The following is a 72,089-nucleotide window of genomic DNA, read 5'->3' on the forward strand; positions in this document are numbered from 1 at the left end:
GAAGCTGAAACTCCAATACTTTGGCCACCTAATGCGAAGTGCTGATTCACTGGAAAAGAACCTTGATGCTGGGAAAGATTGAGGGCAGGAGGAGAAGAGGATGACAGAGTATGAGATGGTTGGATGGACATGATTTTGAGTAAACTCCAGGAGTTAGTGATGGAAGGGAGGCCTGGCTTGCTGTGGTTCATGGGGTCACAAAGAGTTGGACATGACTGAGTGACTGAACTGAACTGATCATGTTATATAATTATCATTTCTTTTTAATGGTTGGAATAATTAAGTTCTATTCTCTAAGAAAGTTTGATGATTATAACACTTTATAGTCATTAGATTCCTCAGATTTATTTACTACTGGTTGCAAGTTTATGCCTTCAAATGACAGCTGTTATAGCAGGTTTTAGCAACATATTATAGTGACATAGACCTACCTCAAGAAAGAAGAAAAATATCAGATAAACAACCTAATTTCCACCTAAAGGAATTAGAAAAAAATGAACAAATTCCAAATTCTTCAGAAGGAAGAAGATAATAAACATCCAAATTTAAATAAATAAAATAAAGCTTAAAAAATAGAAAGATCAATGAAATCAAAAACTTAAAAAAAATACTAGAAATAAGCACATATTAATTACGCTATGACAAAGAAAGCAAAAATATACAAAGGAAAAAGACAATTTCTTCAGTAAGTGATGTTGGGGAATCTGAACAGTTGCATGTAAAGGAATGAAATCAGAACATTTTTCTCACACCATATACAGACAAGAAGACATATGAATGACAACAGGCACATGAAAAGATGTTCAATATTGCTAATCATCAAGGAAATTCAAATCAAAACCACAGTTAAATAGCTCCTTACTTTGTCAGAGTGGTTACCACTATTAAGAAAACAAGAATTGTTGATGAGCATATGGAGAAAAGGGAACCCTGCTACACTTTTGGTGGGAATTTAAATTTCAATAGAAACTATGGAAAACAGAATGGAGTTTCCTCAAAAGATCAAAAGTAGAAGTAATATATAATATAGCAATTTCACTCCTGGGTATATATCTGAAGAAGAAAATGAAATCACTAACTTAAAAAGATATATACACCCCAGTGTACATAGCAGCATTATTTCTAGTGGCTTAGATATGGCTGTAACTTAGGTGTCCATCAACAGATGAATGGTTAAAGATGATGTGGAATATGTCTACAATGGAATACTATTCAGTCTTAAAAATAGTAAGGTTTTGTCATTTCTGACAACATAAATGGACCTGGAGGATATTACCCTTATTTGAATAAGTCAAGAAAGACAAATACCTAGTTTTCAGTTATATGCAGGATCTATGAAATAAACAAAACACAGAGGTAATAATAGTAAAAACAGACTCAGAGAAAGAGGGAACAAGCTAGTGGTTATCAGAGGAGATGTGTGGTAGGAGGGACAAGATAAGGGAAGAGTATTAAGAGGTATATGCATGCATGTGTTCTAAGTTGCTTTAGTTGTGTCCAGCTCTTTGCAAACCCATGGAGTATTGCCTGCCAGACTCCTCTGTCTATGGAATATTCCAGGCAAGAATACTGGAGTGGGTTGTCATGCCCTCCTCCAGGGGATCTTTCCAACCCAGGGATTGAACCTGCATCTCTTACATTGGCAGGCAGGTTCTTTACCACTGAGCTGATTAAAAAGTATATACTACTAAATATAAAATAAATAATTTATATGAATGTAATGAATAGCACAGGGAGTGTAGCCAAAATTTTATAATAACTTCATATGGAAAATAGTCTATTAAAATATTAAATCACTAAGCTGTACTCCTCAAACTAATATAATACTGGAAGTCAACTCTAATAAAAACTAAAAAATAAAATCAAGGAATAATAAAAAAATATAGAATAAATGAGATAAGTAATAAGATGAATGTTTACATATGAATATTAAATTTTAATGAAAAATATTGGTTCAGAATTGGAAATGGAGTATATCAAGGCTGTATATTGTCACCCCGCTTATTGAAATTCTATGCAGAGTACATCATACGAAATGTTGGGCTGGATGAAGCACAAGTTGGAATCAAGACTGCTGGGAGAAATACCAACAATCTCAGATATGCAGATGATACCACTCTAATGGCAGAAAGTAAAGAATTAAAGAGCCTCTTGATGAAGGTGAAAGAGGAGAGTGTAAAAGCTGACTTAAAACTCAACATTCAATAAAACGAAGATTATGGCATCTGATCCCATCACTTCATGGCAAATAGATAAGGAAAAAAAATGGAAACGGTAACAGATTTTATTTTCTTGGGCTCCAAAATCACTGTGGATAGTGACTGTAGCCATGAAGTTAAAGGATGTTTGCTTCTTATAAGAAAAGCTATGACAAACCTAGATGAAGTATTAAAAAGCAGAGACATCATTTTGCCAACAAAGGTCCATATAGTCAAACTATGGTTTCTCTAGTAGCCATGTGTGGATGTGAGAGTTGGACCATATAGAAGGTCAAGCACTGAAGAATTTATGCTTTTGAATGGTGGTGCTAGAGAAGACTCTTGAGAGTCCCTTGGACAGCAAGGAGAGCAAACCAGTCAAACCTAAAGGAAATCGATCCTGAAGATTCATTGGAAGAACTGATGCTGAAGCTCCCATACTTTGGCCACCTGATATGAAGAGCTGACTCCTTGGAAAGGATGCTGATGCTGGGAAAGATTGAGGGTATCAGGAGAAGGGGGTGACAGAAGATGAGATGGTTGGACAGCATCATCAACTCAAAGACATGAGTTTGAGCAAACTCCAGGAGGTAGTGAAGGACAGGGAATCCTGGTGTGCTGCAGCCCATGGGGTCACAAGAGTTGAACACAACTTAAGGAATGAACAACAGCAATACACTTGACCTAACTGATATACGTGGAACGCAACACATTGTAGTTGCAGAAGACACATCCATTTTAAATGATTAATTTACAGAACTAACCATGTGCTATTGTATAAAGGAAGTTTCAACAAATTTCAGAGGCTTGAAATCATACAAAACATATTTCCTATCCATACAGCAATTAACTTATTATAAGGCATAACTGCAAAGTCACTAGAGGCTCAGAAGTTAAGGCATATATTTTATATGTTTTAAAACTAAAAGCATAAATTAAGTGGTATTTTAATATACATTAAAATATATAAATTAAATTGACTACAACAAAAATATTAGACACTAAAACGAAGGGATACACCTAAATTTATGAATTTGGAAGAGTTGATAAATTTAAATGCATACATTGGGAAAGAATGCAAGCTGAAAACTGTTTTATACTTCTTAAGAGTTCAGTAAAAAAGCATAAACCAGGTCAAAAGAAAAGACTGATGGAAGGGATTTCTGTGTGTTGATTTTATATCCTACAACTTTACTATATTCATTGATTAGCTCTAGTAATTTTCTGGTGGAGTCTTTAGGGTTTTCTATGTAGAGGATCATGCTATCTGCAAACAGTGAGAGTTTTACTTCGTCTTTTCCAATTTGTATTCCTTTTATTTCTTTTCCTGCTCTGATTGTTGTGGCCAAAACTTCCAAAACTATGTTGAATAGTAGCAGTGAAAGTGGGCCCCCTTGTTTTGTTCCTGACTTTTGGGGAAATGCTTTCAGTTTTTCACCATTGAGGATAATGTTTGCTGTGGGTTTGCCATATATAGCTCTTATTATATTGAGGTATGTTCCTTCTATTCCTGCTTTCTGGAGAGTTTTTTTTTTTATCATAAATGGATGTTGAAAAGATAAAAATAAACTTTTCAAAAAAAACCAATAAACCATAGAAAAATATCAGCAAAGCCAAAAGTTATTTCTTTCAAAAGACTGATAAAACACCCTGGAAAGTGAGTGGAAAGGTAGAACAACAGTCTGGAGGAAACAGCCAAATAAAGTGGTAGTATAAACAAAGTTAATCCAATAAATTTGCAAATTTAGCTGATATGCATTTTTGGGAGAAGAAATTCAATCTTTGTAAAATCTTTCAGAGAATCATAAGAAAAAAAAAAACACTTATCACTGTGTGTGTGTGTGTGTGTGTGTGTTTCAATAAAACAGGCAAGTATAACCTGAACAAGGTCATTATGTGAAAGAAAAAATAGATGTTAATCTCATTCATGTTTCATTTTACTGAAAGACATTTTAAAAGATTAAAAAAGTATTTTGTTAATCAGTGAGAAAACTAAGTATTGTAAAAATGTCCATTCACCCCAAATTGCACTATAGGTTCAATGCAATTTTATTTCAATTGCTAATGCAATTTGTCAAAAATTTACAGGCTAAATCTAAAATTTATATTAGGATACATTAGAATGCACAGGACCAAAATTAGCCAGTATAATCTTCTTAAAGATTATGCATGTTTGACTGTGATGTTTTCTCTAGGTGTAGCCAGCAAGTGCTTCTCTCTAGTTGCGGTGCACTGGCTTCCTATTGTGGTGGCTTCTTTTGTTGCAGAGCATACTCGTCAGGCTCACTGGCTTCAGCAGTTGCAGAACTCAGGTTTAGTAGTTGCAGCCCCCAGGCTTTAGAGCACAAGCTCATTGGCTATGGCTCATTGGCTTGGTTGCTCCACAGCATGTGGGATCCTCCCTGACCAGGGATCAAACCAGGTCTCCTGCATTAGCAGATGGGTTCTCTACCACTGAGCCACCAGGGAAGCCCCTAAGTATAATCTTAAAGAAGCATCTGCGAGGACATGCTCCACTGTGTAGCAAAATTTACTATAAAATTACAATAGAAACAGCACTGTATTCCTGTAAGTGTAGTCAAATAGACCAGTGGAGGTGAGCTCTATGATTTGTCTAAGTCAGCTTTGACAATTCTGCCTTGCCTTTCATTCCCATAAATCTTTAAGGCTGTGGCATATTTTTTAAGAATGAAAAGAGAGGAAAAGTGACAGGATTATTTGATGTAGGGGGAGGGGGAGTATTGGGGGGGGATGACTCTCCCTGTATCCTTGGAATTAATTGGCAAAAGCCTTGAAGCAGAATAAGGGCTTGAATCTTATCAATGCAATTTAAAGACAATAGATTTAGACCAGAAGGAATTTGCTAAGTGGATAGAGAGAGAATGTGAAGCAGAATAATAATTAACAAAAATACTCTTCCCTGGTTGTTAATACCAACTTTGGTGAAAATAGAACATTTAAAGGAGAAAATGAGAATATTGGTGGAGAATGAATTAAGATCAGATTTTCTGGTTGCCGAAAGCCTTCCCATGCTTCAGTGGCCACTTTAGCCCCCATATTTACTAGAAAAGTAAGTCACTGATAACTATTGATTTCCTGAGGACCATGGAACCCAGAAAGTAGACTGTTAAAGGCCACTTTGTGAAGAAATCACAGTGGAAGACTAATTTTTTCTGCAAAACAAATACTGAGGGGATGAAGGGGGTCATATCACTTATAGATAATGGTGATTTAAAGGGATTATTTGGGTTCTCAACTAATTCCAAGGGACTGCAAGTTTCTGTGAGCATGTCATTGTGGGTAGAATGAAAACTATAATCTGTTTCCGTGGGTAAAGAAACAAGAGTTTTCCATACTTACGGCTAAGAGGAGAAACTACCCTTTTCACCTCTATGTATATAGTAGAATCCACCTTCTGAAGGAGAAGTATCACAGACGCTGTCAACCCCAAATTGGCACATGATGGTATGGTGGTAGGAAGGCACATTTAAATAAGGATTGTTACCCCAGACAGTGATAGATGCAGCGATACAGCCAGCTCCCTGCATCCCCACCAATCTCAGGATTTTTTGTTTGTTTGTTTGTTTTTTAATAACCTTGCTAATAAGTGCCAAGAAAATACTCAAGAGACAGTGACTTGTTTACTAGCTTAGTTACTCTGCCTGAGAATAAACAAGTATAGGGAGGTGATGGGAGTGATTACTCTTTGTAATCACTGATGGAGACTTTAAATAGCTATTGAAAAATAAAATAAAAAGGGAAAAACAATTTCATTTCCAACAGAAAGCACATTATCAAATTTAAGAGTGATTTCTTCCAACTCTAGCTGTCTTTGTCAGTTCTGGTAGCTATAAGAAATTACCAAAGACGGAGTGGCTTAGATGACAAACATTTATTTCTTACAGTTCTGTTTCTTTTTTAAAAAATAAATTTATTTTAATAGTAGGCTAGTTACTGTACAATATTGTGGTGGTTTTTGCCATACATTGACAAGAATCAGCCACTGGTGAACATATGTCCCCCATCCTGAAACCCCCTCCTACCTCCCTCCCCATCCCATCCCTCTGGGTTGTCCCAGTCCACCAGCTTTGAGTGCCCTGTCTCATGCATTGAACTTGGACTAGTGATCTATTTCACATATGGTGATCTACATGTTTCAATGCTATTCTCTCAAATCATCCCACCCTCGCCTTCTCCCACAGAGTCCAAAAGTCTGTTCTTTGTGTCTCTTTTGCTGTCTTGCATGTAGGGTCATCTTTCTAAATTCCATATATATGTGTTAATATACTGTATTGGTATTTTTCTTTTTGACTTACCTCACTCTGTATCATAGGCTCCAGTTTCATCCACCTTATTAGAACTGATTCAAATGTATTCTTTTTCAGTTCAGTTCAGTTGTTCAGTTGTGTCCGATTCTTTGCGACCCCACGAATCGCAGCACACCAGGCCTCTCTGTCCATCACCAACTCCAGGAGTTCACCCAAACTCACGTCCATTGAGTCAGTGATGCCATCCAGCCATCTCATCCTCTATTGTCCCCTTCTCCTCCTGCCCTCAATCCCTCCCAGCATCAGAGTCTTTTCCAATGAGTCAACTCTTCGAGTGAGGTGGCCAAAGTACTGGACTTTCAGCTTTAGCATCATTCCTTCCAAAGAACACCCAGGAGTGATCTCCTTTAGAATGGACTAGTTGGATCTCCTTGCAGTCCAAGGGACTCTCAACAGTCTTGTCTAACACCACAGTTCAAAAGCATCAATTCTTCGGCACTCAGCTTTCTTCATAGTCCAACTCTCACATCCATACATGACCACTGGAAAAAACATAGCCTTGACTAGATGGACCTTTGTTGGCAAAGTAATGTCTCTGCTTTTGAATATGCTATCTAGGTTGGTCATAACTTTCCTTCCAAGGAGTAAGCATCTTTTAATTTCATTGTGTATATGTACCACAGCTTTCTTATCCATTCGTCTGCTGATTCTTTGCTTCCATGTCCTAGATATTGTAAAGAGTGCTGTGATGAACATTGGGGTACACATGTCTCTTTCAATTCTGTTTTTTTTTTTTTTTTTCTGGTGTGTAAGCCCAGCAGTGGGTTTGCTGGGTCATATGGCAGTTCTATTTTCAGTTTTTAAAGGAATCTCCACACTGCTCTCTATAGTGGCTGTACTAGTCTGCATTCCCCCCAACAGTGTAAGAGGGTTCCCTTTTCTCCACACCCTGTCCAGCATTTATTGTTTATAGATGTTTTGATAGCAGCCATTCTGACTGCCATGATATGGTACCTCATTTTGGTTTTGATTTGCTTTTCTCTAGTAATGAGTGATGTTGAGCATTTTTTCATGTGTTTTCTATCTGTATGTCTCCTTTTGAGAAATGCCTGTTTAGTTCTTTGGCCCTTTTTTTTTTTTTTCCAATTGGGTCATTTATTTTTCTGGTATTTAGCTGCATGAGTTGTTTGTATATTTTTGAGATTAATTCTTTGTCAGTTGCTTCCTTTGCTATTATTTTCTCCTACTGTGAAGCCTGTCTTTTCATCTTGCTTAAAGTTTCCTTCATTGTGCAAAAGATTTTAAACTTAATTAGGTCCCATTTGTTTACTTTTGCTTTTATTTCCATTACTCTGGAAGTTGGGTCATAGAGGATCTTGGTATGATTTATGTCAGAGAGTGTTTTGCCTGTTTTCCACTAGGAGTTTTATAGTTTCTTGTCTTACGTTTAGATCTTTAACCCATTTTGAGTTTATTTTGGTGTACGGTGTTAGAAAGTGTTCTAATTTCATTCATTTATAATTGGTTGACCAGTTTTCCCAACACCACATCTTGTATATTGTATTGTTGTATATTTTTGCTTCCTTTGTCAAAGATAAGGTGTCCATAGGTGGGTGGATTTATATCTGGGCTTTCTATTTTGTTCCATTGATCTATATTTCTGTCTTTGTGCCAGTACCCTATTGTCTTGATGACTGTAGCTTTGTAGTATAGTCTGAAGTCAGGCAGGTTGATTCCAAGATTGCTTTGGCTATTTGATGTTTTTTGTATTTCCATACAAATTGTGAAGTTACATGTTCTAGTTCTGTGAAAAATATCAGTGGTAGCTTGATAGGGATTGCATTGAATCTATAGATTGCTTTGGGTAGTATACTAATTTTCACTATATTTATTCTTCTGATCCATGAACATGGTATATTTCTCCAACTATTTGTGTCATCTTTGATTTCTTTCATCAGTGTTTTATAGTTTTCTATATGTAGGTCTTTTGTTTCTTTAGGTAGATTTATTCCTAAGTGTTTTATTCTTTTCATTGCAATGGTGAATGGGAGTTTCCTTAATTTCTGTTTTCTCATTGTTAGTGTATAGGAATGCAAAGGATTTCTGTGTATTAATTTTGTATCTTGCAAATTTACTATTTTCATTGATTAGTTCTAGTAATTTTTTGGTGGAGTCTTTAGGGTTTTCTATGTAGAGGATCATGTCATCTGCAAACAGTGGGTTTTACTTCTTCTTTTCCAATCTGGATTCTTTTTATTTCTTTTTCTTCTCTGATGTCTGTGGCTAAAACTTCCAAATCTGTTTTGAATAGGAGTGTGAGAGTGGGCACCCTTGTCTTGTTCCTAACTTTAGGGGAAATTCTGGAGGCTACAAAGTCTTAAGATCAGGGTTCTCGGTAAGGGCTTTCTTCTTGGTTTGTAGATGGCTGTTGTAGGGTATTTTCACATGGTGGAGTGAGGGAGAAGCAGCAAGTTCTCAGGTCTTTCCTCATAATGGCACCAATCCCACTGTGAGGACTCTACCCTCATGACCTAATCACTTCTCAAAGCCACTATGTCTGAATACGATCTATTGAGGATTATAAATTTGGGGGTGGGGCACACATATTTAGTCCAAAATATTCCACTCGTGGCCCCCAATTATACATCTTAAAGTGACCTGTTAAATTCACTTTAGATAGCCAAACTTACATGAATTTAAATCCTACAATAAGGAGAGTGATAAGGAACAGAAAATACTTAGCATAGTGCCAAATTTACTCTCAGATAAAGAAATATAATGTAAAAATGATTGACTGAAGGGTTGTGATCAGTTTATCCAACTCCCAGCAGGATGTCCAAAACATAGGCCAGATGGTTTGGAGGTAGTGTGAGAAATCTGGGGGATAATTAGTGTGCAGTAATCCCACAGCAGAGTCAGGGAGCACCCTTACAGGTCCAGAAACAAAATCTAGAGGGCACATAGATGGTGGAGGGTATGCAGGTTATAACTAAGCTACAAATTGGAAAATGTAACTGAAGAATATGCTCCAAGGTTCTGTTAGCTTTGTTTGAATGTGAACTTAGAATTGATAATTACATGTAAAAGTGATACTAAGCAGTTTTAATTAGACATGCTGAATGGAAACCTCTGTATTCCCAAGTACTTTTCTTTAGGAAAATTAAGCAAATAGAATTCCATAAGGACAATACCACTCTTCTTATTAAGGAAATGATTAAAGTGGAAGCATTAACTTTCATTCATTCATGGAGAATGACAGTACACATTTGAGGATAAAATAAAGTGGTTCTCCTCACTACTTAAAACATAACCAATATAATAAAGACTGTACAAGAAGGCTAACTGGCCAGAAGTGATTGGTGTGCCATAATAGACTTGACTAATAGCTTCATTTACATGCCTATTCAGAATACAGTATGACACTATTTGCATTTTTGTGAAGTGATTTTCAGTATATATTTATGTTTTTTCTACAGGGATATTTCAATTTACTGGCACATAGCATAATTTAGTGAACTTGATTACCGTTAGGAATAAGTTGGTTCCCTGCATTTGTGATATCATGGTAATTGCCTCCTTGGAGAAAGGAATGTAGGAGAATTTAAGTAGTCCATATTGACAAGTAGTGGCTGACTGATAAACACAGCTAAACTATACAGCTTGTCCACTGTGTTAGGTTCTGAGGAATTATATTGCTTGGAGAAACCAGAGATATCCTTTGAACTATGAGAAATAAATAACTGTCTTTTCTGACCCTGCCACTAAACAAGAGACCAAAAGACAGGGAGATTTTGGGGGGTTTTGTGAAAGCATATTTCCTACTTAAGGATTCTCTTAGTCCCAATTTGCAAAGACACCAGAAAAAAAAATGTGTTTGTCTGGAGCCCTGAGCAAGTCTGAGCACTAAAAGTCCCACTTGAGCCTTCTGACCTGATTGCCAGCTGGTTTAGTAGTATCTCTCGGATGTGTTCATTGGCACCTCTGGCAGAAACTGGATATTGTACTGAGCAAAATCACAGGGGATTTGAACTTAAAAACTGTAGAGCATCTCAAAATATGCAGAGGATCTTTTCAGATCTTTGGAAAGATAATTTGCCAACTTGTTACTGAAGGCATTCATTGGAGGAAAGTTACCCTAAAAAATATTGATATCAGATAAACTTGGGGCCATAAACGTCTTTCGTCTCTTGGGTGATGTCAAAGAAGGATAAAGAAAAAGTTCATTACAATTGACTAGTAAATGGAAATATTATGTTCAATAGCGTGTGAAGAAATTCAGATGTAGCCAACTATATGGCAGCTTACTTCACTGGCTCTAAGGCCAATGACAGAGCTTAGTGTGGTCTCTCTACCTCTTCACCTCCCTATTACTTGCTGCTCTACTGGCTGATGCCAAAAAAATAGTTCAGTTGGTTCACTGATTGGAGTTCCTAAATCTAGAGTTGAGTCACAATTAGAAAGTGGTCACAGTACATCCCACAGAAGGTAACGTTCCAGTGAAAAATGAAGGACCAAATTTGCAAAACAGGCAGAACTGAAAGTTTTTTATTTAGGAATAAACAGAAGGAAGAGGTAGACTTGGACCTGAGTAAACAGTATTTGAATATTTTCATATTCTTAGTCGCTCAGTTGTGTCTGACTCTTGCGACTCCATGGACGGTAGCCCACCAGACTCCTCCATCCATGGGATTCTCCAGGCAAGAATACTGGAGTGGGTTGCCATTTCCTTCTCCAGGGGATCTTCCCGACCCAGGGATTGAACCCAGGTCTCCCGTATTAGAGGCAGACGCTTTAACCTCTGAGCCACCAGGGAAGCCCCTTCTTATTCCACAGTCAATGGCATTTCCTTGTGGTTCTAGATAACTGAACACAAATCACAGCCCTATTTTCCTTATGGAATAAATAGCTTCTGTGAGACTTCAGAAGAGTCAGAATTAAGGTGGGTTGAATAGATGCTCACTAAAAATGCAGGGATAGGAATACTCAGGCAGATGCCTTAAGTTCTAAAAATAGTTCCTTGATATAAGTTTGCATGGATGAGCAGGGTCATGCCTAATTGGACTGAGGAGAGTACATTTCCTTCTCACCTAACTAAGCCAATAAAGCAGGGAAGAACTCTACTTACTACCAATTGGAGAAAAATTTTACTTGAAGATGGAATTATGTAAAATGTTACTGAGTTGGCATTGGACTGCTATTGGGGGGCAATACAAATACCAATGGGTATTGACTGGAAGTGATAATGTATTATTGTAGGCCTGGCTTATTCTGAGAAAGAAGCAGTTGCAGAGAACACAAGGAAAGCTTAGAACTGAGAAGTAATTGACCGTTGTGGTCCACAAGAATATATTTCCTCTGAAAAAGGTTTACTCATTGACACCACGGTTTAAAAATTGGAGAACTGTAAAGTTACACAGACATATTACATATTATCTAACCTTCAAAGCTGTATTCTTACTGGAAATTAGAATCAGTAATTAAAATATCACATGCTAGTAAAGTAATGCTCAAAATTCTCCAAGCTAGGCTTCAGCAATACATGAACCATGAACTTCCAGATGTTCAAGCTGGTTTTAGAAAAGGCAGAGGAACCAGAGATCAAATTGACAACATCTGCTGAATCATGGAAAAAGCAAGAGAGTTCCAGAAAAACATCTATTTCTGCTCTATTGACTATGCCAAAGCCTTTGACTGTGTGCATCACAATAAACTGTGGAAAATTCTGAAAGAGATGGGAATACCAGACCACCTAACCTGCCTCTTGAGAAACCTATATGCAGGTCAGGAAGCAACAGTTAGAACTGGACATGGAACAACAGACTGGTTCCAAATAGGAAAAGGAGTACATCAAGGCTGTATATTGTCTCCCTGCTTATTTAACTTATATGCAGAATACATCATGAGAAACGCTGGGCTGGAAGAAACTCAAGCTGGAATCAAGATTGCTGGGAGAAATATCAATAACCTCAGATATGCAGATGACACCACCCTTATGGTGGAAAGGGAAGAGGAACCAAAAAGTCTCTTGATGAAAGTGAAAGAGGAGAGTGAAAAAGTTGGCCTAAAGCTCAACATTCAGAAAAAAAAAAAAAAAAAGATCATGGCATCTGGTCCCATCATGTCATGGAAAATAGATGGAGAAACAGTGGAAACAGTGTCAGACTTTATTTTGAGGGGGCTCCAAAATCACTGCAGATGGTGATTGCAGCCATAAAATTAAAAGACCCTTACTCTTTGGCAGGAAAGTTATGACCAACCTAGATAGCATATTAAAAAGCAGAGATATGACTTGGCCAACAAAGGTCTGTCTAGTCGGACCTTTGTTATGGTTTTAGTTATAGGTTTAGTTATAGGTTATAGTTTTTCCAGTGGTCAAGTATGGATGTGAGAGTTGGACTGTGAAGAAGGCTGAGTATCAAAGAATCGATGCTTTTAAACTGTGGTGTTGGAGAAGACTGTTGAGTGTCCCTTGGACTGCAAGGAGATCCAACCAGTCCATTCTAAAAGAGATAAGTCCTGGGTGTTCTTTGGAAGAACTGATGCTAAAATTGAAACTCCAATACTTTGGCCACCTCATGCGAAGAGTTGACTCATTGCAAAAGACTCTGATGCTGGGAGAGATTGGGGGCAGGAGGAGAAGGGGACAACAGAGGATGAGATGGCTGGATGGCATCACCGACTCAATGGATATAAGTTTGAGTGAACTCTGGGAGTTGGTGATGGACAGGGAGGCCTGGTGTGCTGCGATTCATGGGGTTGGAAAGAGTCGGACACGACTGAGTGACTGAACTGAACTGAAGTGAATTAAAATATCTAACATTTAGAATTTTGACAGAAATTTGGATGTTGATAAGGCTAGGGAAAAATTGAATCTCTTAAATACCTTTTGAAGAGTTTTGAATTTGTGCAACCACTTTGAAAACCTACTTCTGGTTTTCAATTGTCTTTAAATATAGACATATTCTTTTAGCAGTTTTTTCCAGTAGAATTCTATATGTACATGTAGAATATGACTTGTTCATGAAAGTTTATCATAAAATTATTCATAACAGTTAAAAAGGAAACAATAGAGATTTCTGCTGACAATAAAATAAATAATGTGACTATATACTTGAATTTAATAAAACATTGAACAATCACTTAACTACAACTCTATGGGAGAAAAATGGATAAGTCTCAAAAATACTGGGTTGGCCAAAAAGTTTATTCATTTTTTTTCCCCCCCTTAACATGTTATGACAAACTCAAATGTACTTTTTGACCATCCCAATATAATACTGAGTCAAGGAAGCCTGGAACAACACAACACATTATATAGCATACAATTGTATGCTATAAACGCTCCTTGTAATTAAAATTCCAAAAGAGAGAAAGCAAATTTAACTGTTATAATTCAAGATAGGCTTTAACTTGGGATGAACTCAAGTGGTATAATTGGAAAAGTGCATGAATAGATACCTTGCTGTTGAGATATTCTATTTCTCAGCCAGTTTTATACAGCTGGTAAGTGGCAGATCCATGATTTGGACTTAAGACAACTAATTATAAAATCTACAGAAATGTAACAGTGTTTCCACACTAAAAATATTTCTTCTGTCATTAAATTAGTCAAGTTCATGTTTCAGGATAGCTATACATCCACGACACAAGCGATCTAATCTTAGATTTTACAAACACTTATTTGCCAACAAAAGTCCATCTAGTCAAGGCTATGGTTTTTCCAGTGGTCATGTATGCATGTGAGAGTTGGACTATAAAGAAAGCTGAGCACAGAAGAATTGATGCTTTTGAACTGTGGTGTTTGAGAAGACTGTTGAGAGTCCCTTGGACTGCAAGGAGATCCAACCAATCCATTTTAAAGGAGATCAGTCCTGGATGTTCTTATCAAGGACTGATGCTGAAGCTGAAACTCCAATAATTTGGCCACCTCATGTGAAGAGCTGACTCATTTGAAAAGACCCTGATGCTGGGAAAGATTGAAGGCAGGAGAAGAAAGGGATGGCAGAGGATGGGATGGTTGGATAGCATCACCGACTGGATGGACATGAGTTTGGGTGGATTCTGGAAGATGGTGATGGACAGGGAGGCCTGGTGTGCTGTGGTTCATGGGGTTGCAAAGAGTCAGACACGACTGAGCAACTGAACTGAACTGAACAGAGGGTAACTATCCCATAGCTTCTCCACATAGCTAAACTGATCTTCTCACAATATAGCAGTCTTAGAAATAAGTTTCAGGCTGAGCTCCTGTAATTCTACATTTTTAAAATGTCACAAAAATTCTGTTTCGACTGAACTTGCCCTTTCGCAGTGAATGATAATCCAATCTTTTCTACTGTGTATTTCACCTGTCACTGGTCAACATATTTCTCTTAGCAAGTTTTGTTACCAAACAAAAATATGTTTCAGCTGTCTATTTCTGTTTAACAAATCATCCAAAATGTAATGGTATAAAGCAAAAATATGTTATCTCATAGTTTTGTTGTCTGAGAGGGTTCAGCTGAGATGTTTTTGCTGTGGGACTCTCATGTGTTTTCAGATAAAAGTTTTCTGTGATGAGCAATCTGAATATTTTAATTAGATAATTTGATTCGTAGGTCACATTGTACCCCATTTTAACACATTATATTCTTTATTAGAAAATCACAGGACAAACCCAGATTTACAAGGGTCCAAAAAGGCTGTGAATATTGAAGAATATGCTTTACTTGGGTAGGTGAGCAGATTTGTGGAGACTAGCAACCACAGAATTTTTCACAGAAATTTACTTGTATTTAAAACCCCACATTATTTTCTAACGGATATATATGCATATGGGCATACAATTTCTACAAATAAGTTCTCAGCTTCCTTTACACTCAGCAGTTGACCACCTTTGGGTTCTTTTGTACAATCTCTACCCTATCTATTTTCTTCATACTTCTAGTGTGATAGAGATTAATCAAAGGATTAAGTAATCCAAATATTATTATCCCAGTTCATTGCTGTAGTTTCTCTGTAACAACTAAAGAACAAATATATATGTTTATACTTTTAGATCAGCCTTCAGGGGAAAAATTTTAATTAGCTTTCTTAATTTACAAACTCTCACAAGGTACATATGAGCAACTTGAAAAATTCCATTTCATATAAAATTTATATAGCAATTTGTTTTGTTATAAATAGTGTAACAAGTCTTGTTTGAGTATAACATATTTAATCAACTAGCCTTGTGCACTGTAGTTTTAGCACAAAAGAACTTCTCACATTTTGTCATCATTTGAAAAAAGGTCACTTATCTCATAGGGTGAAGTTTTTGTTATTTGGACATTTTCTTATTTTCAAGCATTGTCATGTCTGACCTTTAGCGTAGAGGTAACTTTTGGCCTTTTGGTGCTACTGTTCCACTAAATACCTTTAAAAGTAAAATAGAAGCACATTGCAGAAGCTTGTGTATTTAGAGAAATGTAGCAATACAAATGCAATGTTTAAAAAATTACAGGAGAGAGAAAAATAGATGACTATATGGATGTGAGAGTTGGACTGTGAAGAAGGCTGAGCACCAAAGAATTGATGCTTTTGAACAGTGGTGTTGAAGACTCTTGAGAGTCCCTTGGATTGCTAGGAGATCCAACCAGTCCATTCTGAAGGAGATCAGCCCTGGGATTTCTTTGGAGGGAATGATGCTGAAGCTGAAACTCCAGTACTTTGGCCACCTCATGAGAAGAGTTGACTCATTGGAAAAGACTCTGATTCTGGGAGGGACTGGGGGCAGGAGGAGAAGGGGACGACAGAGGATGAGATGGCTGGATGGCATCACGGACTCGATGACCGTGAGTCTGAGTGAACTCCGGGAGATGGTGATGGACAGGGAGGCCTGGCGTGCTGCGATTCATGGGGTCACAGAGAGTCAGACACGACTGAGCGACTGAACTGAACTGATACTTTCTAAATGATTCTTGGGTAGCTGAGGAGAGTAGAGTCTGTGTTAAATGAATTGCAGTGCTTAAAAGCTTTTGATATATATTTATACATCAAAACCTTGATAAGGAAAGCAAGCTCAGAGGAGAATTTACTTGTGAATAATTCCTATTGAATGCCAGTGGTAACTCTTGCTTCACAAATGTAGACTCTCCTCAAAAGTCTAGATATATTTCACAAATCTGTTTTCATAAAAGAGAGGGATATAGTGACTAACACTTATCAAGGGACAGATGTCATCACCAAAGTTAGACATGAGACCAGACAGATAAAATGGGCCTTAATATATAGACTTTTTAAGCCACTAAAAACTTTGTGAATCAATTATTGAGCAAATTGACCTCTGAATAAGCAAACAAAAGATACCATGTGAGAAAGAAAATGTATGGTTTATGAAAGTTTTTGTCTAAAAATATTATTAAATTTAAAGAAAACACACACAAGAGTTGTAGCTTCATTTATATCCATGATCTTCAAATTGTTCTATCTATCTTCACATTTTTGTGTAACAGATTGCCCCAAATTTGGTATCTTAAACAACAAATATCCATTATCTCACACTTTCTGCGTGTCAAAAATTTGAGTGGTTATATCTTAGAATTTCTCACGAATTTGCAGTCAAGATGTTGGGGAGGGCTGCATCATCTGAAGACTTGACTGGGGCTGGAGGATCCACCCTCAAGCTTATGTGCTTCATTGCTGGCAGAGATCTTGATTCCTTCACAAGGCAGCATGGTACCTGCTTTCTCCAGAGGGAGGGAAAGAGGCAGACAGAGAGAGGTGGGAGGGAGAAAAACAAAGAATGCACTAAAGGGAAGCTGCAGTGTCTTTTTATATCCTAATTCAGAAGTGATATACCATCCCTTTACCATTTTATATTCATGCCACCACAGACCAACCATGATACAATGTGGAAAAACGTTATGAATGAGAGAAAGAGAGTGGGTCATTGGAAGCCATCTTGAGGTTAGCTACTGTAATACTAAATTAGATATTTAAAACAAAATGTCTTTTTCAGTCTTTCTAAAATCCCTATTTTATTAAATTTTTTCTTTAAATATGATAAATGATTTAAAGATATGCAATACTAAATGGAATCTATTAACAATGTATCAGTTCAGTTCAGTTCAGTAATGCATGTGTGTGTCTGCTATTTATTTTCAACGTATGTATTCCTGTTTCTGTTTCATTTAGAAATACAACAGAAAAATTCTTGCCATATGCACTTTTACATTCTAATAGGAAAACAAACTCTTACTTGGTCAATACCTACTGAAAATCTTTCCTTAAAATCAGGCAAACTCTTTAAAAATGATATTATTTTCTGGATAGATTAAAGTGATAAATAGTAATTTGAGTTTTCCTCTGGCATGCATGTAATATCCTAATACAATGTCATTGCAAATATATATTTTAATGTACAGGCATATTTGAAGTGATACTCTCATATTAAACCCTTGATTATTCATAGGACATTTGTCTTAGAGAATCACACGTGGTTAATTTTCAGGCTCTATTCTACAATTGCTACTTAATAGTTCGTCTTAATTTAAGCATTTCATAGAGATACAGTATTTCTCTGAGGGAATATTCTGTGAAATTTTGTTAAATTGTAGGGTATGACAAATTAATTTTAAGCTAACATATGTCTGAGTTGATTAGCTTATACACTATATATTATATTTAAACATTTTAATTAGCCATAAAATGCCAATAGCTCACAGAGTTTCTTAACTTTGAAACAATTTACACATGTGACATTAAAAAATTATATTAAAGAGGTTTTTTTTTTTTCATGAAACTGGCCTGTGGACATTTTTTGTTGTTGTTGTTTACCAATAGGAATAATTTAAATCTTAAATTCTAACCAGAAGTTTTGACTTAAGTCGTAGCTATTAGATATTATTTAGCTTTCATCACACACATTGTCATCTTACCCTTCCTTAGATTTGATAACTGGTTTAAGTTTTAACTGGGATTAGTTGCCCTATGTACTAAGAGGATATTTGCTAAAATCAGCTCTTTTGGCTCAGTTTGCATGAACTGCTTTTTCCTCCTCTCATATTGAGAACCAGGTTATATAAGGATGGCATTGGTGCTATTGAGTTTGCTATTTTTATATAAATGCAATGTGAGCTGGCATTTGCTTATTTGCATACTCATCCATTTAAGGAATAAAAATTAATTGTAAAACTGCATTAAATACAGCCCTTTGTAAGTTTTGGCATTAATTTCCATTTTCTCCAAAATATTTAAGAAAGATTGAGATATTTAACATAACAAAATCAATCACTTTGAATGTTGCCAGATGGCACCAAAAAGTTTATTTAGATAATTATAAAACTTTAGTAAACTTTTATAAATACTTATCTAAATACCCATAAATAGAAATTTATTCATGTGAAAACCTTTAAATTGAACTTGTCAGCCACTTGACACTTTATCTTCTTTTTTCAATTCAAGAAATTTCTGAATTTTTTATTCAGAAATTATTTTCTTTATTTTATTAATTATTTTCTTTATTTATTTCTTTATTTCGGAGAAGGCAACAGCACCCCACTCCAGTACTCTCGCCTGGAAAATCCCATGGACAGAGGAGCCTGGTAGGCTGTAGTCCAACCCACTCCAGTGTTCTTGCCTGGAGAATCCCAGGGACGGGGGAGCCTGGTGGGCTGCTGTCTCAGGGGTCGCACAGAGTCAGACACGACTGAGGCGACTTAGCAGCAGCAGTAGCAGCAGCATTTCTTTATTTATTTTATTTACTCAGGTATTCTTTTCTTTTAAGGAAACAAGAGAGTAGACTAATCAAGTGGCCTACTCAAGGGAAAAAATGGTAGAGACAGAAAAAAAAAAGTTTTCCTAAATTCTAGCACACTTTTCAAAACATCAGGAACATCTATTATAGAAATGTCTCCAATGGGGACAAATAAACAAATTTTCCAGTATAAAATTACCCCCACTTGCACTGTTCCATGAAAGCCATGCTGCTGAAAGTCAAACAAACATATCTTAGTCTTCACTGAGTATCACCTTGTACAGCACAGAGCTGCCTTCCTCCTTGAGACTTCATATTGCACTCCTCCTGACCTCTGTATTGCAGCTCTGGGTTTCTAGAGTTATTTTTGTATCTAACAATAGATTTCACTTTGGAATGTGGCTCCCTGATATCTCCACTTTAGCAGTTGATTATAACAAACAGAAAAATATAGATAAAGGGAGTTTCTAAATTTATGTCTAAATTTGTCCTTTTATGAATGTTCTGTTCATGAGGCAATACACTAAAGGATTTTCTGTTAGTGTTAATGATTTTCAGAATTTACTAATTTATTTAAGTTTAGGACAAAAGCTGCAATACAAAATTTGAAAGAGCTCATAGGGAGCAAGGTTGAAGTGGGGGATATATATATATAAGGAGTTAGGAACCACCTTTCAGAAATCCAGGATTCCTTAAACTAACATGGAAGGGTACAGAATTTATATTCATAGAATTGCTGAGTTTTCACTTTTCACAACAAATACTTAACTAGTCTATGAGATAAAAATATTTCAAGAAATTTAAAAATATATATTTTTACATTTCAATGAACAATTTTAAAATCAATGTAAACATTAATGAAGTATAACAGTTGTCTGAGAAAATATGATTTGGTGAAGACTGAGTAAGTGAAAAAATCTGGTTCTGTTTCAATAATTTGAGCTGAAAGAGTGTACTAGACTTTGAATATTATATGAAACATTTACACGTCATGTGAATCATTTTCAGTTCTTGTGTATAAAGTAGGGAAGCTAATGTGATATTGTAGGGGGGAATCTACATAATCAGTGATCAAAGAGCCTAAAGGACTCCTATTATACGTTTTAGATTTCATTTTACCTCTCATTTATGTGTAGCAATGAGGTGTGAAAATTGTTCTTTGGTTGTCTTAAGTATCAGTAAACTGCATCACACCATACTTCTTTACAACTTAATGGAAGTAGGGGAGATTCACTTTACAATTAATTTCTGTGTGTATATGAAAAAGGTATTATCCAAATGGTGCTGTATTTCCTGTTCAAGTGAAGTTTTCCAGTGAATGATTCATTAGCTGTTTCAAGTCTATTTAACAATACTTCTTTTCTGTAACAACTTTTTTTCATTGAAGAGTTTTCCAAGGCACTCCTTTTTGCACAATTTATTAATATTCTCAAAGAAGATTAAGGTATTGAATGAAATATATTTTCACTGGAGTGCTTGGTAGCTAGTGATAATATATCTAAGATATAGCTTAGGGGCAGTGTTACATTGTCAGCTCGTAGAGGGCTATATAAATGAATTTTTAAATACATGCACCTTACTAAAAATAATTTTTAATGTGATTATTAAAAATGTAAAGTTCTTTCTCATGTGTAACTGCCTAGAATTTAGAGAATTTTGGACTCTTTAGTCTAAAAAGGGGTTGCTGCTGCTGCTAAGTCACTTCAGTCATGTCCGACTCTGTGTGACCCCATAGACAGCAGCCCACCAGGCTCCCCCATCCCTGGGATTCTCCAGGCAAGAACACTGGAGTGGGTTGCCATTTCCTTCTCCAATGCATGAAAATGAAAAGTTAAAGTGAAGTTGCTCAGTCATGTCCTACTCTTTGCGATCCCATGGACTGCAGCCCACCAAACTCCCCTGTCCCTGGGATTCTCCAGGCGAGAGTACTGGAGTGTGTCGCCTTTAAAGGGATTAATGTAATCTATTTGGGGTTAATTATTGTTTTGTCTTAAGGAGGTAAGGATTTCAATCTACTTGAAACTGGTCAACATTATGGGGTGCATTTGTGTCCATACCCCACCCCCTACTGTCCCACCAATTTCATATGTTGAAGTTTAGCCCCCCAGTAAGACTGTGTTTGAAGATGGAGCTGTGGAAGGTGGTTAATTTTAATGCCCCATCATGGCATTAGTTTCTGTACAAGAAGAGAAAATCAATAGAGATGACCCTCTCGACCATGTAAGGAAATAGCTGGAAGGCAGCTAACTATAATCCAGGAAGCGGGCTCTTACCTTAGTTAAATTTCCCAGCTTCTGTAACTGTGAGGAAGAAAGGTTTGGTCTTTAAGACACCCAGTCTCTGGTATTTTTTTTATTGCAACCCACACTGACTGAGAGTCAGCTTCTTTTTACTTCTAAAGTTAGATCGTTCCCCGTCTTTCTGCTGTGTTGGCAAATGTATTTAATAGACCTTGTGACTCTGAATAATAGCCAATCTGTACCATAATTTATCTAAAAGAAACTCAAAGATGTCAGTTCAGGAGCAGTACCAAACAGTATTAATGGCTTCTTTCCAAGACAATGTGTCTGTTTATTCATTCACACAAAAAACCTTTTGAGATCATATTTAAACTAGGTATTGCTTTCTCTGTGATTGTGATGCCCCCAAAAGGTTCACTTCAGTTCAGTTGCTCAGTCGTGTCCGACTCTTTGTGACCCCATGGACTGTAGCACGGCAGGCCTCCCTGCCCATCACCAACTCCCAGAGTTTACTCAGACTCATGTCCATTGAGTTGGTGATGCCATCCAACCATCTTATCCTCTGTCATTCCCTACTCCTCCTGCCTTCAATCTTTCCCAGCATCAGGGTATTTTCAAATGAGTCAGCTCTTCGCATCAGGTAGCCAAAGTACTAGAGTTTCAGCTTCAGCATCAGTCCTTCCAATGACTATTCAGGACTGATTTCCATTAAGATTGACTGGTTGGATCTCCTTGCAGTCCATGGGACTCTCAAGAGTCTTTTACAACACCACAGTTCAAAAGCATCAATTCTTCGGTGCTCAGCTTTCTTTATAGTCCAACCTCACATCCATACGTGACTACTGGAAAAATTAAATCCTACCTGTAAAGGGACAAAAGGCATATTTAACAGCACTATTGTTAATAGTTTCATTCCTGTTCTTGTTTCATTCTCTTCTACTTTTCAGTGTGGCTAAAATTTTATGTTGCATGTTATCTTCTACAATGTTAAAGTAAGCATATAGCTTAGGACACAGCTTTGCCAGTCTGAAAAAGAGCACTTTTATAGTCATCTGAATTTAAAAGTATAATCAGAAACGTTTGTGAGACTTTAAAGCAATAATTAAATTTAACTGATGTTCTGGAATGACTGCCTTTTTCATCCCATAGCTTCAAGTCTTCTTGTGATTGTGACTAAATTAGAACTACCTGGTATAAGAGAATATTTTCCTTGTCAGAAAAGTGACCTCTTTTTGTCAAGTATCAAAAATGTGTATCCTCCATAAGAAGAATTAATTCATTTTTTTAATATATATATTTTCATGGTCCTTATAATTTTAATTTCTGTAAAATGCTCTTAGTTGTTCTTGCTTAAAAGTGAGATAACATTTTTAAAAAGCTTGCAAACCATAATGACAAATACCTATCTAATATATAAATATATTTGAATTATCATAACTAATAATAATTTATCATTATTTGGTGAACTTGCTGGACAAATTAAGGGTCTTTATAAACCAAGCCCAGTGAATAAGAGAGTTTCCAGGTTGGAGAGAACTACTGGTAAACACAAGTGTGAAATGGTAATAAAAAGTTATATTTCTCAGTTGCTCTGTGGATATATTTTGTTGTTGTTGCTGTTAATATAGAATAAGAAATGTTCCATTTTAAAATACTAAATGATTTTCATAGAGATCTTCAGAAATAAATATAAGCTCTCATCTTTGTCAAAATACATATTTATAGTGAATATAGTACCCTTCTTTTAATGAGAATTATACAGGTGGCACGGAGAAGGCAATAGCAATCCAGTCCTGTACTCTTGCCTGGAAAATCCCGTGGATGGAGGAGCCTGATAGGCTGCAGTTCATGTGGTCGCTAGGAGTCAGACACGACTTCACTTTCACTTTCACTTTTCACTTTTATGCACTGGGTAAGGAAATGGCAACCCACTCCAGTGTTCTTGCCTGGAGAATCACCAGGGACAGGGGAGCCTGGTGGGCTGCCGTCTATAGGGTCGCACAGAGTTGGACACGACTGAAGTCATTTAGACAGCAGTAGCATACAGGTGGTGTAGTGGTAAAGAATCCTCCTGATGCTTTTGAAATGTGGTGTTGGAGAAGACTCTTGAGAGTCCTTTGGACTGCAAGGAGATCCAACCAGTCTGTCCTAAAGGAAATCAGGATTGATCTCCTTTAGAATGGACTGGTTGGATCTCCTTGCAGTCCAAGGAACTCTCAACAGTCTTGTCTAACACCACAGTTCAAAAGCATCAATTCTTCTGTGCTCAGCTTTCTTTATCAGTCCATTCTAAAGGAGATCAATCCTGAGTGTTCTTTGGAAGGAATGATGCTAAGGCTGAAACTCCAGTACTTTGGCCACATCATGTGAAGAGTTGACTCATTAGAAAAGACCCTGATGCTGGGAGGGATTGGGGGCAGGAGGAGAAAGGGACGGCAGAGGATGAGATGGCTGCATGGGATCACTGACTTGATGGATGTGAGTTTGGGTGAACTCTTGGAGTTGGTGATGGACAGGGAGGCCTGGTGTACTGCAATTCATGGGGTCACAAAGAGTCGGGCACGACTGAGCAACTGAACTGAACTGAACGAACACTTCATATGAGGTGGCCAAAGTATTGGAGTTTCAGCTTTAGCATCAGTCCTTCCAAAGAACACCCAGGACTGGTCTCCTTTAGGATGTACTATTTGGATCTCCTTGTAGTCCAAGGGACTCTCAAGAGTATTCTCCAACACCACAGTTCACAAGCATCAAGTCTTCAATGCTCAGCCTTCTTCACAGTCCAACTCTCACATGCATACATGACCACTGGAAAAACCATAGCCTTGACTAGATGGACCTTTATTGGCAAAGTAATGTCTCTGCTTTTGAATACACTGCCTAGGTTGGTCATAACTTTCCTTCCAAGGAGTAAGAGTCTTTTAATTTCATGGCTATAATCATCATCTGCAGTGATTTTGGAGCCCCCAAAAATAAAGTCTGACACTGTTTCCACTGTTTCCCCATTTATTTCCCATAAAGTGATGGGACCAGATGCCATGATCTTAGTTTTCTGAATGTTGAGCTTTAAGCCAACTTTTTCACTCTCCTCTTTCACTTTCATCAAGAGGCTCTTCAGTTCCTCTCCACTTTCTGCCCTAAGGGTGGTGTCATCTGCATATCTGAGGTTATTGACCTTTCACCCAGCAGTCTTGATTCCAGCTTGTGCTTCTTCCAGCCCAGCATTTCTCATGATGCACTCTGCATAGAAGTTAAATAAGCAAGGTGACAATATACAGCCTTGACATACTCCTTTTCCTATTGGGAGCCAGTCTGTTGTTCCATGTCCAGTTCTAACTGTTGCTTCCTGACCTGGTAATTAGTACCTCTTAATTACCTTCATTTGTTTTGCCTGTCTTCACACCCTTTCTCCCCTCTGGCAACCACTAGTTTGTTCTCTCTACCTGAGTCTGTTTCTGTTTTGTCAATATTTATTCATTTGTTTTGTTTTTCAGTTTTCACATATAAATAAAATGTACACAATATTTATATTTGTCTGACTTACTTAACCGAGGATAACACCCTCCAGGTATATCTAAATTGTTCTCAATGGCAAGATTTCATTCTTTTTCACAGCTGAACAATAGTCCACTGTGTGTGTGTGTGTGTGTGTGTGTGTGTGTGTGTGTAATTGTATCTTCTTTATCTATTCATCTATAGTAGGTTCCTTAGCTATTGAAAATATCCTGCAGTCAACATTAAGGCACACATATCTTTTTGAAGTAGTGTTTTTGCTTTCTTTGGACAAACACCCAGGAATGGAATTGCTCAATCACATGGTAGTTCTGTGGGAGGCATGAGAGACTATTGCTCACAAGGGCTCTTGGAGAAGTCACATCAGGAACTTATATTTGCTTGTGACTCTGGTGTACTGTTATCTAGGGCAGACAGTCACAGCACTGTGTCATGTCAAGGACCTGCAGGCTGCTTGGCCACACAAAAGAGATGCTGACACAACTGATATCATGGAGTACTTTAGCTAATTGGCACACACACACCCAGATCAGTACAAGTGACACTGGGAAAATTTGAAGTACATATGTCCAATGTCATTGGTTTAAACATTCAAATTCTATTAGAGCTACTGAGACTTTAATGTACATTGTGCTTGGAGTGGAGACTTTGGAATATTCTAATTCAGTCATTTTTCACTTCTTTTACTTTCTTAGTCAGTGATGATCATTAACCTCAGTCAATTCTCGATTACTGACAGTTGGCTTTCACTTATGCCTGGATCTTGCACACAAATATTACTAACACGCAATTCAAATTTCTGCCAAAATTACCACTGCTCTTCAGAGTCTTACAAATAATAAATATTTTGATTTATTTTATTTAATTTGCCCATTAACTGGTTAATATCTGAAAATATTTAACTTTTTTTCTTGTATAATATATCTGTGCCTTCTCTTATAGAATCTATAGTGCATACCTCTTCATTATGGACTTTTAAGTTTTCAATTTGTTTTTTGTCAGAATTGTCCAAAAGATATTAGCTACCCAGTCTTAACCTGTTTCCAGAGATATAGCAGTAATCCACAAAGTTGGAAAAGACTTCAAGCAGGGAGTGATAATACTAGAAATAAATGGGAGACCGATTTCCAGGCCTTGGGGCAGCCTGTTAGCATCAATCAGTCACTACTGATTTATATTCCTATATTTGAATTTTTTCAGTACAAGCTATAGGGTAGATCATACTTTAGACCTCCTCTATTTCTGTCTGTGATTTTGAAAAGATCCAGGGCTGTCATCACAGTTCAGCGGGCAGTGAAGGATTAAAAAATGGTTAGTTTCTTAAGGATGGTGAATACTGGCACTTGTGTTACCCTCTCCTACTCTACCTCATTGCCAAAATAGCATCACATCACTTCCCTGATGAACACAGGTATAACATTAGAGCTGTTCTCCACAGTTACACTTCCACCAGCATAGGTGCACAACTTGAAACCCATTTTCCTCGTCTTTTTCTGGCTAAAAGTTAGTTGATTATCTTAACTGCATGGCAACTAAATAGTCTCTTGGATTCAGCTTTCATTATTAATAGTCTATCCCAGGCGAGAGCCTTGTGCCTTGGCCTGAGCAAACAATATTAACTGAGAAAAAGGAATTGTGTACTATTATTAAATATTATCCAACTGTTATAGCCCTTTTACTGGACTTCCCTGGTGGCTCAGATGGTAAAGCATCTGCCTGCAATGAGGGAGACCTGGGTTTGATCCCTGGATCAGGAAGATCCCCTGGAGAAGGAAATGGCAACTCACTCCAGTACTCTTGCCTGGAAGATCCCATGGACAGAGGAGCCTGGTAGGTTACAGTCCATGGGGTCGCAAGGAGTCGGAGATGACTGAGCAACTTCACTTATAGCCCCTTTATGACTTGTGGGAAGTGTTTCCATATCCAGAGTATTGTGGTGGAGGACAATTTTAAAACTGGAATTAAAATAGGCCTCATGCGTTTTCTAGGTCAACCTCTTTATGGTTTACATGGGACAGCCTGAGGGAAGTTCAGTGACTGCAGCTCCCCAGTGGCAGGGCCAGCATCACTCCTGCCTCACCATTTGTGCATCACCAGTATGGCAACCCTGGTTGGTACCTAAGAGCATTAAGAAAACATTGTCTACATACACTGATTGTAGGTAATTCTTGTATTTGAAAACTGCACTTACAGATTTTAACACACATTGAAACTGAAAACTTGTATTAAATACGTTTTAGAGCAAATTGAATGCCATTGAAAATATGGGCTCTTTTCAGCCCTCAAAAGTGTGAGACGTGAGTACAATGAATGCTAAATTTAACATCGATTTCTCAGAATGAAATGCAGGTTTTCCTTTCTTAATAAGCTACACATCTGAGGTGATTCAGCTTTAAAGATGAGCATTTATTAGCTAAAAGGAGTTTTAAGGAGTTCACTGCCACTCAGTTTTCTTTGCACACAATTCCTAATTTGCAGCAGTCATCCTCCCGGTTTTGTTCATTTGACACAACCTAGGATATTTCTCAGAATGCAGTAAGTGTTTGTGAAGCTCCATAATGACTTAAAAACCATGTGTCAGTATGTAATTAACACTAGTCAGATATGTCTTAGTCTGAAGAACTTCAATTTAAGAAGATAGCAAAGTGTGAGGAGTGAGGAGGAAAAGGGCATTTTCTTCACCATAGCATGTACTTTCCTACATTAAAATATAACCCCACATTGCAATGAAGTGTCTCATCTAAAAGTGTTGACATACTAAGTGGAAAAACAAATTGTAAATATCATAAAATTGCTAAAATACATAAGACATTAGAAAAATCAACAAAAAACATAAAAGGTATAGTACCAGTTCATTTTTTTCCTCTTTTGTAACTTCATGCAAAATGCAAAGCTTTGATCAGGATAGAAACCTAATATAGTATTGAATGCTAAATGTCCAGCCTCAAAAATATACCCCGAATCTGTTTACTTTTGTCCCTCTTCATCACTATCTCTTAGCTGTCCTATTGCAAGAATCTTTAAGTGACCTTCCTTTTTCCAAGATTATGTCCCACTCCTCTCAATCCACTCTTCTCTTGGCATTCAGACTCATTTTTGTCCCTCTTTCAACTAAAAACAAACAAGCAAACCCCCTCTTCAACATCCCCCCTGAAAAGAAAAAAAAAACAACTCAAAAGCAAATATCCTGAAACCAAGACACATAAGGAGCTGAGAGGTGGTAGACATGTGTCTTGATTACATGGGACCGTGGGTGTTTGCATATGTCTAAACTCAAAGTATATACAGTAAATACATACCGTTCTCTGTGAAAAACCAACCATTCAAACAAGTAAAAAATAAAACTACCCCTGCATCCCCATCACCCTGAGTAAAATCCAGAATCCACTATGGCCTTCTCACAGGGTCCTATGTGAAGAAGCCTCCATTTCCCTCCGTAATTTCTCCTAGGGTCCATTTCCCCTTCATCATCATGCTTCAGCCACACTGGCTTTCTCTTTTTTATTCCCCTCCTTGAAAATGCCAAGTCTTCTCATCCTATGAACTTTGTGTTGATATTCATCAAGATGTCTTGGGAACAGCCTTATTCTCATCATTGAGATCTTAGATCCTATGTTACCTCCTCAGAGAGGCTTCCCTAATCATAGTATCTTGCTTTTTATATAAAATATGATCTTAAGTGGAAATCATGTTGTATAATTAATTACTTGCCAGTTGTTAGATCCCACAGTTAAGGTCCATAAAGCTAGGAATTTTTATGCCATATTTATTACTGGATTCAAACAATCGGTAACAGTGCTTAGAACATATTAGACACACAGACACTTCTTAATGGATGTCTACTATCTCCAAACCCTTGGGTTTTTTCATCTACCCTATAAAGTAAATTCATATGGAACAGTGAAGTGATCAGTTTTAGAAATGGTATTTAAAATAGTTGTTTTAACATCCCATGTGGCCTTAATAAATTTTCAGAATTTTTTGTTACAGAATTAAAGTAAGGCTCCAAATTCTCCAAGCCAGGCTTCAGCAATATGTGAACTGTGAAATTCCAGATGTTCAAGCTGGTTTTAGAAAAGGCAGAGGAGCCAGAGATCAAATTGCCAACATCTGCTGGATCATGGAAAAAACAAGAGAGTTCCAGAAAAACATCTATTTCTGCTTTATTGACTATGCCAAAGCCTTTGACTGTGTGGATCACAATAAACTGTGGGAAATTATGAAAGAGATGGGAATACCAGACCACCTGACCTGCCTCTTGAGAAACCTATATACAGGTCAGGAAGCAACAGTTAGAACTAGACATGGAATAACACCTGATTCCAATCAAGAAAATGAGTATGTCACAGATGTATATTGTCACCCTGCTTATTTAGCTTATATGCAGAATACATTATGAGAAGCACTGGGCTGGAAGAAGCACAAGCTGGAATCAAGATTGCCAGAAGAAATATCAGTAACCTCAGATATGCAGATGACACCACCCTTATGGCAGAAAGTGAAGAGGAACTAAAAAGCCTCCTGATGAAAGTGAAAGAGGAGAGTGAAAAAGTTGGCTTAAAGCTCAACATTCAGAAAATGAAGATCATGGCATCTGGTCCCATCACTTCATGGGAAATAGATGGGGAAACAGTAGAAACAGTGTCAGACTTTATTTTGGGGGGCTCCAAATTCACTGCAGATGGTGATTGCAGCCATGAAATTAAAAGACGCTTACTCCTTGGCAGGAAAGTTATGACCAACCTATATAGTATATTCAGAAGCAGAGACATTACTTTGCCAACAAAGGTCTGTCTAATCAAGGCTATGGATTTTCCAGTGGTCACGTATGGATGTAAGAGTTGGACTGTCAAGAAAGCTGAGCACCAGAGGATTGATGCTTTTGAACTGTGGTGTTGGAGAAGACTGTTGAGAGTTCCTTGGACTGAGAGGAGAGCCAACCAATCCATCCGAGAGGAGATCAGCCCTGGGTGTTCTTTGGAAGGAATGATGCTAAAGCTGAAACTCCAGTACTTTGGCCACCTCATGCGAAGAATTGACTCATGGAAAAGACTCTGATGCTGGGAGGGATTGAGGGCAGAAGGAAAAGGGGACGACAGAGGATGAGATGGCTGGATGGCATCACCGACTCGATGGATGTGAGTTTGAATGAATTCTGGGAGTTGGTGATGGACAGGGAGGCCTGGCGTGCTGTAATTCATGGGGTGGCAAAGAGTCAGACAAGATTGAGTGACTGAACTGAACTGATAAACACTGATAAATCATATCAAAAAAGTCACTCCAGGTTCCAATTTTATTTTCATCATAAACACATAGCACAGACATTATATTTTAGAACTTACATTTATGAATCTTTATCGGCTGTCTAGGTCAAAGAGGACAAACAAATGAAACAAGACAACTTTTGAAATTTCTTTCCTTTATAATTCTGACAGTATTTTTTCTCATGATAATTTCAGTTGCATATATTTTGTTTTTCAGATATATTCTGTGCTTACTTAGGAGTCAGTTAGAACCAAGGACTTCATGAAATGGAGAGCTACACAGTTAGATAATTGGAAATCACTTTTAATTTTATTTGCACAATACCAAAATAGTACTCTTCAAAAGAAAATTATCCCAACTTTCAAACAATGTCTTTTATATTTTGTACTTTAAATACTAAATTGTTAATATGAGGTCCTCTCCCATACATAAAACATTGCATAATCAATTTTCCAGTATCTATCTGCTTCTCCCAAGCACTGATTAAGAGAGTATTCTTTCAGATGCTAAAATTTTGTAATTATATTGAAGCTTTCTAAAATTATTAAAATCCTAAATGAATTAATTCCATTAAATATTATTTTTAAAGTAATATTTTTATTGTTTAGGATAAAAATGTATTTGTTGTTGTTTAGTCATTCACTCATGTCTGACTCTTTGCAACCCCATGGACTGTAGCATGCCAGGCTTCCTTGTCCTTCAACATCTCCTGGAGCTTGCTCAAACTCATGTTCATTGAGTTGGTGATGTCATCCAACCATCTCATCCTCTGTTGCCCCCTGCTCCTCCAGCCTTCAATATTTCCCAGCATCAGGGTCTTTTCCAATGAGTCAGCTCTTCCCATCAGGTGGCCAAAGCATTGGAGCTTCAGCTTCAGCTTCAGTCCTTCCAATGAATATTCAAGACTGATTTCCTTTTGGATGGACTTGTTGGATCTCCTTATAGTCCAAGGGACTCTCAAGAGTCTTCTCCAGCACCACAGTTCAAAAGCACCACTTCTTCCACACCCAGCCTTCTGTATGGTCCAACTCTCACATCCGTACATGACTACTGGGAAAACCATAGCTTTGACTATGTGGAGCTTTGTTGGCAAAGTAATGAATCTGTTTTTTGGGTCCAAACTTGCATGATATTTAGCAAGTGAGATAAACACCATGACAATTAAAATTTTGCAAAATTTTGAAAACCTCATCATTTTAAGGTTGAAAACAATTTCAAGAATGTCTTTAATAGGGAGAAATGTGTATATCATTACAGATTATCTACTTGTCTGGATATTTTATAAGTGAGGACTTTGAGAAGGTTTTCTTTTGCTTTATTATTTGATTGATTATTCTAGTCTTAAATTATTTAATATTTTTATTTTCCAGTTCATATTTCTGGCAGAAGTCAGTTAATGGCAAAAGTGTTTTGGGGTGCCTGTTAAGTGCAAGGAACTGTGTTAGGGGGGGAAATTATTATGATACAATCACTTTTCTCATGATAAATCAGAGGTTTATCTTTAAACATGAAACCTCAGAGGCATATCACAAGTGAAAATTTTAAATGGTAATTACAAATTTTTGAAAATTACAGAATGTTGTAAAAATGCATAATGATGGGTCCTAGTCATGAAGACCTGTTAAGATGACTAGGCTGGCCTTTCTGAGAGGTTGAAATTAAACGTGATGCCTGCATTGTGTGGGAACATCTGTTTTTGTTTTAGGCTCAGTGATTGCTCTTAGATTATCTCTGCTGAAAGGTTGTATGTCCTATGCTGCTGCTGCTGCTGCTAAGTTGCTTCACTCATGTTTGACTCTGTGCGACCCCATATATGGCAGCCCACCAGGTTCCTCCATCCCTGGGATTCTCCAGGCCAGAATACTGGAGTGGGTTGCCATTTTCTTCTCCAGTATGTCCTATGGCCCCTGGCCGACTTCGCTATTACATCTATCCTACAAAAGCAAGGGGCCAGGACAGGGTCCTTTCCACTGTGCTACAAGAGGGACACATATGGGCAAGTTTTCCTGTGTCCAGCACCCACTGGCCATGGGGGACCAATGCCAACTACAGCAGCTGGCCTTGCTCTGTCTTTCTAGTTTTATTTAAGATAATTTTACAGGATAAAGTATTTATATGCATATTAATATTTATTTATATTTAGTTTATTGGCTGTGCTGAGTCTTTGTTGCTGCAAGCAATCTTTCTCTAATAGCAGCATGTGGGGATTACTCTTTGTTACAGTGCATTGGCTTCTGATTTGGTGGCTTCCCTGGTGGCTCAGAGGTTAAAGCGTCTGCCTGCAGTTTGGGAGACCTGGGTTCGATCCCTGGGTCAGGAAGATCCCCTGGAGAAGGAAATGGCAACCCACTCCAGTACTCTTGCCTGGGGAATCCCATGGACGGAGGAGCCTGGTGGGCTGCAGTCCATGGGGTTGCAAAGAGTCGGACACGACTAAGTGACTTCACTTTCACTTTCCTTTCACTTTGTAGTAGAACACAGACTCTAGATGCATGGGCTTCAGTGGTTGCAGCCCATGAGCCCAGTAGTTGTGGCTCACGGGCTCTAAAGCACAGGCTCAGTACTTGTGGTACAGAGGCTTAGTTGCTCTGCAGAATGTGGAGTCCTCCCAGACCAGGAATCGACCTGGTGACCGCTGCGTTGGCAGGCAGGTCTTATCCACGTCACAACCAAGGAAGTCCCTGAATATTTTTAAACTTGAGCAGCTCAAAGATTAGAAGGGCACAGGCTGGGGGTAAGAAAAGCCAAGAGTTTAGATTTCAGCATGTTGAGCTCAAGTATACACATGAGTGTATACCTGAGAGAACAAATTGGAAAAAGATTTGACAGTCATGAGTAAGCTGACAGGGTTTAATGTCATGAGAATAAGATTATCTACAGAGACAGTATATAGAGAGAAGGTGGGGCCAGGACCAAATCCCAAGAAATTTCATTTTAGGGTAAAGTTAACATGCAGACATTAGCAAAAAAAGGAGAAGGCAGAGGATTAGCTGAGAAGTTAAACCCATGCGCTGTCATAGAACCCAAGAGGAAAGCAGTTTGCAAAGCAGTAACTCACCTGTTCCAATGCTACTTTTTAAATAAATTAAGAAAGTATATACTGGTTTTGAAGAAACGAAGGTTGTTCGTGATCTCTGCTGAATCGAATCCTTTAAAGTGGTTGGTGTATAAGGGGTGGGTGAGAGTCAAGTGGAGTGGTGTGAAGAGTGATGTGATGTCAGCAAGTGGAGGTGAGAAATGTAAGCGATTTTCTGCAAAAGTTTATGGAGAACTCTTGCTGCTGAGGAATTTGAAGTCAAGGGAGGCTAAAACTATTTAATCTGAGAAACAAAAGAATAGCTTCATATGATGAGAATAATCTAATAGGGAGATACTGATAAGTCAAGAGGAAGAAGGAAAGACGGAACACTCTTTATCAAGTGCGATGAGGAAAATATTTACCGAAAATAGGGAAAAATATCCCAAAACATTTGGTTCATTAGAAGCAAATTAGAAGAGGGAACTGACAGGTTTGACAGTTTTGTCATGGGGAGATGAATGAGCAAAACTAAAATGCTACTTATTTTTCTTCTTAGAGATGTGAAAGCAAAGTCAGTGACAGAAATGAAGAGGTAGGTACATTCAGAGAAATGAGACTCTAGGAAAGAGCTCATGAAATCATCTGACTCTCCACGACAGACATATAATGCCCAGTTTCTTAATACTCTTTAATGGCATTTTCTGCATGGATTGTCAGTAATCTTGACCTAAGCATAGTCACCAAAGTGGATGGTATGGGACTTACAGGTGTAGGCACTGAGAACGTGGGTGGCTAAGTTCACTCAGTTTCAACTGTTTCATGGTTGCATTGTAGTATAGTAGACACACAACTTTCGCAGTCCAAGTACAATTTTCTATGCTGTTGCTATGGCGTGAATGTCTGTGGCCATGTTGAAATCCTAATGACCAGCGGGTGATATAAGGAGGTGAGACTTTTGGGAGGTGATTACTGCATCACAGTAGAGCCCTCATCAATTCCCTTCTAAAGGAAGCTCCAGAGAGCTCTCTTTCTCTCTTTTTAACCTCTAAGGACATGTGAGAAGTCTACGACTCAGAAAAAGGGCCTTCACCCAATCATGCCGGTACCCTAGCCTCAAGCTTCCAGCCTCCAGCTATATAGGCTATGCAAACTGTAGTATTTTGTTAGAGTAGCCCATACAAACTAAGACAATACCCATGAGCTGTTTAGGGTATTTAAACTGTGTGCCTCGAAAATATTTAACTGTCTGAAAAAAGAAAAATATCAATGCATTTTAAATATCCCTGCTTCTCCTTTCTGCAATCACCTCCTGCCTACCCTTAGAGGATATCTGTGAGTTCACAGTGAAATGTGCTTATACATATATATATAGATATATCTATATACATTTACATATCTATACATATCTACATATCTATATATATCTATATACCTACATATATAGATATATAAAATCTAGAGATATAGAAATACATTATCTCAAAAAAAAAGAGGGAGGGAAAGAGAAGAAAATGGTCTAAGATAGAACCTTAAATAAATCATTGACAATTTATAAATTTTCAGTTCAGTTCAGTCAGTTCAGTCGCTCAGTCGTGTCCGACTCTTTGCAACCCCGTGAATCACAGCACGCCAGGCCTCCCTGTCCATCACCAACTCCCGGAGTTCACTCAGACTCATGTCCATCGAGTCAGTGATGCCACCCAGCCATCTCATCCTCTGTCGTCCCCTTCTCCTCCTGCCCCCAATCCCTCCCAGCATCAGAGTCTTTTCCAATGAGTCAACTCTTCGCATGAGGTGGCCAAAGTACTGGACTTTCAGCTTTAGCATCATTCCTTCCAAAGAAATCCCAGGGCTGATCTCCTTCAGAATGCACTGGTTGGACCTTCTTGGAGTCCAAGGGACTCTCAAGAGTCTTCTCCAACACCACAGTTCAAAAGCATCAACTCTTCAGTGCTCAGCCTTCTTCACAGTCCAACTCTCACATCCATACATGACCACTGGAAAAACCATAGCCTTAACTAGACGGACCTTAGTCAGCAAAGTAATGTCTCTGCTTTTGAATATACTATCTAGGTTGGTCATAACTTTTCTTCCAAGGAGTAAGCGTCTTTTAATTTCATGGCTGCAGTCACCATCTGCAGTGATTTTGGAGCCCCCTAAAATAAACTCTGACACTGTTTACACTGTTTTCCCATCTATTTCCCATGAAGTGATGGGACTGGATGTCATGATCTTAGTTTTCTGAATGTTGAGCTTTAAGCCAACTTTTTCACTCTCCACTTTCACTTTCATCAAGAGGGTCTTCAGTTCTTCTTTACTTTCTGCCATAAGGGTGGTGTCACCTGCATATCTGAGGTGATTGATATTTCTCCCGGCAATCTTGATTCCAGCTTGTGTTTCTTCCAGTCCAGCGTTTCTCATGATGTACTCTTCATAGAAGTTAAATAAGCAAGGTGACAATATACAGTTGATGTACTCCTTTTCCTATTTGGAACCAGTCTGTTGTTCCATGTCCAGTTCTAACTGTTGCTTCCTGACCTGCATACAGATTTCTCAGGAGGCAGGTCAGGTGGTCTGGTATGCCCATCTCTTTCAGAATTTTCCAGTTTATTGTGATCCACATAGTCAAAGGTTTTGGCATAGTCAATAAAGCAGAAATAGATGTTTTTCTGGAACTCTCTTGCTTTTTCCATGATACAGCGGATGTTGGCAATTTGATCTCCAGTTCCTCTGCCTTTTCTAAAACCAGCTTGAACATCAGGAAGTTCATGGTTCATGTATTGCTGAAGCCTGGGTTGGAGAATCTTAGGATCCCTCAAAACCTAGAGTGATTCTCAAAAATTAAAATATGGGTAAGTGATTAAACATCCAGACATTACAGATCCAAGTGCAAAATGCTTACATTTTGTTTTCTCTTGATACTTTTTTTGGGTCCTTTTACTTACCATCAGCGTTTACTCCAAATTCTGGCATGTTATTTGAACCCACCTTCTAAGTAACTGATTAGAATTTTTTCAGTATGCAGTACTCACTTTGTTGCCTGTTTCTTGCTTTTATTTTGAAAATTCTTTCTTTATCTGAATGTGTTCTCTGCTGATGCCTAGTGGCTTCCATTGCAGGGATCCAATGTATTTAGTTATTTGAGAACACAAATGGGATCCATTCACCCTGAGTTTCCTCTTCTTCCTTTGGGTACTGTTACTTGATAGAGGGATGTTGACTCAGCCTTCCTCAGTGACAGTGGCTTCAATTGTATTACATCACCTCTGGTAAGTGGCCGCTGAGAATACTTTCTGAAGTCTCATATATGGGTTAGTGGAAAGTTACAAAGTGCTTAAACTCATCCAAGTTCTTGAATTTCCCCTATTTATATTCTCTCCTAGAACTTGCTTCTCTCTGCTTGAAATTTTTCTCTCTGTTGGAAAATGCACTTAAATTATAGTTTGGCCCATTCCCTGACCCTACTGAACTGGGAGTATGTACCTTCTCTCAGTCTGGTCCTATCTGAACTTTATCTTCCAGAAAAATAAGTAATCCATCCTATTTAATGCAATCATTGCCTTTCTCATAAATTGTTAGATAAAGAGAAATGGAATTAATATTGTTTTTGCTTTTACCTATAGGTTTCATTTCTTCTGATATGTTTGGAAAGATTGGAACTACTTTTTAAAATTTGACTACTAAAAAGCCAACAAAGATTTTTCTAGATTGTACTAACATACTTGAAGTATAGATCAGATGAGGAAATTATATTACATTCTTCTTAACCGAGAATGATATATTTGCAACGTTGAACTTTGCTGAATGTCATATGTAAAGAGAACATTTTTAAAGTAGGCCATATAGAATCTGATGTTCAGAATAAAGATTAAGCTGTCATTACTTCTGAAGAATTGGTAAAGAAAGTAGAAAGAACTGAGCTAGTTATATGAGTATGTGATAGGAATAAGAACTAGGATGAGAAGTTGAAATTACTTGAGCAGAATTTATCTTAATAGATGAAATCACATGATAAACACTGGAAGTCCCCAACATGAAGAATGGGCTGTCCCAGAATGGTGAGCTCTTTGTGGTGGAGGGGACATTAAATCACGGGCTATATGGTCATTTGTCAAGGATGATGTGGAAATAATCCTTTCACTAGAGAGGTGGTGGAATTGATGTTCCTTCCAAATCTAATAATCTCTAATTTCATGAGAGTCAAATTGAAAATGCTATCTCTTAAAGGATAATCTGATATTTATTGAATATTTCTTCAATATTTACAATTGCAAGCATAAAAATAGTAACAGATTATGCCCGCAAAAGTATATTATTGCAAACATGTAAATTATTAGAGGGCTTCCCAGGTGTTTCAGTGGTAAAAAATCCACCTCCCAATGCAGGGTACAGAGGTTTGATCTGGGTCAGGAAGATCCCCTAGAGAAGGAAATGGCAACACCAGTATTCTTTCCTGGGAAATCCTATGACAGAGAGCCTGGGGGGCTACAGTCCATGGGGTCACAAAAAGTCAGACAAAAATGAATGATTGAGCATTGCACATTCTTAATAATGGATTAAACTAAATTAAGAACAAAAGTTTTAAAAGGGACAGTGATAATGGTACATTATATGAACCCAAATGGTGAGGTATCTGTCATGCATATTTGTGTTCCAAATAATATCCTATTATTTGTTCGCTTACTATGCCCCTTTCATATGTCAGTCAAACTGCTAGGCTTCCAGATTACAAATAAACAACAAAAAAATTAAAAAAACAAACAGAAAGAAAAAACTTTCCTTTTTTTTTTCTTTTCATGTAACTGGTGAAACAGAAAATTATCATGTGTTATTAATATGATTATAGAGAAAATCTAAAACTGAAGAAGACAGCAAAACAATGATATGAGACTTTAATTCACTTCTTCAGTAGATGACAAACAGACAAAATGTAAATGAAAATATGAAAGATGAATAACACATAGCTCATTTTTAACATATTGAATTTAATATTCTGAAGGCAGAGGAGAAAATAGTTTTACCTCTAAATGTTTAAGGAACAGACACAAAACAGATCAAAATTTAGGAAAATGTCAACTAAACATGGAAATACTTATGAAAAATATTCTTTTTTTCTGAAGTCAAATAGCTGAAATTAACTCTAAATTAGGAAAAAATACTGTTTGAAACAGATAAACAGAATTTCAGTATACACAGAAATTTTGTTTTAAAATATACAGAGGAAATAAAATTTCTAAAGATAAAAATAGTAATGGAAATGGAAATAGCACTATTTTAAAGGCCTAGAAAATTCCATTTAAGCAGCAGTAAGAATGAAAATAAGTGAATTTAGAATTCAACATAAATGTTATTAAAAAGAAAATAATTTAGTGAGAGCCTGAGGTTGAAAAGATGTGGCAAAGATCAAAAGGAAATTAATAGGCTAGAATTAAAATGGTAGGATCAGTACAATGCAAAATTGGGTCTTTTAATTAACTGAAATGTAAGCTCAGAAAACAAAGAAAAAATTTATAAATCATAAGTATTAGAACATAGTGAGAATATGAAAACAATCATAAATTCAAGCAACTAACACAATTTACATTTTCACCACCATTTAGAATTGTTTTGGAGGTACTAAGCAATACAATCAAACAAGGAAAATAGATTAAATGATAAAAATTTCAATGAAGAAGTTAATGCCATCATTATTTGAAGATAATATATTTGCACAAGTGGCAATCTAAAAGACATTAACTGAATAACTAGTAATTAAGAAATTTGCTTGTGGACAGCATTTATCATTTTATTCATTGGGAAATCTAAGATAAAATGGTGCTATAAGTTCTTGATTTAAATTTTCCCTGTCTTTTGCTAAATAAGGATAAATGAAGTCAGAAGGCAATAACATATACTGAATTCCTAAGACTAACAAGTCCATCTAAGGAAGTTTGAAAGTGTACGTGAAAGTCGTTCAGTCCTGTCTGACTCTTTGCAACCCCATGGACTATACAGTCCATGGAATTCTCCAGGCCAGAATACTGGAATGGGTAGCCTTTCCTTTCTCCAGGGGATCTTCCCAACCCAGGCACTGAACCCAGGTCTCCCGCACTGCAGGCGGATTCTTTACCACAAGAGAAGCCCAAAGGAAGTCTGGGACTTATTAATTCTTTATCTTTCATAGTACCCAAGGAGAAATAGGTGGTTACCATGAAAGCAGCTAGGAAGAAATCAGCTAAAATTTTAACAAATTCTTAAAGGCCAAGTATAGGGCTGATGTGTTAGTGTGGGATATCTAGATTTCCCAGTCGCAAGAGAAGTTGGCGTTCATCAGCAAGCACTTTTCCAAGAGAGCCTTTTTTGTGTGAGGCACAGAGCAGTAAGGCAAAGTCATGTGCACGCAGCCTGTACAGTCACATGGGCCTCGCTTTAGGAGAGCTCAGCATCGAGTTTGGTGCTCTGCACCATCTTGAATTTCATAGTTTTTGAACAAGGGGCCCAAGGTATTTAGCTTGCACTCAGAGTCACAACTTATGTACACAGTTGGCATGTTGGAGGTGATTAGCTGCTGAAGGGAGACAGAAACTAATCCCTGTTCATTTGCCCAAACATTTCCCTCTTCCTACACAGGGCTCAGACAAAACTCCAGTAAATCTGGAGTTAGAGGTAAAGTCTTTCTGCCTTCGGTAGAGGAGTAGGAAACTGTCTTAGACCCATCATACAGGCAAAGATCCATTGTTGCCCAGGGAGGGGCAGAAGCCAAAACCTTCTATCCTCAGAGTAGGTACGTTCATGAGCTTGGAAGGCTCATTATTGTTAAATGTCAGTTCTCCATGGTTGATCTATGAAGATAATCCCAGTGACTATACCAGCATGCACTTTATCATTTGACAGTTCAGTTTGAAAATGTAAATGAGAAATTGCAGAATCTAGAACAGCCAGCAGAGTTTTGAAAGAGGACTACTAAGTGAGCATTTGCATTACCTCGTTTTCAGACTCTGAAGTTGTAGTAACATGATACAGATGCAGCGACATTAGCGTAAGGGCAAACATGCAGATGGGGCTTCCCCTGTGGCTCAGCTGGTAAAGATCCACCTGCAGTGCGGGAGACCTGGGTTCGATCCCTGGGTTGGGAAGATCCCCTGGAGAAGGGAGAGGCTACCCACTCCAGTATTCTGGCCTGGAGAATTCCATGGACTGTATAGTCCATGGGGTCACAAAGAGTCAGACAGGACTGAGTAAATTTCACTTTCACTATCAAACATGCAGATGAACAGAATAAGCCATGTCCAACTCTTGTGACCCCGTGGACTAAAAGTCCACGTAATAGCATAGGTAAAGAATCATGCTAAATGAAAGACCCCAGACATGCTGCTGCTGCTGCTGCTGCTGCTGCTGCTAAGTCACTTCAGTCGTGTCCCCTCTGTGCGACCCCATAAATGGCAGCCCACCAGGCTCCCTCATCCCTGGGATTCTCCAGGCAAGAACACTGGAGTGGGTTGCCATTTCCTTCTCCAATGCATGAAAGTGAAAAGTGAAAGTGAAGTCGCTCAGTCGAGTCCAACTCTTCGCGACCCCATGGACTGCAGCCTACCAGGCTCCTCCATCCATAACAGGCTACATATTCTGTGGCTCAGTTTATATGACATTATGGAAAAGACAAATTTAAAGGGGTCAAATCAGATCCATGATTCTCGGGGACTGGAGGTGGGAGAGAAATGACTACACAATGGCACAAAAAAAGATTTGGGGTGATAGATATGTTTCACATCTTGACTGAAGTGGTTATTACACAATTTTAGACACTTGTGGAAATTCATAGAACAGCATATCCTAAAACCTGATGCTGGGAAAGCTTGATGGCAAAAAGAGAAGGGGGAGCAGAAGATGAGATGGTTAGTTAGCATCATCTACTCAGTGGACATGAATTTGAGCAAACTTTGGAAGACAGAGGAAGACAGAGGAGCCTGGCATGCTACAGTCCATGGGGTTGCAAAGATTTGGACACAGCTTAGTGACTGAACAACAGAAAAAGCGTGGGTTTTACTCTTGGTAAATTATACCTTAGCTTAAAATATCCTCTCTCAAATTTCAAAAATTGAATATAAAATCATTTTTATATATCAAATTGGCAAATATCCCAAAACTAGGTGATAGCACCTCTGCTTATTGCAGTGGTTGGGGAAAGCAATGTGGTTAGTGAAGTGTCAAATGACATAAAATTTATGCAGAAAAATTTGGCTATACATATTATGATTTATATACTATGTAATCCCTCAAATCTCTAGAAATTTATACTATAAATGTAATTTTACATGTACCCAAATAGGTACAATAATACTCATTGGAACATATTTATTGAATTTGAAACAATTTAAATGTCTGTTAGTATATGATTGGTTAAGTTGTGGGGTAATCTTACAGTTGGATGCATAGTATGTTGCTGTTTTTTTTTTTTTTTTAAAGATCAGTTTTACAGTTATGAGTAGCAACTTGATGCAGAGAATAGAAAAAAAAAAGCAAGGGCCAGATAACTGACAATAAAAAAATTATAATTCAAAGTGTATATGTCTGTGCCCCTGTGCATGGAATGCTATAAGTATTAACAGCATTAATATATGATGAAGGTGAACCGGAGGATGAGAGACATATGTGGAAACAAAATTTATGTTTCATGATTTATCATCTCATAATCTTTTTAAAGCTCAATATTCAGAAAACTAAGATCATGGCAGCCAGTCCCATCACTTCAAGGCGAATAGATGGGGGAACAATGGAAACAGTGACAGACTTTATTTTCTTGGGCTCCAAAATCACTGCAGATTGTGATTGCAGTCATGAAACTAAAAGATACTTTCTCCTTGGAAGAAAAGCTATGACCAATCTAGACAGCATATTAAAAAGCAGAGGCATTACTTTGCCAGCAAAGGTCCATCTAGTCAGTACTATGGTTTTTCCAGTAGTTATGCATGGATGTGAGAGTTGGATTACAAAGAAAGCTGAGCACAGAAGGCTTGATGCTTTTGAACTGTGATGTTAGAGAAGACTCTTGAGAGTCCCTTGGGCTGCAAGGAGATCCAACCAGTCCATCCTAAAAGATATCAGTCCTGAATATTCCTTGGAAGGACTGATGCTGAAGCTGAAACTCCAATGCTTTGGCTACCTGATTCAAAGAACTGACTCATTAGAAAAGACCCTGATGCTGGGAATGATTGAAGGCAGAAGGAGAAAGGGAGGACAGAGGATGAGATGGTTGGATGGCATCACCAACTCATTGGACATGGCTTTGAGCTAGCTCAGAGAATTGGTGATGAACAGGGAAGCCTGGCGTGCTACAGTCCATGGGGTCACAAAGAGTCAAACATGACTGAGCAACTGATCTGAACTGAGTTATGGTTAAGGCCTTGTGATATTTGCCTATAGTTAAGACTATAGTAACTATTTAAAAATGAAACAGAAATCAGAAATATTTCAGAACAGTGGCACCTTGCGCATGTCTGCTTCTCTCTCTTCTCAACTTCCTTGCAGTGAGAGTAAAAGCCAGAATGGGTACGTTGCAGATTCCGGTTCACACAACTCTCAGACTTAATTAACTATCCAAATCCATGAGTTTCTGCTCTTCAGTGGCTGGGTGAGAACCAAGGTAAAAGTAGCCAGTGGTAGGACTTGCCTTGATTCTCTACTTGCATCGAAAGTCAACCAACTAACTAAAAAAAACAAAATGCCTAGACAGACAAACATGTGGAACCAAATCACCCTGAAGTGCTTCATTCCGTTCAGTGCCAGTTATTAGAAACGGAGAGAATTAACATGAGCTGGGTTGGGAGTTGCTCCCTTGCAGACTGGTAGTCTGGGAGCGCCGATGCTCCTTCCTGGTCCCTCATCCCGGAAATTCAACTTTACTGTTTTTTGGTGTGTGTTGATCTTGTCACCACTAGCCTTCTAGAGCAGAGACTGCTGCATTTCCTTTTATTCCCTGGTTCCCATTTGAGACAGATTGATTTAGTGCTAAAGCAATGAAAATTCCTAACAAGGAAAATATCAGTAAAAACTCACTTAGGAGTATTAAAGCATCAGAAGACAAAACAAAAATATGACTTTTGCTAAAGAAGTCCTTTGTGAAATGTATTAAGTCTCTTAGCAAGAAGCAGATGGAGTGCAAAATATTTTTTAACTCTAACATGAAATTTTTGAGAGAAAAATTCAATACACACACTTAAAAGGAACATAGTCAAGGAAAATCTAGCCAAATAGATTCTATTATTTTGCAAGGAAAAATATTAAACTTGAATAAATAAAGAACCTTGAAGGAATTGAATCAATAATAAAATACCTCCAACCAAACTCTCTCAAATTCACTTGCTTTGACAGGTACATTCTTCAACATTCAAGATAGCTCCTATACACTACATGTAATGTCAGAAAACAGAAAGGAAAGAAAATGCTTCAAAGCCAATTTCTGAATGAAACAATTGCTTTCTAAAGACAGAAAAAGATAATAGAAGTAAAACACTATAGAACCATTCACTTGCTAAGATATTTTGTTCCTTTTAGAAATCTTAAATACATTTGAACTAGAAACAGCAGTGTAATGAAAATCATAGTACATCATGATTAAGTAGAAGTGAGGATGGTTTAATCTAAGAAAATCTGTTGCCATAATCTACCTCAGTGATGGGCTAAAAGAGAAACAAAATCATAGTATTGTGTAAAATAATGGAGAAGACATATGATAAAGTCAAAAGTAGTTATGATTAATAAAGTCTTTTCATATTAGAAACAGAAGGAAAGTTCCTTGCTTTAATAAAGCTTGTCTAAACTAATAACTACAATTGAATATTATACTTTTGAGGATAGCTTTGGTGGTGGTGGTGGTATTTTTGTAGTCTTGCATGGTTGGAGTGAACAACCAGGACTTGAGAGTCATCAAACATATGAAAGATTTTTTTCCTGAAGGGATCTGCCTGTGTTTGAAGCTTCCCTGGAAGGACTGAAAAACACAGACTTACAAGGAGGATGAGGATTTGGCAGCTCTCTGTGCTTGCAGACAAGGAGCAGAGTTCAGGGTGTGCCTGGGAGAAGAGCACTGAAAAATGTACCAAGGAGGTGAAGAAGCCCGGGGTTGAAGCCTTAAGAACAGTAATTTTCTGCAATGTAGTAGGAGCCCAACTAAATTCCTGAAGTCAGGATTGATTACATGATGAGAAGAAAGGGTGAATCCTCTCTGGCAAAAAAAAAAGATAAATCATCAGGCATTTCTGCCAAGTTTTTTATTTACTGCTAATCAATGGTGTTAGGATTCAGTTTACATGGTGAGGGATGTGCACCTAACATAAGGAAGGGGGTTTCTAGGGTGCTGATAAGGTACTGCTTTGGATGTCTGAGGGCTTCCCCAATAGCTCAGTCGGTAAAAAATCCACCTGCCATGCAGGAGACCCCGGTTTAATTCCTGGATTGGGAAAATCCCCTGGAGAAGGGATAGACTACCCACTCCAGTATTCTTGGGCTTCCCGTGGGGCTCAGCTGGTAAACAATCTGGCTATAATGCAGAAGGCCTGGGTTTGATTCCTGGGTTGGGAAGATCCCCTGGAGAAGGGAAAGGCTACTCACTCCAGTATTCTGGCCTGAAGAATTCCATGCACTGTATAATCCATGGGGTTGCAAAGAGTCGGACACTATTGACTTTCACTTAGGATGTCTGAACTTGTTAATTTGAGCATTCACTATGTGACACTTCAAATTTTTTTCATTAAAAATTACTGTGCTTTCATTTAAATATATTTTTCTTCACTTAGAAACTTAAAATGCAGATACATGTGAAATAATTTTAGTTCCAATGATCCCTATGCTGAAGCAAATATATTTCAGGACTTTGCAAATAGGAAAAATAGATTATGGCTGCTATGTTGTGTATTTAAAGAAGGTAAAAATCAATTTGTTTCACAGGAGCTAGGAAATGAAAATTTGTGCAGTTTTAATCAAAAAGAGTGTTTTCAACTCATTCTTCATGCCTAACTCATTCTTGATGCTAGACTCTGCAGAGTACACTCAGTTTTCAATAGCAATGAATGTAAAAGGTGAGGAAAAAGGTACTATGAAAAGCAATGTTCCTTATTTTTATATCCAAAATTGTTGACAAGCATCACTTCTGTGTCAGTACAGTGAATAGTCTAATCACATATTATTTTAGTGTCAGTTATAATGCTCCATAAATTGTGTATGTCTTTTAAGTGTGTGTGTGTGGGGGGGGGGGGTGAACAAGAGAAGAGAAAGGAGAACTTTTAAATTCAGTACTTCTTATTTTGTATCTCTAACATCTTTAAAAGGATATTAGCAGTTAATCAACACAAGTTTAATGTTATCATTTTGTCTGACTAGGCAGTTACTTTAACGACCGTCATTTTCACACCATCTCTGTCAATATGAGGTCTGTAACAGGCAATACAACTCCAAATGTGATGCTACAAAGAGTGAGTGCCTGTATAGATTTAAATGTCTGATGAAATCTATTTAAATGGTAGCTCATGGTATTTAATAATGCATTTCCCTTTGTATGTGGCATGTACTAAAAAGCACCATTCTTCTAAAGGTCATTTATGTCTTACTGTATATATATTTTTTCTTGTCAAGCTCTCGATTACTCATGCCTCTCTCTCTGGTACATAACTACTACAGTCACTGCGCTTAGCACACTAATGCCCTGGTGTTCTGAAAGTGTTAATGGAGCTCCTTAAGCATCTAGTTTAATACATGAGGGTGACTAGGGTACTGATGATGAGCTAGCTCAATATATGTTATAGAGAATCAGTCATTCTTGCAAAAGTGGTGATTAAATACACTTTAATTGAGATATTTGTTACAAGTGGGAAGTTTTAAAAGTGCTGTTGAATTAAGAATTCCTTTCAGAGTCAGACTTAATGTTTGGCTGCAGGGCTAATGTCTAGAGTATATTTAAGATAGCGCAGGCGTGGTTGTGGACAAAGTAGGAATAATTCATGTATCTGATGGATGGTTGTACGAGATGACTTTAGGAACCTTTTGAATTCTGAGTGCATGACTCCACGCATACTGGAAATCTAGGCCTGGAACAAATCTGCATGAGCAGTCATACTATAAAATCAGAGCATAAAGGGAAAACTATAAAAACAATCAGAGTGTGGGGAAGATGGACCGTTCAAATAAAAGCCCTGGCTTAAATCAGAGATTTAAAATAACTTTAAAATGTCTTAGTTTGAGTGTCCTTTTGGCTAGTGGTTTCCAGGCTTCTAGGATAAGGAGTGGTTTTAACAGACAATTTTATTATCTCCTAAGGTACACCATTACCATCTCCTGAGAGAATGTCTAATAGCAAAAAAAGCTATGTTTTACAATGATTTTCTATGGTGTGCTAACTCAGGTGTATGCTGCATTGTTTCTGTAATCAGCAGGGCAGACTGAGTGCATACGTGGTTTTGCAGAAATAATCTCAGGCTACCATACAGGTCCAGGGCCATCGATTAGAGATCACTTCTTCAAAGTGTCATTTCTTAAGAATACAAATTTAAGATTTTAGATTGGTTTCTCAGTCGAAATGTAGAAGTTCAGTCTGAAGTCCCTAAGTGCCTGATATGTAATGGATATCATTAGAAAGAACGCACAAACATAAACCCCTCAATAGGAGGTGGTAATTAATATGACATGTTTCTTATAACCCATTTGCCAGAAACAGTGTGAAGAACTTCATATTTAGCCTCACAAAAATCTTAAGAATTATACTATTATTATTTTATATATGCCAAAAATGAGGCAAAGAGACGTTAGTGAATTGGCTTAAAGATAAACAGATGTCAGCCTAGTGTATCTTTTCCCATGCGTTGTGTTCCTTTCTCTAAGTGACAATGCTTATAATATATAATCAAGTATAACCAATATTATAAAATAAACATTAATATATTGGAAAATATTGTCTTATTTGAAAACACATGAAGTTTGAATTTGCAGCGCCAATAATATTTTCAGTAATCTGAGGCTTTTGACTTTTCTCATAGAATATCCGATAATGAAAATATTCTTTTTTTTTTCCATGTAATTTGTGTAACACTTTGCACATGCCACCGGAGATTATTTTATATATTTAAATACCTAAAGTTAGAGACTAGTTTTGTCTTCATTTTACACATGTGGGGTCAGAGGCATAAAGAGATTAAGTGACATCTTGTAAGTCCATAGGTAGTAAGTGGCAGAACCCAGAATTTAAGCTTAGTCTAATTCTAGAATCTAGTCTATTAATTCTTTACTTATGGCTTTAAATAAATATAGAATGGTTGAGCAAATACCAAAAATATGCAAAAGAAGATAGCTAGAAAGCAATGGAAAGATACATTTTTCAGAAAATCCCATTCAACATCATCTGGCAAGGTGAGCAAAAGCAACATAAATACTGTCATTGGATTGGAATTCTGCAATTTTCAAGTGATTTCATATATATCACTTAGTTGTAAGTTATTGAAGGTGCTAGAATAGTTATGATTGTCTCCATTTTGTAAATGAGTAACCTAAATCTAGAGGCTAAGTTTCATTTTAATAGGTGATAGACCTCCTCTGCTGACAGGTTTTATTCCCATTCAGATTATCTATAGTCAGTTTATATGTTTTGAAATCTCTGGGCTTCACACTTTGGGACTAGGGACTGTGTGAAGTAAAAAACTTCTGGCAGAACAGGTTTAACAATATTTGAGACACCAAGAGTTTCAAAGTAAAAGAAGGGAAAAAAACTAATGGCTTAAATAAAAAAAATATTAACTCAAGTCTCACCATCTTATGAGAACTTAGCTGTCATTCCTAAATTTGGTTAAAATGAAAGAAATGTATAGTGAAAGTGAAAGTCGCTCAGTTGTGTCCGACTCTTTGTGACCTCTTGGACTATACAGTCCATAGAATTCTCCAGGCCAGAATACTGGAGTGGGTAGCCTTTCCCTTCTCCAGGGGATCTTCCTAAACCAGGGATCGAACCCAGGTCTCCCACATTGCCAGCGAATTTCTTATCAGCTGAGTCACAAAGGAAGCCCAACAATACTGGAGTGGGTAGCCTATCTCTTCTCCAGGTTATCTTCCTAACCCAGGAATCAAACCAGGGTCTCCTGCATTGCAGGTGGATTCTTTACCAACTGAGCTATCAGGGAAGCCAAAAGAGCCATATATGTCTGCATAAATACAGATAGGACAAGATCAAAATCTATATTAAGCCACGAGCTTCACATATTCATTTTTCTGTGTCTAGCCAAGTCCACAAACATACACCTGCTGCTCAAGAAAAATTATTTACTTCTGGTGCAATGAGAGGTGAAAAAAGTATGTGCCTGGGAAAAATAGAAACATTTGGAAGGAAAGGGCTTGAGATGAAAGATAGCAGTTGAGACAAGAATGCGAAGAGAGACAGTCTAGTAGACAGAGGAGAGACTTTCAGATACAGGAGAGGGAGGTGAGAAAGGAAGAGTTATGAGCAGCTGTTGGAGAAGTAATTTCAATGAAAGGGAAGAGGTTCACAGTTGCTTTGGGAGGGGTGTGTGTGTGTGTGTGTGTGTGTGCGTGCACGTGCATGGTTACAGTGCTTTTTATGAATTTATGTGCTTTAATAATATTTGACAACTTTTGAGCTTGCCTTCCACCTAAACCTAGAAAGACTTGTTTCACTTGGGTTAAAAACAGAAGGCAAGTGACAGCGATAGAAACAGTGTGAAGTCTTGTTTTCATTTGTCCTGTCATATAAGTTTGCTGATCTCAGTGCTTTTGCTTCCCCTACCGAAAGGTAAGACAACTGCCATCTCTTTTTTTTCCCCAACATACTGTGGAGATGAATTACTTCCTCTCAATTCAAAGTATATTGTTCTGTGATTAGAGTATCATCCTGTATTCCCGCTCAGCTGAACAATGCATCTTTATCTGCAAGGATCATTACACAAGATGCTAACCTGATTTCAGTCTTTAATGCCAGAAAGGCAGGGGCACTGCTCTGCTTTGGATTAGGAAGATGTAATATCTGTGTATAGAAAACAAATTGACCTTGTGAATAGTAAGTTAATTAAATGAACCCCATAACTAAATGCCAGTTTGCACTAAAAGATGTTCTGCCACCGTCTGAGATTCATCCAAGAGCAATTGAGACAGTCGATGTGTAGGTGTTTATGGGCTTGACATGCAGTCACTGCAAAGGTTCTATTAGTAATTACTGCCTTTATTATCCTGCTTATGAAGAGTGTTAAACTTTCTTCTTGTTGGATGTGAATATTACTTAATAACATACAAGCTATGTTGAGCATCAACTTAAAAGTAACCTTGGGTTCAAGTGACCTGTACAACTCAGTGATTGATTTTAAGAAGGATTCTGGAAAACTCCACAGATCCTGCAATTCAGTGCATAAATCTCCTGGCATTTGCCATTAACAATTTTCTCTATGGATGAAAATAATGGTTATTGATAATTTAAGTGTTTATTTGAAGGAACATTTGCCAGTAATAGCTGCAATTTTGTTCTATAAGATGTTTGCCCATTAGCACTGGATAAGGAGAAGTAAGGTCTGGCGTGCTGCAGTCCATGGGATCACAAAGAGTCAGACATGAATTAGAGACTGCACAACAAAGTATAAATAATTTATATTCTTTTGTTTAGGAAACTCGCTGCCTCTCTCTATAGAATATATTCTTTTGTTTAGGAAACTTGCTGCCTCTCTCTATAGAATAGACCTCTTTACGGTCTATTTAGAGAAGATAACGCAGTTTTTCCTTTATTTAAAATATATTAAACTTTGCCTTATTCAGGTAGATTTTGTCACCAACCGCATCCAATATATCCTCAGTCATTATCAGAGAAGGATGATAGGAGGGAAACAGCTAATCATCACAGTTAGTGGAAATAGATGGTCTAAGAATTTGTAGTAAATATTCAGCTCTAGCCAGTCAGCAAGCAAACACAACAGCCAGCTCCCTTACAAACTACCCTGAATATGTACAATGAAGTATCACTTTGGGTTCCATGTTAACTTGAAATTTGATGTTTTCATTATTTTCAGAGAGCTAAAAGCAATGTCAGTGTATTTAATGTGCAAACTGTAGGGGGAACAAAGAATTGAAAAACAAAGAATTTTCAAAATCCTTTGACTAATTTCTATAAGAAGATTTCTCAACATTTCTTTTACTCATTGCATTTTAATTTAAATAATCAAAATGTCATCTGGCCTGGAATGTTAGATTAGGCTAAGTCATTTTTAGGTAGCAAATAAGCCCTGAAATATGAAGAGCCTAAATTTATTTTTCCAGGGGAGTTCACTTACAAGTGATTTCTTAGATCTTACCCTGTGGTTTTACAGTGTAAATATGGTGCTTCCAGGGTCAAGGTCATTGCTTGAGCAAGCTAGAGGGTAGATCAGGGACTTTTCAGTGTCTAAGCCAAGAAACAACACTTGTGGCTTTTGTTTATACTCATGGAACTAGTCACATGATTCTAACTAATTGTAAGCAGGATAGAAAATTTTGTCTTCTGAGTATCCAGGAAGGAGAGGAGAAATGAATAATGATGAGAGTTAGTAATTGCTACCACCCCCAGAAGAGTATCATTTCTCATTATGAGTAGATTCCAATATAATTGGATGTGAATTTTGCTTGCTGTTACCTAAGCTTATTGGGCTTCTGAGCCTTTCTGAACCTTCAGAACTAAGTTCTATAGAACTGGGACATCTTGATTTTCTCATGAACTTCTTTAGGCTACTTTGATTCTGTTAATTCCTAGTTATTGAAAGGTTGTTTCAACCTCTAAAATTGCTTTACTTTCAATATTGTGGGAAATAGATGGGAACTGAATGTTTCTGGCAGAAAATTCACATGACAGATGATTTCAAATTATCATTTGTATGAGGGGAAGAAACAGATGTTTATCATCACTAACCACTAATATTTGATGAGCACCAACTCTGTGCTTGTCATTTAAAGAAGCCTTGAGGATGGTGGTAGGAGGGTTAGGAAAGTCTGTAAGCTGATAAAACATTGTTTTAGGCAAGGGATTCTTAACTTGGGCCCATGAAACCTATAGAACACAGACAGCCTTTGGTGTAGTATAAATGAAACCTTTAAATTATGTGCAAAATTTGCACATGTATGTATATTTCACTTTTTTTTTTTTTCTGTATTCTCAGAATGATCCATCAGTGGTCCAGAAAAGAGACCTTCATTTTGCATTCACAGATACAAGAGAAACAGAGTGAACAGGATATGAAGTAAGAAATGAAACTGTCTTGCAAATATCTTAGGTCAGCGTTTATGTCTGATATTAGGTTTCTTAAATAACTGTTTTAAGATTTAAATGTACCCCACATCAGTACTCTTGCCTGGAAAATCCCATGGATGGAGAAGCCTGGTAGGCTGCAGTCCATGGGGTTGCACAGAGTCAGACACGCCTGAGCGACTTCACTTTCACTTTTCATTTTCATGCATTGGAGAAGGAAATGGCAACCCACTCCAGTGTTCTTGCCTGGAGAATCCCAGGGATGGGGGAGCCTGGTGGGCTGCCATCTATGGGGTCACACACAGTCGGACACGACTGAAGCGACTTAGCAGCAGCAGCAAGATATCATTTTGAAACGTAAGGGTTCGCATTCCCAGTTGGACACGGGATCCAAAAAGGACACTCTGTAGTTGTTTTCTGAAACCCGTGATAAACTGCTTTTGGATTAAATGATTTTTTTCCACATTTTTACCCAAAGTAGCTGTCTTACATCTTCAGCATTAATTTAGCAACATTGCAGTTGTTCATGAATTTAATTAAATGAGGTAAAACGTATTCATCAATGTTGTAGGTTGCTTTAAGAATAAAGTATTTTAATAAAATTATTTTTGCATTTCTTTTAATTTGGAAGAGTTTCAAGTTTTCTTTTAACAATTCAGGAATAAATATATGGAATGACCAGTAATACTTATCTATAGTGTAATCTGTAATAGTGAATTAGTTTTGGGGTTTTTGGAGCCCAGAAACTGGCTTTAAAATACTGTGACTAGTGGATAAGCATGAGGAATTTGAACACATATTCTTTACCAATGATTTTTAAAACATTTTTATCAGAACCTCTGACCTTTAGTTCTTAGGACTTCATATCAGTCTGAGATTAGTTTCCCGTGACCAATTGCTTTAAAACATGGAAAGACTCAATTATTAGAGTAAGATCAATATTTTTGTCTCCAATTTGCTACTCTAAATCTTTTGAAAAGTAAGTACAGCAGTTACAGCTGCCTTTTGTTCAAAATGACTAGCTTATGTAAATTCATATCAGATGTGCTAGAAGAAAGGAGAATGCATTAGAAAACTGGTGGAGGAATATGCATATTTGTAAATAAATACATATTGAGAAAATAACATTGAGACTTAAAAAAGAGAACTGAAAAAAGCTTATTAATTTCCTTCCTTACCTTTCCTTCCTTTAAAAAAAATTTTTTTACCAGAACAGTTGTTTATTATAAATAAAAATGAGACCCTATAAAATCTAAAAAACACAATATTTAGATGTGTGTCAACTGTGAAATAGGCTAGTCTTCATCAGGATACCTATGTTGAAAACCAAGGGCTTCCCATGTGGCTCAGCTGGTAAAGAATCTGCCTACAATGCAGGAGACCTGGGTTCTATCCCTGGGTTGGGAAGCTCCCCTGGAGAAGGGAAAGGCTGCCCAGTCCTGTATTCTGGCTTGGAGAATAACATGGACCGTATAGTCCATGGGGTCGCAAAGAGTCAGACAAGACTGAGTGACTTTCATTTCACTTCATGTTGAAAACCAAAGCCATTTCTTCATGCCCAGAAAAGACGCTGTCTAGTTTTATTTTTTTTAATTTTAAAATCTTTAATTCTTACATGTAGAAAACAACAGCTGATGAAAATATTGTTTGTTTGTTTGTTTGTTTGTTTTAACCAGTTCAGTTCAGTTCAGTTGCTCAGTTGTGTTCAACTCTGTGATCCCATGACTGCAGTATGCTAGGCTTCCCTATCCATCACCAACTCCTGGAGCTTGCTCAAATTCATGTCCATTGAGTTGGTGATGCCATCCAAACATCTAATCCTCTGTCGTTCCCTTCTACCCCTACCTTCAATCTTTCCCAGTATCAGGGTCTTTTCTAATGTGTCAGTTCTTCCCATTAGGTGGCCAAAGTACTGCAACTCCAGCTTCACATCAGTCCTTCCAATGAATATTCAGTAATGACCTCATTTAGGATTGACTGGTTTGATCCCCTTGCTGTACAAGGGACTCTCAAGAGTTTTCTCCAACACCACAGTTCAAAAGCATCAATTTGTCAGTGCTCAGCTTTCTTTATAGTCCAGCTCTTACATCCGTACATGACTACTGGAAAAACCATAGCTTTGACTAGACGGACCTTAATCAGAAAAGTAATATCTCTGCTTTTTAATATGCTATCTAGTTTGGTCATAGCATTTCTTTCAAAGAGTGAGTATCTTTTAATTTCATGGCTGCAGTCAACATCTACAGTGATTTTGGAGCCCAAGAAAATAAAGTCTGTCACTGTTTCCATTGTTTCCCCGTCTATTTGCCATGAAGTGATGTTAACTAAGTTTTTTTCTTTTTAAGCTTCTTTTATTGTGGTAAAAGTTATATAATATTAAACATACTATTTTAATCATATTTAATGGTACAGCTTAGTGGCTTTAAGTACATTCATATTGTATACAACTTTCACAATTATCTATCTCCCAAATTTTCTCACCTTCTTAGACAGAAACTCTGTCCCCATTAAACATTAACTCCCCATTCCTCCTCCCCACCCCCACCCACCTCCTGGTCCCTGGCATCTACCAATGAACTTCTGACACGTATCAGTTTGACTATCCTAGTTACCTCATATAGGTAGAATCAAACAGTATTTGTCTGCACCTAATATATATTGAGCTGCAAAGAGATCCAACCAGTCCTTCCTAAAGGAAATCAGTCCTGAAAGTTCATTAGAAGGACTGATGTTGAAGCTGAAACTCTAATACTCTGGCCACCTGATGCAAAGAGCTGACTCATTTGAGAAGACCCTGATGCTGGGAAAGATTGAGGGCAGGAGAAGGTGACGACAGAGGATGAGATGGTTGGATGGTATCGGTGACTCAACGGACATGAGTTTGAGTAAGCTCCTGGAGTTGGTGATGGACAGTGAGACTTGGCATGCTGTAGTCCATGGGGTCGCAAAGAGTTGAACACGCCTGAGCAACTGAACTGAACTGAACTGAATATATATTGGAATGTATTTATTAGATTAACTTAATAAATGTCCTACAAACAGATTGTACCTTCTTCCCCGCCCCATGCTGTACAGTAGGTTCTCATTAGTCATCCACTCTATACACATTTCAGTTCAGTTCAGTCGCTCAGTCGTGTCCAACTCTTGGCGACCCCATGAATCGCAGCACGCCAGGCCTCCCTGTCCATCACCAACTCCCAGAGCTCACTCAGAATCACGTCCATCGAGTCCGTGATGCCATCCAGCCATCTCATCCTCGGTCATCCTCTTCTCCTCCTGCCCCCAATCCCTCCCAGCATCAGAGTCTTTTCCAATGAATCAACTCTTCGCATGAGGTGGCCAAAGTACTGGAGCTTCAGCTTTAGCATCATTCCTTCCAAAGAAATCCCAGTCAAAATGGACTGGTTGGATCTCCTTGCAGTCCAAGGGATTCTCAAGAGTCTTCTCCAACACCACAGTTCAAAAGCATCAATTCTTCAGCGCTCAGCCTTCTTCACAGTCCAACTCTCACATCCATACATGACCACAGGAAAAATATCCCAATTTATCCCACCTTCCCTTTCCCCATTTATTGTCTGTATGTTTGTTCTCTGAGTCTGTGTCTCTATTTTTGCCTTGCAAATAGTTTCATGTGTACTATTTTTTCCCTAGACTCCTGCATATATGTGTTAGTATATAATATTTGTTTCTCTTTTTCTGACCACTTTATGCTCTATCACACTCTCTAGGTCTATCCACACCTGTGCAAATGACAGTTTTGTACCTTTTAATGGCTGAGTAATATTTCATTGTATATATGTCCCACATCTTTTCTTATCTAATCCTCTCTTGATGGACATTTAGATGGCTTCTACATCCTGGCTATTGTGAATAGTGCTGCAATGAACATTTGGGTGCCTGTCTCTTTTGAAATTATGATTTTCTCCAGGTATATGCCCAGGAATGAGACTGCTGGGTCACACAAGTAGCTCAGTTTTTTTGTTTTTTTACAGAACTTCCTTACTACTCTCCATAGTGGTTGTATCAATTTACACTCCCAACAACAGTGCCAGAAGGTTCTCTTTTCTCCACCCTCTCTAACATTTATTATTTGTGTATTTTTTGATGATGGCCATTCTGATGGATGTGATGTGGTAGGTACCCCATTGTAGTTTTGATTTTCATTTCTCTAATAATTATTGATATTAAGCTTGTTTTCATGTGCCTCTTGGCCATTTGCATGACTTCTTTGGAGAAACGTCTATTTAAGTCTTCTGCCCATTTTTTAATCATTTTTTTTTTTATATTGAGCTGCATGAGCTGTTGGTATATTTTGAAGATTAATCTTTGTCAGTTGCTTCATTTGGAAATATTTTCTCTCATTCTGAGGCCTGTCTCTTTGTCTTGGGCAGCTGTGAACTGGCTCACTAAGCTCAGGCGGCTGCAAGCTGGCTCACTAAGCGCAGGCGGAGCTACCCTGCGTCCAAGGTCAGTGGCAGCGGATGCAAGGAGCTATCCCGCGTCCAAGGTCAGGGGCGGTGGCCGGGAGGAGACACCCCGAGTCAGAGGTCGGGGCAACCAGGAGAAGACACCCCACGTCCGAGATCAGAGGCGGCCATGAGAAGCCACCTTGTGCCTGAGGCCAGGGGTGGTGACCTTGAGGGGCCACCCAGAGCCCGAGGCCAGGGGCAGCAGCTGGGAGGAGCCACCCACGCCCAAGGCAAGGGCCGGTGGCTGGGAGGAGCAACCCCAGGAGTGGTGGCTGCCCAGCACAGAAGGGCCTAGAGGAGCTATCCCACGTTGAGGGTCAGGAACAGTGGCAGTAAGAAGATACCCCTCGTCCAAGGTAAGGAGCACTGGCTGTGCTTTGCTAGAGCAGCCGTAAAGAGATACCCCACGCCAAGGTAAGAAAAACCCAAGTAAGATGGTAAGTGTTGCAAGAGGGCATCAGAGGGCAGACACACTGAAACCATACTCACAGAAAACTGGTCAATCTTATCACACTAGGACCACAGCCTTGTCTAACTCAATGAAACCAAGCCATGCCTGCAGGGCAACCCAAGATGGGCGGGTCATGATGGAGAGGCCTGATAGTATGTGGTCCACTGGAGAAGGGAATGGCAAGCCACTTCAGTATTCTTGCCTTGAGAACCCCATGAACAGTATGAAAAGGCAAAATGATAGGATACTGAAAGAGGAACTTCCCAGGTCATTAGGTGCCCATGCTACTGGAGGTCAGTGGAGAAATAACTCCAGAAAGAATGAAGGGATGGAGCCAAAGCAAAAACAGTACTCAGTGGTGGATGTGACTGGTGACAGAAGCAAGATCCGATGCTGTAAAGAGCAATATTGCATAGGAACCTGGAATGTCAGGTCTGTGAATCAAGGCAAATTGGAAGTGGTCAAACAAGAGATAGCAAGAGTGAATGTCAACATTCTAGGAATCAGCTAACTAAAATGCACTGGAATGGGTGAATTTAACTCAGATGACCATTACATCTACTACTGCGGGCAGGAATCCCTCAGAAGAAATGGAGTAGCCATCATTGTCAATAAAAGAGTCCCAAATGCAGTACTTGGATGCAATCTCAAAAACGACAGAATGATCTCTATTCGTCTCCAAGGCAAACCATTCAATGTCACAGTTATCCAAGTCTATGCCCCAACCCGTAATGCTGAAAAAGCTGAAGTTGAACAGTTCTATGAAGACCTACAAGATCTTTTAGAACTAACACCCAAAAAAGATGTCCTTTTCATTATAGGCGACTGGAATGAAAAAGTAGGAAGTCAAGAAACACCTGGAGTAACAGGCACATTTGGCCTTGGAATGCAGAATGAAGCAGGGCAAGGACTAATAGAGTTTTGCCAAGAAAATGCACTGGTCATAGCAAACATCCTCTTCCAAAAACACAAGAGAACACTCTACACACGGGCATCACCAGATGGTCAACACCAAAATCAGATTGATTATATTCTTTGCAGCCAAAGATGGAGAAGCTCTATACAGTCAACAAAAACAATATCGGGAGCTGACTGTGGCTCAGATTATGAACTCCTTATTGCCACATTCAGAATTAAATTGAAGAAAGTAGGGAAAACCACTAGACCATTCAGGTATGACCTAAATTAAATCCCTTATGATTATAGGTGGAAGTGAGAAATAGATTTAAGGGTCTAGATCTGATAGATAGAGTGCCTGATAAACTATGGAATGAGGTTCATGACATTGTACAGGAGACAGGGATCAAGACCATCCCCATGGAAAAGAAATGCAAAAAAGCAAAATGGCTATCTGGGGAGGCCTTACAAATAGCTGTGAAAAGAAGAGAGGTAAAAAGCAAAGGAGAAAAGGAAAGATATAAGCATCTGAATGCAGAGTTCCAGAGAATAGCAAGAAGAGATATGAAAGCCTTCTTCAGCAATCAATGTAAAGAAATAGAGGAAAACAACAGAATGGGAAAGACTAGAGATCGCTTCAAGAAAATTAAAGATACCAAGGGAATATTTCATGCAAAGATGGGCTTGATAAAGGACAGAAATGGTATGGACCTAACAGAAGCAGAAGATATTAAGAAGAGGTGGCAAGAATACATGGAAGAACACTACAAAAAAGATCTTCACGACCCAGATAATCATGATGATGTGATCACTAATCTAGAGCCAGACATCCTGGAATGTGGAGTCAAGTGGGCCTTAGAAAGCATCACTACGAACAAAGCCAGTGGAGGTGATGGAATTCCAGTTGAGCAGTTTCAAATCCTGAAAGATGATGCTGTGAAAGTGCTGCACTCAATATGCCAGCAAATTTGGAAAACTCAGCAGTGGCCACAGGACTGGAAAGGTCCGTTTTCATTCCAATTCCAAAGAAAGGCAATGCCAAAGAATGCTCAAACTACTCCACAATTTCACTCATCTCACATGCTAGTAAAGTAATGCTCAAAATTCTCCAAGCCAGGCTTCAGCAATACATGAACCGTGAACTTCCAGATGTTCAAGCTGGTTTTAGAAAAGGCAGAGGAACCAGAGATCAAATTGCCAACATCTGCTGGATCATGGAAAAAGCAAGAGAGTTCCAGAAAAACATCTATTTCTGCTTTATTGACTATGCCAAAACCTTTGTGTGGATCACAAGAAACTGGAAAATTCTGAGAGAGATGGGAATACCAGACCACCTGACCTGCCTCTTGAGAAATCTGTATGCAGGTCAGGAAGCAAGAGTTAGAACTGGACATGGAACAACAGACTGGTTCCAAATAGGAAAAGGAGTACGTCAAGGCTGTATATTGTCACCCTGCTTATTTAACTACTATGCACAGTACATCATGAGAAACGCTGGACTGGAAGAAACACAAGCTGGAATCAAGATTGCCGGGAGAAATATCAATAACCTCAGATATGCAGATGACACCACCCTTATGGCAGAAATTGAAGAGGAACTAAAAAGCCTCTTGATGGAAGTGACAGAGGAGAGTGAAAGAGTTGGCTTAAAGCTCAACATTCAGAAAATGAAGATCATGGCATCTGGTCCCATCACTTCATGGGAAATAGATGGGAAAACAGTAGAAACAGTGTCAGACTTATTTTGGGGGGCTCCAAAATCACTGCAGATGGTGACTGTAGCCATGAAATTAAAAGACACTTACTCCTTGGAAGAAAAGTTATGACCAACCTAGATAGTATATCCAAAAGCAGAGACGTTACTTTGCCGACTAAGGTCCGTCTAGTCAAGGCTTGGTTTTTCCTGTGGTGATGTATGGATGTGTGAATTGGACTGTGAAGAAGGCTCAGCACTGAAGAATTGACGTGTTTGAACTGTGTTGGAGAAGACTCTTGAGAGTCCCTTGGACTGCAAGGAGATCCAAACAGTCCATTGTGAAGGAGATCAACCCTGGGGTTTCTTTGGAAGGAATGATGCTGAAGCTGAAGCTCCAGTACTTTGGCCACCTCATGCGAAGAGTTGACTCATTGGAAAGACTCTGATGCTGGGAGGGATTGGGGGCAGGAGGAGAAGGGGACGCCCGAGGATGAGATGGCTGGGTGGCATCACAGACTCGATGGACGTGAGTCTGAGTGAACTCCGGAAGATGGTGATGGGCAGAGAGGCCTGGCGTGCTGCGATTCATGGGGTCACAAAGAGTCGGACACGGCTGAGCGACTGAACTGAACTGAACTGATGATCTCCTTTGCTGTATCAAATCTTTTAAGTTTAATAGGCCCCATTTGTTTATTTTTACTTGTTTCTTCTTATGCCAAGGTAGTCTATAGTAGTTATTAACATTAAACTGCTATGTAATTTGGTTTGTGTGTGTGTGTGTGTGTGTTTATACATGCATGCATATATCTTGTTCTAGTTTAGTATTTGATATTAGCCACTGCCAGAATTATTCTTTTTTTTTAATAGGTAAACTATGGGATTTCTTTCCAAATCAAGTAACATAAGTATAACTCTCTCTTTGCAGAATGGAAATGTAAGATCCAAGGATGTTGCTGACATCAGTTCAGTTGGATAATTTTGTCTCTTTCTATAATATTTATCTAAGTGCACTGCACACATTTTTCAAATACAATAGTTTCATAGCAGAATATAACATCTTAACATGAAAATGTATCAGCTCATTTCTGACATTTCATGAGGCGACTTGGCATAGCAGACATATCAGCTTAAACCAAAAAACTGCTTTGAGCTGAATGAAGCAACCCACACATATACACTCCCCAGACACATACACACTTAATTGACTTACCTTCTTTCTCTTATACCAGTTGTCTATATGTGTTGCTTAACTAGTGTGCACCATGCTGTTGTTCCTAAATTGTTTACTTTTCTACACAAAACTGTTTAATACAGCATTTCAAACATGAATAAGAGTGCTGGTTATGAGAATCCAAATAATGAACAAAAGAGAAAGCCTTAAGTAATGAGAATATTTAAATAACAAAACAATTTGAAAGAAAGAGAGAATCAAGACTAAAGAAATCACATTGTTATATGAGGCAAGGCTACAAAAATAAATGAATTAGTAACAATGAAAGCTCTACACATCACAGTTATCATCTCCTTTAAGTGGAATTAAGAAACATTTGCAGTGGATTGAAATTAGCAACTATAAAACTGAGTATAGGAGGATACCATTTTGTAGCATCTGTTCTCAGTTAGCACTATATGAGCAATTTCTGTATCTAAGGAGGTAATTGTCCAAACAACAAATGCTAGATTTCTATTTTAAGCCAATGAATTTTTTTAAAAAAAAGGAAAGAAAAAGAAAACTAAGACAATGAAGTGCAATCATTCATCTTCAGAGTTCACCTGATGTCCTTATTTTTAGCATATCTCTTTCCACTTTAAAGAGCCAGTGTCTTTCTACATCCAGTTCTACCAAGTGACATACAAGATTTTCGTAAAGTACTGTGTGTGTGTTTGTGTGTATAATTCTTTGGTGACCAACCCAACTGGATTTTTCTGATAAAAATTAATATTATTTTTTTATCTTTGGAAAGAAAATATAAATATAATTAAAAGTCATTTCTTACTTTTGAGTGCATTTCCTTTATTGGATGACAAATTTCTTATAGGGGAAGGATTGGATTCTGTTCCTATAGTAAACTATAGATACTTCTCAGCATAGTTGCTCATTAATTGTTCCTCAGTGAAATTAAAGAGAACAAAGAACGTCTCAAAAGATAATTTTTCTCCCATTTCACAAAATACAATTGTTGGCCTTTCTCAGAGGTGAATGTTATTGGAGACTCTCAGCAGTGCCCCTGATCAGCTCATCATTTGATCTTCTAATTTCTCACGGATTAAGTAAGTGATTGGTTATAACTGTGTCTAACTACAGCTAAGAATTCATCACGCTTAACAAAGGAATTTCTTAACTATTTTCCAAAACATGTATCACCATTTGCTTAACCCACTTCTCTGGCAGTATCTTGGCTTTCCCATTCTTCCAGTCCTCAGGTGTAAATTCTAATGGCTTTGCCTACCAGTCACATTTCAAATCCATCCATTTTTTTCATCTCCTACTGTTCTATGTGGCTGTCTACTAACAACTTGTGAAGTAAAATTCAAATTTTATGATAAAAAAAATTGAAACATAAAAATTCTCTGCCCTTTTATCTCCTCTCCCCTCACACTGTGCATTGTGTATTTGCTTTATGCATTGACCAGACCTCTCCTATCAGCAGAAATACCCATTCAGCCGTAAAGAGCAACATTCTCCTAGTATCAGCAAAACAACTGCTTAAAAGATAACATTACTTTTGGATCTTGTAAGGGGTCACATGACCCACCAGGATGAGGCTTAGATCTAGATCATGTAAAGTGTCAATCATATGTCATTTGAGGTATAGCTTTCTGTCTCAAGAAACTTACATAACCGTGCCTTGACTTCTAATGGGCAAAACAATTCTCAGAGATTTCTGAGATGCTTTTCCTGGATTATAATCTTCAAACGTTGCCGGGAGCCAGTGTGAGGAATCCCGCCCGTGACAAGGTCATGAGGAAGGAAGCTGACATACGCAAGGCGTGCTCAGACTTCAGGGACCCCTCTGGAAATTCCTAAGCATGTACCCCAACAAAAATCTGCCGGCTTTTGTGCTCTGCTTTTCTGCTTTTCTGATATTCTCTGGGAAAAAGTCAATTCAGGGCTTTAGTCTTCTGCATTTGAAAGGGATGTTTCAGTTAAACCCCTCTGATAGCTCACTAGCCTGCCTAACAGGTTCCCCAGACCTCTTACAGCTTGTGAATTGCTTACAGCCCCCCAACCGCGGGAGGCACAAAGCTTAAAATCATCTTAAAGATACAGAGCCTTTTCTAAAGAGTTAAAAATTATATTGGTAGAGGGTTTTCACTGTTGACTCAAGGATTGCTGCCAGACCTCCTTATTCTTTATCTTTTAGGCACCTGGAAGGATGTTAATGTAAGCAGGATGTAGAAAAAGATACATAGTAGTTTTGATGTGAGCGACACTAGACTTTTGAGTTAATTGCTTCTCTTTTGCTGTAAATCACTGTACTCCCTCTACTTGTTATAAGTTGCTGTATCCTTGCTGTGTAAGAATGTAACTTTATTTAGTGCTTTCTGAGAGTGGCACCAGACCTTGGGAAGATCAACACAAATAAGTCTTGTGGTTGACAAACCCTTATCAGAAAAAAGGCTGTAAAATGTTAATTGTCCCTTTTGGTTGGAAGATGATGTAAATTACCTAAGACTTGTGTATACAATTAGGTATGCAGAGAGAAAAGCCTGGTTTTGATAAGAGTCTGGACTGCTAATGCTGCATAACTTTGTGTTACCCATTGATCTCCATGTTTTATCAAAAGTATAAAAGGCCTTCTGAACAATAAAGGACGGGACCAGATTCTCGGACCAGATTCTCAGACCAGTTTCTCGGACTGGTCTCGGCCTTGTTTCTTGAGAATCTGGCTCCCCCCGTGTCTCTCTCTCTCTCTTTTTCTCTCCCTTTTCTTCCCTCTGCTCTTTACTTTAATTTCAGGCTGAATTTCCATCTGGGGCGCGGAGGCTCGCCAGGTCTACTTATTTGCCCTGGTTATTAAGATCCGCGAGAAAGGGAGCTTAAGGCGAGGCACCCTTAGATATTCAAGCGGGCACCGGTGGCCCAACGTAGATGGTGCAAATTCCTTGTCTGGAATTTTATTGGTCTTCCGCGTAAACCAAGCTATTCAGCCCTCTTTCTCCACTTAATCTTCCTACTGCACTACAGTTTCTTAATCTAATCTTATATTAATAAATAAACAAGTCTTTCCACGCCAACGCCGTCCACCCTTCGAATTCCCTGGATCCACCGGGGCTGGACCCCAGCAAAACGTGACTCAAATAAATTGTCCATTTCTTTCTTTCATGAACTGATTAATGTTTCAACGACAGTCTCTTAGTTTGTCTCACTAGCATGCCTGAACTTGAAATAACGCTGTCTTTTCAAAATATGTTATGCTCGTGCTAAGTTGCTTCAGTCACGTCTGACCCTTTGCGACCCTGTGGACTGTAGCCTGCCAGGCTCCTCTGTCCATGGGATTATCCAGGCGAGAAAACTGGAGTGGGTTGCCATTTCCTCCTCCATGTTATGCTCAGTGTGTCTAACTCTTTGCAACCCCATGGACTGAAAGCCACCAGGCTCCTCTGTCCATGGGACTCTCCAGGCGAGAATACTGGAGTGGATTGCCATGCCCTCCTCCAGGGGATCTTCCTGACCTAGGGATCGACCCATGTCTGTTACATCTCCTCACTGGCAGGCAGATTTTTAACCACTAGTGCCACCTGGGAAGCAAGTCCAAGCTTAAAATAATTTTGTCTTTTCTATATGAGACAAGTTCTTTTTTAAAATTAATCTCTCAGTTAGCATTACTAGCCTACACAAGAGATGCCCTACTATTCTCTAATCAAAATATTTGTGGCTAAATACATGTTTTGAAGAACCCTGTAAAATGTCCCTGAAGTTACATTATATGGCCAGAGGAGCAATAAGGAATATTATTTCCCCAGTGGGTAAGGGCATGCTGATGCTCAAAGTTTATTTACTTGCCTTCTGGAAGGTGAGCACTGTCTCTGACAGAATCTTACCCAGAAGTTAAAAATGACATGCTGACTCTGTTGGAACTCAGGTCACAAGGAAATTTGTTGAAATAGCAATTGTCCACTAATTAGTTCCTCTATACCCATTGTCTTCATTTCAAGCATACTCTGCTAAATATATAATTTTAAAAAACATAAATATGATATATATAAAAATAAATGTTGAATTTCAGAGATACCATAAAATTAAGTTCTCTGAGTTCTATAGACAACTTTGAATTAAATGTAATTATTTTAACCAATAAATATGATGACTCTGGGAACACAAGGACATTAGAACTCAACTTTCATAGAAATGAAATATAAACAAACTCAATAATAATATCTCAAGATACATAATTATATCATTATCTCTATGACAAAAATAAAGACTACCTCAGTAAGCAGGAGAAAGGTAATATTTAAATGTTAAGAGAAGTAAAAGGTAAATCATATAGATGTATAAATTAAAGAATAAATCCCACATTGAATATTTCCAGTCATAATATTTCTATTGATGTTATTTTACATAATTGAAATATGATGCCTTCCATGTCTATGCCAGAAAGGCACTGATATACTGTTATTTTGATATTGCATTATTAGAAATGGAAAACAGAAGTGGAAACATTCCAGAGATAAGCAATGTGTCAGCATTTTGTAGGCTAGTTGAAAACAAGAAAAACTAAGCTAAAAATATGTTATAAAATAGCCTTGATCAAATCAGATTTTGGATTTCTTTTGTTTCTACCAAGCAGATCAAATTTGATTCTGATCAACTGTGTCTTCTTTTTTCTTTGGTAGTTGTCTTGGTTCCTTACGGCTGCTATAGCAGAATACCACAGACGGGGAGCCTTTTAAACTCCAAAAATTTATTTCTTAGCGTTTCAAAGGCTGGAAAGTTTAAGAGTAAGGCATCAGCAGGATTGCCTTCTGTGAAAGCCCTCTTTCAGGCTGCAGACTACCTCACTGTGTTGTCACATGGTAGCAGGGGCTAGGGAGCTCTAAAGGGTCTCTTATAAGGGCATTCATTTCATTTATGAGGGCTCCTTTCCAGAATTAAGCACCCCTCAAAGGCCTCACTTCTAACACCATTACACTGAATGTTAGGATTTCAGCATATAAATTTGGTGAGATGCAGACATTGAGACCACAGCATTTCCACCACTGGCCATGCAAAAATCATGTTCCTTCTCACATTCAGAATACATTCATTACATCTGAATAATGCCCAAAGTCCTAATTCGTTCTAGCATCATCTAAATCTATACAAACTCAATATCTTCATCTCATCTAAATATTATCTAAACCAGATATGGGTGAGTCTCCGGGTGTGAACCTGTGAAATAAAACAATTTATTTGCTTCCAAAAGACAATGGTGAGGCAGGCCTAAGATAAACACTCCTATGCTAATTGAATTTAGTTTAAATAAATACAAGATTTTCCAGATTTTTTTAGTCTTTCAAATATCAGTTTTGGTAAAAGTGTTTTCCTGAGAAATTGGTGATTTTATCTAGTTTTGCAACTTCATTTCATAAAGTTAAAATGATTGTAAGATCTGTAGGCATGCCATCTTTATGTGCTTGATACTAAGAAATATCTTCTCTTTGTTTTCTCATTATTCTTAGATTTCTGGGAGGGATTGCTTTGTACCTAGAGGTCAATCTGGAAAGAATTGACTTCACAATATCAAATCTCTCAATACAGGAACATGTTCAATTTCCATACGTATTTAGTTCTGTAATTTCTCTCTAGTATTTTATATTATCAGTATAGGTGGCTTGCATTTTTTTTTTTTTTTTTTGCATTTCTTCTCCATGGGGAGGTCTTGATCCCTGTCTCCTGTACAATGTCACAAACCTCCATCCATAGTTCATCAGGCACTCTATCTATCAGATCTAGGCTCTTAAATCTATTTCTCACTTCTACTGTATAATCATAAGGGATTTGATTTAGGTCATACCTGAATGGTCTAGCGGTTTTTCCTATTTTCTTCAATTTGAATCTGAATTTGGTAATAAGGAGTTCATGATCTGAGCCACAGTCAGCCCCTGGTCTTGTTTTTGTTGACTGTATAGAGCTTCTCCATCTTTGGCTGCAAAGAATATAATCAATCTGATTTCAGTATTGGCCATCTGGTGATGTCCATGTGTAGAGTCTTCTCTTGTGTTGTTGGAAGAGGGTGTTTGCTATGACCTGTGCATTTTCTTGGGAAAACTCTATTAGTCTTTGCCCTGCTTCATTCTGCATTCTAAGGCCAAATTTGCCTGTTACACCAGGTGTTTCCTGAATTCCTACTTTTCCATTCCAGTCCCCTATAATGAAAAGGACATCTTTTTTGGGGTGTTAGTTCTAAAAGGTCTTATAGGTCTTCATAAAACCGTTCAACTTCAGTTTCTTCAGCATTACTGGTTGTGGCATAGACTTGGATAACTGTGATATTGAATGGTTTGCCTTGGAGATCATTCTGTCGTTTTTGAGACTGCATCCAAGTACTGCATTTCAGACTCTTTTGTTGACCATGATGGCTACTCCATTTCTTCTGAGGGATTCCTGCCCGCAGTAGTAGATGTAATGGTCATCTGAGTTAAATTCACCCATTCCAGTCCATTTCAGTTCGCTGATTCCGAGAATGTCGACGTTCACCCTTGCCATCTCTTGTTTGACCACTTCCAATTTGCCTTGATTCACAGACCTGACATTCCAGGTTCCTATGCAATATTGCTCTTTACAGCATCGGACCTTGCTTCTATCACCAGTCACATCCACAACTGGGTATTGTTTTTGCTTTGGCTCCATCCCTTCATTCTTTCTGGAGTTATTTCTCCACTGATCTCCAGTAGCATATTGGACACCTAATGACCTGGGGAGTTCCTCTTTCAGTATCCTATCATTTTGCCTTTTCATACTGTTCATGGGGTTCTCAAGGCAAGAATACTGAAGTGGCTTGCCATTCCCTTCTCCAGTGGACCACATTCTGTCAGACCTCTCCACCATGACCCACCCATCTTGGGGTGCCCCGCAGTCATGGCTTGGTTTCACTGAGTTAGACAAGGCTGTGGTTCTAGTGTGATAAGATTAATTGTTTTCTGTGAGTATGGTTTCAGTGTGTCTGCCCTCTGATGTCCTCTTGCAACATCTACCATCTTACTTGGGTTTCTCTTACCTTGGGTGTGGGGTATCTCTTCACGGCTGCTCCAGCAAAGCACAGCTGCTGTTCCTTACCTTGGACGAGGGGTATCTCCTTACCGCTACTGTTCCTGACCTTCAAAGTGGGATAGCTCCTCTAGGCCCTCCTGTGCCTGCTCAGCCACAGCTCCTCGGGTTGCTCTTCCTGGCTGCTGGCCCTGGCCTCGAGCATGGGTGGCACCTCCCATCTGCCACCCCTGGCCTCGGGTTCGGGGTGGCTCCTCAGGGTCACCGCCCCTGGCCTCGGGCACGAGGTGGCTTCTCCCGGCCGCCCCTGACCTCTGACTCGGGGTGTCTCCTCCCGGCCGCCACTGGCCTCGGACGCTGGGTAGCTCCTCCTGGCCGCCGCCCTGACCTTGGACGTGGGGTAGCTCCTCCCAGACACTGCCCCTGACCTCAGATGTGGGGTGTCTCCTCCTGGCCCTTCCTGCGCCATCAAAGCCTGGCACTCCGGGCTGCTGTCCCTGACTTCGGATGTGGGGTAGCTCTCGGCCGCATTTAGTGTGCCGGCCCACCGCCGCCGCCTGTGCTTTTACAGATAGAGGGCCTGATGAACTATGGAATGAGGTTCGTGACATTGTACAGGAGACAGGGATCAAGACCATCCCCATGGAAAAGAAATGCAAGAAAGCAAAATGGCTGTCTGGGGAGGCCTTACAAATAGCTGTGAAAAGAAGAGAGGTGAAAAGCAAAGGAGAAAAGGAAAGATATAAGCATCTGAATGCAGAGTTCCAAAGAATAGCAAGAAGAGATAAGAAAGTCTTCTTCAGTGATCAATGCAAAGAAATAGAGGAAAACAACAGAATGGGAAAGACTAGAGATCTCTTTAAGAAAATTAGAGTTACCAAGGGAACATTTCATGCAAAGATGGGCTCAATAAACGACAGAAATGGTCTGGACCTAACAGAAGCAGAAGATATTAAGAAGAGGTGGCAAGAATACATGGAAGAACACTACAAAAAAGATCTTCACGACCCAGATAATCATGATGATGTGATCACTAATCTATAGCCAGACATCTTGGAATGTGGAGTCAAGTGGGCCTTAGAAAGCATCACTACGAACAAAGCTAGTGGAGGTGATGGAATTCTAGTTGACCTATTTCAAATCCTGAAAGATGATGCTGTGAAAGTGCTGCACTCAATATGCCAGCAAGTTTGGAAAACTCAGCAGTGGCCACAGGACTGGAAAAGATCAGTTTTCATTCCAATTCCAAAGAAAGGCAACGCAAAAGAATGCTCAATCTACCGCACAATTGCACTCATCTCACATGCTAGTAAAGTAATGCTCAAAATTCTCCAAGCCAGACTTCAGCAATACGTGAACTGTGAACTCCCTGATGTTCTAGCTGGTTTTAGAAAAGGCAGAGGAGCCAGAGATCAAATTGCCAACATCTGCTGGATCATGGAAAAAGCAAGAGAGTTCCAGAAAAAGATCTATTTCTGTTTTATTGACTATGCCAAAGCCTTTGACTGTGTGGATCACAATAAACTGTGGAAAATTCTGAAAGAGATGGGAATACCAGACCACCTAACCTGCCTCTTGAGAAATCTGTATGCAGGCCAGGAAGCAAGAGTTAGAACTGGACATGGAACAACAGACTGGTTCCAAATAGGAAAAGGAGTACATCAAGGCTGTATATTGTCACCCTGCTTATTTAAGTCATATGCAGAGTACATCATGAGAAACGCTGGGCTGGAAGAAATGCAAGCTGGAATCAAGATTGCCAGGAGAAACATCAATAACCTCAGATATGCAGATGACACTACCCTTAGGGCAGAAGGTGAAGAGGAGGTAAAAAGCCTCTTGATGAAAGTGAAAGAGGAGAGTGAAAAAGTTGGCTTAAAGCTCAACATTCAGAACACGAAGATCATGGCATCCGGTCCCATCACTTCATGGGAAATAGATGGGGAAACAGTGGAAACAGTGTCAGACTTTATTTTCTGGGGCTCCCAAATCACTGCAAATGGTGACTGCAGCCATGAAATTAAAAGATGCTTACTCCTTGGAAGAAAAGTTATGACCAACCTATATAGTATATCCAAAAGCAGAGACATTACTTTGCTGACTAAGGTCCTTCTAGTCAAGGCTATGGTTTTTCCTGTGGTCATGTATGGATGTGAGAGTTGGACTGTGAAGAAAGCTGAGTGCTGAAGAATTGATGCTTTTGAACTGTGGTTTTGGAGAAGACTCTTGAGGGTCCCTTGGACTGCAAGGAGATCCAACCAGTCCATTCTGAAGGAGATCAACCCTGGGATTTCTTTGGAAGGACTGATGCTAAAGCTGAAATTCCAGTACCTTGGCCACCTCATGCAAAGAGTTGACTCATTGGAAGAGACTCTGATGCTGGGAGGGATTGGGGGCAGGAGGAGAAGGGGACAACCAAGGATGAGATGGCTGGATGGCATCACAGACTCTATGGATGTGAGTCTGAGTGAACTTTGGGAAATGGTGATGGACAGGGAGGCCTGGCATGCTGCAATTCATGGGGTCACAAAGAGTCGGACACGACTGAGTGACTGAGTTGATCCGACTGAACTGATAGGTGGCTTGGATATCTTTTTTTAGATTACTATGAATAGTAAAATTCTGATGTTCTCATTGCTTGAAATGGCATTATTTATTTATATATATATATTTTTGGAACACCATTCCAGTTTTTTTTTAAAGTGACTATTCACTATTACTATCTATGTAAGCTGTAGTATAAGGGCTTTCCTGATAGCTCAGTGGTAAAGAATTCGCCTGCTGATGCTGGAGAAGCAGGTTCTGTAACTGGGTTGGGAATATCCCTTGCAAAAAAAAAAAAAAAAATGGCAACCCACTCCAGTATTCTTGCCTGGGAAATCCCAGGGACAGAGGAGCCTGGTGGCCTACAGTCCATGGGGTTGGAAAAGAGTTGGATGCTACTTAGTGACTAAACAACAACAAGAAAGCTGTAGTATAAAGTCTAAAATTAGAACCTTCCATTTGTATCTCTTTGATTATAGTCCTGTGAGAAAGTATCTTTAGATACTACAACCAATATCTTCATTTTCATTTCAGCATATGTGTGGGGCAATAGAAGGGCAGAAGTAACAGTATCAGCAGCAAGCTGAGACATCCAAATAAAAGAGATAAATCACAGCAGGGCTTTATTCTTGAGCACAAAACCACGTGTGGAAAATCTTCACTTTGAAGGCTAGAGCTGAATCGAGTTGGGCATTTCCCTTCTCCTTAGTTAGGCTCTGATGTTACCCGCAGCAAGTTAGACTGATGTTACCCCCAGCAAGTTTCTCCTGAGGGCAGGCCTCATTAAGAACAAAGTGCCCTGGCAAATTTCGAAATTGCTCCTTTCCCCCTTCTTCTGTGGGAAACAAGAGGGGAGTTTTCTTTGATATGAAAGAAACTGATCCAGCCTCCCGGAGTAAATCTCACAAAATGGCAGGGGACCCCCTATGATCAGGGCCTGCTGGAGAGTTTAGATCTCAGATTTGACCACACTAAGCCTCAGGTGATTTATCAATTCCATGCCAACTTTCCTACCCTGGCTCCTGTTCCTGCAGTGGTTTCCATTCATGAGTTCCTCTGGCAGACCATGACTCCCTCTCTTTACCATCTCTCCAACCTTGAGGATGGTGATTTACCTTGTATTCTCAGCTCTCTTACGGATCTTGGAATAGTTGTTGCCTTTTCAATTTGTTCAGTTTTTTACTTGCTGTTAGGCATGTCTATTTTTATTTGGATATTTAGAAATGATGTCTAAAGTGCTGCCATGAGCAAAATTTGAGTTAATTTTACTCTGGTCAGATAGCACTGGGTATCATGGTTAATTTTTATTAAATTAATGAAATATAATTCTTGTAATGGTTTAACAGAATATCTTAGATAATTACTGATTTTTTTAGAGCTTATATTAGGAAGCTCTATGACTATCAGACTTTTGGTAACATCCACATTAGATCAGGTACCAATAGAATCCTCAATATGACTATAGTTGGATTAAAATGAGTGATTATTGTGTTCTTCTTCTTCCACTTTGAGTATGCAGTATTAAGTCAATACTGAAAAAAATATATATTCCTGAGTTTTATATACTCTGAGTCTTACTGATGACATTGAATACAAGTGTCTGTATACAGATATTTAGAAAGGGCAATAAGGAACAAATAAGCTCAGAAAATGTAAGGGAAATCTGTTTAGTTATCAGGTTAGGAATTTTAAAAATGGTATGAACTGATAAGGGAAACTGCTGAAATAGTTGTGAGAATACCTCTATAATTTCATTCGTTACATATAGACCACAGTATATAAGATTGAATGAAATTTTAGTTTGAGTAACATTTTTATTTTTGCTTTTCCTCAGTATCTAATTTTGATGGCCTCCTTAGTCTTTATTTTTTTTTTAAAAACTGAACATTTAAATTTTAATAAGTGATACATATAAACTTTCCTAAAACTCAAAACATAGAATTTCATAAAGTAGAAACTATCCGTTTTACCTAGACTTCCAGTGCCAGTTCTCAGTACCCCTTAAATGTGATATCACTTAATTCTCATATATTATTTCCAGAGATCTTTATGACAAAAAATTTATATGTTGATTTTACCAAAAAGTAAGTATAATTTCATGCAAAGTGTGTTTTTCTCTCTGATGTGAAAGGCATTTATTAAATTGATTGAAGAACTGAAATTATTTTCAAAAGTGTTTTATTGACAACTCAAGTTATTTTAGTTTCAGACTATATCTGTAAATGAAGATGTAATTATCATGTATAATTATTATTATTCAAATTGATGCTTCTTAAGCAGGAGGAGATTTATTTATTGTCCTGACAAACAAAAAGTCTGGATATAGAAACACTCCAATGCAGTTTAATTCAAGATTGAATAATACCCTCAGACTTCTAGATTATTTCC

The sequence above is a fragment of the Capricornis sumatraensis genome, chromosome 9 (genome assembly GCF_032405125.1).
Source record: "Capricornis sumatraensis isolate serow.1 chromosome 9, serow.2, whole genome shotgun sequence".
NCBI lineage: Eukaryota > Metazoa > Chordata > Mammalia > Artiodactyla > Bovidae > Capricornis > Capricornis sumatraensis.